Here is a 72,089-nt window from a genome sequence, read left to right as displayed (position 1 = left end):
CTTGTTTTGAAATGGCCATACACGTAACTAAAATGAAAATCTACATCAAAGGAAAGTGTTTTAGTTATGTAGATACCCTTTTTAAAAGGCATCTTATCCTTTATCCATGATACTGACAGTGGACTGAATCCAACTACATGTATATCACGATACCATTGTAGCGGGACGTCTAGCCCAGATGATGACATGTGATCAGGCATTCGGCTAACCTCGGCTGATTCCGGTACCCTTCATCAATATAGGTACGGAATCTGCCGAGATGTGACGAGTGGTGATCAGACTGCTCCCTATTGGTTAAAGTGCCCCGTCAAGACTTCGAAGGCTCCGCATTCGCATCACGGTATGACCCCATTGCATTTTTCTTCATCTGTTACAGTGGTGTCTGTGATATGTTTTTCCATAATTGCGTGCGTAGTTGGCAAGGGGATAACCGAACCAGGATAACATAAATTGCTGACTCCAGGGTGAAGGAAAGGAAGGGAGGGAGACGGGTAGCGGGACTTTCTCGGATAACTACAGGTGACCAGATAGCTAAGTTGGTGAGAGCGTCCGTCTTATGTTTGGAGGTTTCTGGTTCGAATATCGATCTCGCCCCGGCCCGCTTTAATCGGGAACCGTGGGCACTCTCCGTAAACGAGAAAATACATTGACGGAAAGTGCCGACGGTTACCGATTTCATGTTACATTGAAAACAGACCATCAATATTTCTCTTAAGAAGAGACTGTTAGTCACACTCCAAGTATCGTAGCCTATAGTTACCGTAACTTCCGGTTTTCCAGAGAGTTCAACATCCACCGTTCTCAAACGATTTCGCTGAAAGGATATCCCGGGGTTACCGACGAGTAAAAAGTCCACATACATCAAAAGTGAACTATTTAAGAATCACTTACCTATTATAGTTATACAGAGGTGTGAGATTTCTATCGTACTAGGTGGAAGGCCTGAGAGCGTCCGCCGACCATTTAGTCTATGTGTGGTTGTGTTAATTACCAATTGCTACAGTGGTGTGGCACCGGAAGGTCCAAGATGGATTTTAATTACGACAATTTTTGCAATCATATTGAATATATTAACGGCCATATGGGTAATTTAAAGTCCTTACACTTTTGCTTCGTGTCAAGTACTTTATTCCACAACCCTTAGGCCTGATACAATAGCATCGAGTACATGTAATTCTAATGATAACATTATAGCGGTGAACTGGCCATGGTTCCTCATCCATGCTCATCCCCTCTCTCTCTCACTCCTTTTATTACTCCACTCCCATCCACCCCACTCTCTTCAACCCTCTCTCCCAACCTACAAAAACGTACCACTCTCTCTCCACCAATATCTAACTGTGTTACATACATACAAGGTACTCATGTCTGAGGTCATAATGCCGACAAATATTGATATTGACCAAGCAATTAAGACTTGCTTTTATTGACTATCATTATAATGCTAAGCACTTTCCATTACTTTGTGATGGCCAGGTCAGGCCTATGTTACCCCATAGGTTGAACCAATCAATGCCCGCTGTGTGCTATATGCAAGTGACCGAGGCGGAGAGGTTATAAACCCACTATCATTCATAAGTTTAAAAGGGTTCAGTAATTAGAAATACCAAGTAAAGATTTATAATTAAGACCTACCCGTGAAGAAACAAAATAAAAATAAATTTATGTTGGCTACAAAGCGACCTCTTTCCCTGATACACATGATCGAATTCTAATGAATATTATCCGCTGTCATACAGTCACACGGTAGTCTGACCGGCCCACCCACACAATAAAGTCATATAGGACCACACTGTAGTCTTATAACGGCCAAACAGCACAATAAAGTCATGTCCACACACACAAAAAGTCATACAGGGCTATACGGTAGTCTTAACCCCACCCACACTTGTTGCAGCAAAGACAGCATAGTATACGTGTTGCGTCAATGGCTCTTAAGTGGGACTATTTACAAGACTATAGTTGCAACGAAGTAAGGTTCCTACCTTGCATGGTTAACCATTTTTCGCAGCGCAGGGCGTTGTGGAGAGGGATGTTATGGCCACTATTGTAACCCATTACATTAAGTTTTATAGTAGTAGGTACGCTTGTAACCGATTTATATAACTAGGACAAAATATTTTATCCAAGATGTTTGATTTCAACTTCCGGTTTATACACATTCCATCTTCTATAAGGAATCCAAGATGGCAGACTGTCTCTTCCGGTTTTTAACTGGATGTCCTTATTTGTTCCACGCTGGTGGGGTTGGGGTGGGGGTGAGATTTGGATTGGGTTTCTCTGGGATGGGAGAGGGGATGGGAGAGGGGAGGGAAAAAAGGAAATGGAGGTTGGGATATTGAATGGGAGGGTGAGATTGACTGGTGTTAGGGCCGGTAAGGATTAACCTCACCATTAGCACTCCCAAGTGTAGTACATGATGCATGTTCACCCCGGCGTCGAGTTATTGTGATACATATACAAACCATCCAATGATGACATGTACGTGTACTATAGCACGGCGCCATGAAGCATGTATACATGTAACTAGACATACTGCATGTCTAATACTAATACATCACGTCGGACAGGCGGGGGTATAGGTTTTGATTAAGATGATACACGTGCATTTAAACCGCAAGTGCGATTCGATCACTCCGCTACATGAAACGCCAATACCCTTGTGACAAACAGGCAGGGGGACGGGGAAATGAAATATTGTGTCGACCGCGCTGTAAGTGAACCACTTTCTCGGTGAAAATGTGATATACTTTCGTAAAGATTAAATCTCAGCAAAAGGAACAATCATCCATATACAATATGAATGCCAACTGACGTCCATTTGTCGAGGAAGGGTCAGTGGTATACAACGAACAAATTATGACGTCATCGTAATGATGACGTCAACAATATGCTCATGGTATTCATACCATACGTGAATGCCATCTGAGTATGGTAGTATTATATAGGTTCAATGCCATAGGCTGGTAAATACAACTCGACCAATCTCAAAACACAGTAGGACAATCCCTTCATCATCCCTTAATCAGCATACTAGAATAATTAAGTTGAATTAAGTATCATTTGAATGCGATATTCCTTGGACGTCGAATAATCAAATGCAAACCGAGACAGATAATACAGGGGAGATAATTTAATATTGAATAGCCACACACTTTAAAGGTCGAGATCACACTAAATCAGACTAAAGTGGACGTTACACGGGCAATTTAACAGCCGGAGTCGATCAAGGACGTACATGTATAATTTACTGACCATTGTCCACCACTAATTCATAATTGCAGGTCGGATACAGCTTTGTTCAGAAATGACCCATAGGCTATAATTTCCGGCCAATAACCAGAGACTGTATGGTCAGTGGCGCTGGTAAATTACAGTAGACAAGGCGACATTTCCAACTGTCACTTGTCACGCTCAAGGGGCATAAATGTATCACTTCCGGTATATCGGCAATCAGAAACATTGTTTACGGGATGTTGCGATTTTTGTAGACAATTCTACTGGGAATTTGTGGGTTCCGTGTATAATTTGATATGAGTTGAATATCATCAACATAATGGTTCCTCTAAGGTCAGTGATAGTTCAGACGAGTAATGGTGAATGAATCGGAATCTGCTTCCGGATCATCATGAAGCTAATTATAAGGACCCGAACATGACTACTTCCGGTTTAGAATAAGCTTAGTGTATTACAATTCTCAGTGTCTCGTGAAATACTCCAGTATATATTCCAAGCTATAAAATGTGCTGACACGTCCAACAGTTAATTGTGCAGTGCTTACGTTTTGCTAGTATTATTTTGACTATATTCGCGACCTAAACTTAATACGCCAAAAAATAAACTCCCGTGGACTGCATGTACGTACATACAATATATGGTGAACATTGTATTGAAAACATGCACAAAGGGTGTTAGCTGTGTATCGCAAAACAATAATAATCGCGAATTTGGTCCAATTACAAAACTAAACACAGAGACCTGAAAATTTGATAGAGTTTAGCTATGTTTGGGCATAACTTGATGTGTTCAGTGTAATGTTAGAGGTTTAAGGGGTAAGATCAATGCTCAATAAAATGCCACCCCCAATGATGGTAAAAATGAGAAAATTCGACCCCACTTAACTTCATCGCTTCAACCACCAAATTTCTAGTTGATGTACAAAAATCCTTTATACTATTGGAAAAATGGATTTTTGTTTTCTTTCAGAAACTTCATAGCAGATATAATCTCCGTTTTCTCCAAAAACACACGTACGCCATTTCGATGTTTCAAAGTGGGTTTTTTTCTCGCATTTTGCATATTCATGAGGTTGTTGTCGACCTTCATCTCGATGATAGGTACATGTACGTAATTTCTCGAATCGAGGAGGAACTTCCGAACCATAGCACGTGAACCCGATACATATTTGGTGAAGTTATCAGCACTCCTCTTGTGAGGCGGACACAGCTAAACTGTTACAATATCTCAGGTCCCTATCCTACTAAAACTGTGTTCGCACAAATTATGCTGCTCTACGCAAAGATCAAAAGAAAAAAATAGTGAAGAAGGGCATGGCCTTTTACATATTCAACATACGATAAATCTCTCGCTCTTTGTTTGTCCAATTTGTTCTTCCAGACCTTCTTTCTCCAAACAAGGTAACTTGTACACTTGTAGCTGTCTGTTACCTTCACTTAGGTGTACTTCGTATGTGGTCTTAGTGTATAGTGTACGAGGTCCGGGTGACAGTCGTAGAAGATGTTCCATGATTTATTTAGTGTATTTAAGGGAACACCTGATGTATTGAGTTCCCAGAGCCTGTCCGCGAATTATAAACTCAAATTGTAGAACGTGGTCACGCAGTTTTGGCTACAGATCAAAATAAACCCGTCATAAAATGATTTCCCACTGTAATAAAACCTGCCTGCCTGTATAGATCGTCACCAGGCCGAGTTAACTTTAAACTTTCCACAGCTTAATCCGTGTATTGATAAGACCAGACGGCAATAGGTGCAAAACTGTGCATGTGTACCATGTTGCAAATATCAGGCGTCATTATTTTTAAATAGAGAGTCCACCACTACAGAAGATAAAGGGACGAATATCTTATGGATTTGTACGTTTGGTAGAGGGTAAATGTGGGGTAAATGTATTGCCCTTAGTCTCAGGCGTTTGCCAAGGGGTGAATATTGACAAGGATGCCATTTTTCTCAGGCGTTTGAAAAGGCGTTGGAATGATAACGGGTCGGTTTTATTCACGCCCAAAGTATCAGGCTTCTGAAAAGTAGGAGTATGTATTCTTAGTCTCAGGCGTCTGATAAGTTGGGAATACATGGACGAAATCTATGTCACTAGTTTCGGAAATTTTCACAAATCCAAGTTCCCGGATCAAACCATAGGCATACCATTCATGCTAGTCACCAGTGACCTGGTTAAAGTTTAATATGACTTGCAGGAGCTGAGAAATGTACATCGGATTTATAGAGTTATTGTTTGCATGACATTGAATTTCTAACGTGTATAACTTGTTTGTGTACTTCAGATCTGGTACGGACATCGTCTCGCCTGCTGGCGTCAACAACAGGGACTGCCTGCCAACAGTGGTTCGGTCAAGGACTGACCATTGGCTCAAGAAGGCATCAAGGCAAGCGGTCTGCTGCGTGTCGGAACCTTTTTACTGGCCAATGGACCATGATCTCCAATAACTGGACTGAAATGTCAAGCCATGCAATCATTCGCCCTACCTCGACACGTTTCATAAACATCAGAATATGTTTACATTTGACTTTGCAATTGTGAAGGCTAAGGTGTTACTGTCAATTGGGATCTATATTTAGACATTGAAAATGTGATGTAGTCATGTGGCCTTGAAACTGTGATGTAGTCATGTGGCCTTAAAACTGACGTGTCCTTAAAACTCCACGAATACATCATATTCTACTGTACATTGAGACTGTATACAGTGGACAAGAGAAGGACAAATGACCTGAAGGCAAAATTGAATATGTGACACACATTCTTGGTGTCTTTTAATGAGATTTTGGAAATGAGATCTGGAAATCCTAAGTGTTATTTGACCTGGAAAGTATTAGGACAAAGTATACCATCAGTAACTTAGAAATGTATTTTATTTTTTTATTTTGTAGAAAGTCAAGGTGGAATGTGTTACTGAACTTAACATCTGTATTATTAATGGCAAACGTTAATTTTCAGAGTAGTAGAATTAAGTAATTATATGATTCTATTAGGGCACCTATGACCTTCAATAATCGCAACACAATGACATTGAACTATCACGAGATTATCCCCCTTTAATCGACCCCAAACAACTGCTTCATACGTTTTTTTACTCCATTTATCAGCATCCATTCAATTAAAACGATTTGAGCAAGTTGCAACACCAGAGTGCTGGCTAGCATGGCTCTGCAATCTCTAGCAGTGTAGTGTATCAAATCAGCGTAACGGACAAAATCAAAAGCATTATATAACGTCCTAGTCTTTGTATCGACATCATTATATATATGCTGTATTTTTCCAGATGTTTTCCCAACGGAAAATCGTCTAATAGTATGTTCTGTGTAAATGTCGACAATTTGTTTTCAAAAATCAGTTACTCCTTTTCAAACGAAAGAGTGAAAAAAAGCCCCCCCCCCCCTTTTTTTTTATTCAATACATTGTTCAGCCTGAAATCACTTCCTGATTGTTTAAATGGCATTAGATCTATTTAATAAGAGTTTTACACAAGGACATCCTCCCCATTCGTAGGAACGTAACAGGAAACAGTGATACTGTTTTACAAGCCATTTCATACATAAGGCAGCGGCTACTATGCAGATGTCCGAAAGAGTTTATTGATAACTAAGTCAAACCTTTCGAATTAATTATTCATTTGTTGAAAGTCTCTTTATTTAATTAACGGCTACCATGTACACTTCAGTGTTTGACGAGAGGTACTCTCCAATATTTTAATCTAGTCAGTATTTTGTATAAGTCATTCTTGTTAAATCTATCATTTTTATATCCCACCTTTTATCATTACACAGCTGTCTGATGTAGCCTTCAGCTCGCGACTGAGTGGACACTTTGCAATTTTGCAATTTCATATACATGTATATATTTTTTTTAACTATTTTTACATTACACATATTTAAATGTCAACTGTTACGCTTAAAGTGTTTTCAAGATTTCCATAATTTAACAAATTAAACGTCACATTTTAATTGAAATCTTTTCTTAGTCTTCAGAAAGCACGTTCATCACTATTTTGCATACAACTACCTCCTTCCTGGTCCCATATCTCCCCGAGTACCCTTCAATTGGGAACCGTCGGCACTTTCCGTAAACGAGAAATTTCTCGTTTACGGAAAGTGCCGACAGTTCTCGTTTGGAGTACCCTCCTGTCCAGGAAATCCTTTAAGGTCCCAAAACCTAATGCAACTATAAATGTCACATGTTATGTAGATTCACTTGTTATGTTATTTGTAACAATGTATAAAACGAGCCATTATTCTGGAGTCAACAAATTAGTATGGTAATAGTGTTCATTACATAACCAGACGACTAATTGTACAAAAAAAAACACACACAAAAAAAACCCCAAAGATCACCAGCTGTATGCACATATTTTGTCAACGCTTTTATCACCAGGTTCTGCTACGACTTCAAATGAAATTTAGAATGTTAAAATATTCCAGGAAAATATTGTTTAAACTAGGAACGCACGAAATCTATTCCAACTTTTCTCATTATATATTTTTGTTTTGATTATCAAGATCAATTTTGTCCAAGATATCAATGATCGTATACATTTCCATGTATTTTAAGCCTTTCGGTAGAGTCGGTATGTGAACATAAAAGCTGTGAGAAAGTTTGTGTTTATTAAAAAAAAAAACTCCTATAAAACGTGTCCTTGGAATCCTCACAGATAGAAAACATGATTTTACGAACAAAAAATACACTGAACATTTAAAATCCCATAATATTATTCATAACAGATGAAAAAATCTGACATGAATAGGTCCTGTTTGTATTGTGAGGATGCGAGGCAGTAGACGCCCTGTCACTACAAACTTGTAGAAGAACCTATTTTATTGGTGAATACGACATTTAATGGCAACATTTCCTTGTACCGAGTCAACTTAAAATCTCTGTGGCATGACGAGCCAACACTCATTTTCTGATCGCACGAGTGAATTCGATCGATATCTGGCTCTATTCCACTGTATATATAAACATCTTCTTGAAGCCAAGATGGCGATTTTAGATTCAAAGTCACATAGATCCATTATGCATGATTGTAAATGAGTACACGTGATGGCAGTTGATAGTCCCTAACCTGTTCTCCAGCGCGTGAGGTTGTTTGATGTTGGTATTGATTTGTTTACGGTTCGGTGATTCCAGTCACAGTTACGTCCCGCTGCATGCTGTGACAATGTCTGCCAGAAACTGTTACATGTACTTTACAACGCATGTGAAGCAGAAAATGTATTCATAATGCTGTTTTGATGAGATAAATTAAACCATCTACATGCTTATAATACATACATGTGTGTTAACGAGAAAGTGAGCTCGGTATTTAACTGGTATTTTTTGGGGGATATTCAAACAACTTCAAAAATCAATGGGATAAACAGTTTACATGCCAACAACATGATTACTGCAAATATATATGTTTACTAATAACAATTATAACACATACAGATGTTTGGAATGTAGCAGAATGACGCTGAATGACACTGTGGGAGACTTTGACTGGAAGCAGCTGGCAGACGATGGTTGAGTCACAAAAGCTAAAATGAAAAAGAATGTAGATCGATGTCCTTACATAACAAGGACCTGAGTAGTATTATAAGGACCTGAGTAGTATTATAAGGATCTGAGTAGTATTATAAGGATCTGAGTGGTATTATAAGGACTGAGTGGTATTATAAGGATCTGAGTGGTATTATAAGGACTGAGTGGTATTATAAGGACTGAGTGGTATTATAAGGATCTGAGCAGTATTATAAGGATCTGAGTGGTATTATAAGGACTGAGTGGTATTATAAGGATCTGAGTGGTATTATAAGGACTGAGTAGTATTATAAGGACTGAGTAGTATTATAAGGACTGAGTAGCATTATAAGGACTGAGTGGTATTATAAGGACTGAGAAGTATTATAAGGACTGAGTGGTATTATAAGGACTGAGTAGTATTATAAAGACTGAGTAGTATTATAAGGACTGAGTGGTATTATAAGGACTGAATAGTATTATAAGGACTGAGTAGTATTTTAAGGACCGAGTAGTAGTATAAGGACTGAGTAGTATTATAAGGATCTGAGTGGTATTATAAGGACATGCCTTCCGTGACTCACTGTAAACCAGAAAATATTACTTGTACTTTACAATGTGCAAAACGTGTGAAACAGAAACTGTATTCATAATTCTGTTTCGATGAGATCTGTTAAACCAGATACATACATGTTTATAACACATGTGTGGCGACGAGAAAATGCGCTCGCTATTGAACTGGGATTTTCTGTTGGGTATTTAAAAAACGCAACACCAGGATAAATTGTATGTAATCAATATGAATGCTGCAAGGTAAAGTGAGATTGTATAATGTTTTTAAAATATATAATATTCATAGCACCAACAGATGTCTGAAAACTTTCAATATGGAAAGACTGTTTGAAGCAGTACGACAGTGTCTCTGTGAGGGACTTTGGTGTGATTTAGTAGGACGTTTTTCTATAAATGACAGCTGATTTATACAATACACTCTACTTGGCATATGTAATGAAAAATATAACGATTTTTGTTTTTGTACAACTAAAATCAAAGCGACGTTTTATTTTCTAGTCCTTTTATATAATAACAGAAAAACAAGATTTCTTTATCACAGGCACATAAGTATATGAGTCAGAAAAACTTCAATTAAAAAGAATGTCTATGTTCTTAAGTAATAAGGACCCTATTATCATTCAAGGACCTGTGTATCTATTTTTAGTCCGACTTTCATGACTCAACAACCAATTTCTACTGGTGTTGTAGTGTACCAGAGTTATGGCCCTTTCACTTGCGTTTCTCTGTACAGCGTAACCTAGGAGTTTCTAGGATGATGTGTAATGAGGATTGTTCATCTGTCTTTGTTGTGAGGGTAAAACGTGTGGTTCTATTGTTTCTTTAAGAGAGTTGTTTCAGTGTTAAAACTTTAAAGTGAGTAAACAACGTTTGGACATTTAGTAGACCTTGTTCTATGTTCAGTTCTGATATGATAAGTAATGCTATCGAGATATAATTAATCAGTGGTCGTACCTTTAGAAAACTAGACAAATAATGTTACTGTTATCTTTTCCTTTTTTGATCTTTTTTTAAAAGCTGTCTTTTCGGCTATAACAGCATAATGGCCTACATTCCAATGATTGAAAATGATACGAACATTATATATATTTTTACAAAACAGAAATTAAGTATAAAACGTTATTGTATCAGTGTATTTTGTCTTCGCCTCTTTTAAAAGGCATGTTTCGTGGCATTGTGAATTTGTATTTAGGTTCTTCAGTTAGAGAAGCACTGCGCATGTGGTTCTTTAGTTAGAGAAGCACTGCCAAGCGATCCTCTTAACTTGTTAGATGTTCATAACCGTATTATTTTTAATTGTATTATAAAATGAAAATGATGTGTTTCCTATAATGTACAATTACCTGTTTCTCATTTCTCAAGTAATGGTCATATATGATTATTACAATTAATTTACACAGAAACTTAATAGTAATGGAAATCGCCCCTTTATTCAGTCATGTATTGGTAACAGTTTGGCAATTTATTCAAAGTGCATAAGAAGTAAGTTTTTAGGGCGCTATGGGATTAAAGATTGATATTTATTTTTCATTTCTGTATATTTCAACGTTTTTCAGAATTTGTTCATATCCAAAATAGCTTCATCATACTTTATTGTATAAAACTTCACACAAATTAATCTACGCAGATCGAATTCTTGCATCTGGCCCATTATATTATATCTGACATCGGTAATGAGTCATTGTCCTTCAAGCCTCGCACATCATGCATATACCTTTTTCCTTGTCTTACCTACAGTAGCACAATAAATTGAAATGTATATGGTATTCCTATTGACATTAATCTCGTGTCTGTAATGTGTTCAAGTGTGTACATTTATTTATTGTTTCCTGGCCCGTATTTAGATATCAGAAGATAATTTTGAACCACCATGCTCCAGGACGGTTGTAGAAAACCAGTGCTAGCCTGATCTTGTAATCTAGCATTTTTACCTGTTCATATATTTTAGCCGATTTTTTTCATATTTATATATTTCTTGTTTTCTTGACTTTGCTTAAAACATTTAAAATTACGTTGTTTGATTTTGTGTCAGAACTAAAAACATTTGTTACTGATGATTTCATGTAATTTATTCCTCGTATACAGGAATAATGTCTAATTTACAACATGTAGTTGACTGTTATTCTCTCTTTGTTTTTTTGCTTCAATTGAAAATAAAAGAATTTGCAATAAATTCAGTTTCAATGTTCCTTTATTTATGTCTTTATATCAAAAACTGTCCTGTCCTGAAGCCCAAATAATTTGCTTTGCTTTCTTCGTCGAGTTGTTCTAGTACGTCACAAGGTAGATAACTCTGCTGGTATTTTGGCATTGTTTACATGAAATACTGATATAAGAAAATCTGTTGCAGACAAAAAACTGCAGGCATTATTGTTTGCCAATTTCCGAGGCAATTCGCCTCAAGACGTAAACACGAAGCAATTACATTACATAAATTAACAAATAAAGAAAAATTACATAATGTACTCTCTAATTATAACTAGTCCCTGTTCAAGTTTATCACCACCCCTGTCAGGTCCTGGGATAGCATTGAAAACCCAGGACATCCTATACAAACAAGTGTTGTAAGCCTATAAAAAGCAGAGTAGAGTACCATGTATTTGGCCAAGTAAAGAAATTCCAAGACTTTTAACTTTTGTTATAGTCCTTAGATCCCGGAGACAAGGACGTATAGAGACTTTTTTCACGAAATTTCACTATGATAATATTTTGCATAAATGATACAGGGTTTACATTAGGCCAGACAAAAAATACATCTTTCCTGTAACAAGTTGGAAAACATTAGGGTTAGGTCGGTAGGTAGGTAACACATTTTATTTTAACAAACTGGAAACACCAAATAGTTTTGTTTGGCCTAACAAGAATTCCCAAGAGCATGCTATTCCTGTACCTTGATGTAGTTATAAAAGTAAAAAGAAAAAAAGTCATACAACTAGAATATACCAGGACTTGTCATGCCTAAACATCAGAAAATCATTTCATTTTCAATACAGTTTTAGATTCATAAACGGTTTATTGAAGAACAGTTGCGATATACGGTACACGTGCACAATCAAATAAACAGAAAATAAAAATTTAATATTGAAAGTAAATTTTAGTGGATTTGGGCCAACACTGATATTTCCACTTCATTCACAAGCCGATTATTTTTCAAATTATCTCAAGTCAGAGTTTATGTTGAGAAATACTGACTAAATGTTAATTTACAGTTTATTTGATGTATTGATGTTTCAATTTCATCAATACAGTTTTCTTGAAGTGTAGAGTGAAGCCTTGAAATGTGTTCATCGTGTTATATATAATTGATCCAAGGTAAACCACGGAGGGCCCAATGGGGTAATAATTAAGGGACCTGATACGATACATTTTATAGTTTGTACTCTGGCATCTGTATCAAATATTTTGTTTCAGCCTTTAAACCAATGGATTTTAATAATACATTTTTGGCCCAATCTCTCATCAACATAAGGGTTCTGTCCCCCATCCCCCTACAAGTTAACATCCCCTTCACCTTACACGCGTATACACAAAACTAGGATAAAACATGTCCAGTGGTTCCAAGGAAGTTAAACATTTGAAATGTTAAATGTCACATGCTTCAGAAGATTATTATTATTACATAATGTGAATAAATTCGTGTTAAATTTGAATAGATGTTTTTTTTTTTTTTAGGATGCAAACTATATAACATAACTTCAAAGTTGATGCTCTTTCCAACAGATCGCCCTATGGCACTGATGGTGCTGTTAGTTTTAGTTATAGCTTGTCGCATATGTGTTGTAAAACTCCTGGTCTCTTACAACATCCAGATCTCTTTCGGCTATAATATTTTCAAGTTTGATAATTTCTCCTCCCTTTCCCGTTAGGCGACATCGCGGTTCTCCCTTCTTGTGTTTTGTTGTTACGGTCGTAACCTTACATTTTAGGATAGAACTTACATTTTAGGATAGAACTTACATTTTAGGACAGAACTTACATTTTAGGACAGAACTTACATTTTAGGATAGAACTTACATTTTAGGATAGAACTTTTAGGATAGAACTTACATTTTAGGATAGAAATTGCAATTTTCCCTACCAGTTTATCGAAAAGAGATCATCTTGGAGTATGCTTTCATCGTTATCGTCACATATTGTTCGATATAATTTAGTGTCGCCAACAAACATCAAGGTTGATTAATGTATATGACGAAAAGTATTGGACCGGTACACCATATTTTGGAAACTCGGTGTAAAACAATGAATGAACCTGCTCCAATCAAGAAATTCTTCCTTCAAATTGCCATCGCAGTCTTTATCAAGTCTTTGTATACATAGTAGGCATATTTGGCATGAGGCAGAGCAGAGGACATCAAAAGTTTGAACAACATTTGTTTGGTGATAATCAACAATACGATATGAATCTAATCAGAAAGTATTCCACACGTGCGTTGTACTACCATATCAGAACGAAAACTTCCCTCATTGCCATCCCTCAGCTGAAATACTTTATTCACATATTCATTTTAATCGATTGCATTTCAGAGAAACATAACATTGTTTCTTTTAAACTCAATAAATTCCAAAAAGACAAAGATATTGTAACAGATGCCCAAGGATGAAGAAACTCCGGACAAAAAGCAGGAGGGCTTACTAATGGATCGGAGGTAATAGCAGTCCAAAGTGTATACAAGATATTGATCTCGGCCATTAGAAATGGCCTAGCTTCAAATGCAAGTTCCTAAAGCATCAACGTCCTAAAATACAACGGCTTCAAATGCAAACAAACACAACAGTTTCTGGAACAATATGATCGTTACCAAATTACATCTCTTGAGCTGGAAAAAGCTCCGAAAGTCGATCTAAACCCCTAAAACACGTTAAATTACTCTGAACACCTTAGTTTAGGTCCAAATATAGCTGTATCAAATTATCAGGTCCCTGTGGCTGGGAAGGAAAGATTGGCTTAAACCTTAGACAACGCATTTTGGAAGGTTCAATGTAATACTTGCAGAGCACTGTTCCCGGAAAGAAGCTTAAAATAATCAGAAGCTCTTAGAAGTTAGAAAGAGCCCATCTTGTATAATTAAATCTGTTTTATCATATGGACTCCACCATTTATTACCTGATGTTTACAATATTTTCCCTCGGATGATATCTTCGTTACTTAAGGGATGGACCACAGGGGTTCGTTACAAATGTCTGTAATACACATATGCTATACCGATATGGATCACATATGGAACGCCAAATGAACATTTATTCATATAATTGCACCTACCTTAAACAAATTAAAGGTAAAATTTAACTAATGTTAGGTTCAAATATGACGAATTAAACCTATCTTCAATTGACTTGTATCCATCTCCAATTGAATTGTACCTATCTTCAATTATTTGAATATATGTTAATTTGGCGTTCCATATAGAATATGGATCGCCAAATTAAAATATATTCAATTAATTGTACCTATCTTCAAATGATTGAAGATAGGTACAATTAATTGAAGATATGACCAATTTGATTAAAGATTCAATGGAGGAGATGTTGTATTTGTACCTAGATTCAATTCAATTGGAGATGGGTACAAATAATTGTACCTATCTTCATGTAATTGTACCTCTTTTCAATTATTGTACAATTAAATGAATATATGTTAATTTGGCGTTCCATAAACACAGCTAACATAAATGTGTATGTTTATGTTGCAACGAACCCCTGCGGATGGACCGATTGAAACGCTCAAATGGTTGTTCGAACGTCTCCATTGAGGGGTTTGTAGTGCCGTCATTGCAATTTGTGTTCCATAATGCTGTGTGTATATATGTCTTGTTTCCATTGTATTGTATACTGTTGAGCTGTAAAGCTCAAGATAATAAAAAAACCCACCGGAACTGGAATCTTCACTGCCGACTGGATTTGATTGCAACTTTGTATCCATGATTGCTACGTCATCATGACGTTTGGCATTAGTGCTGTAATTCTGATTTCCTCAATTGTTTCTTTCTCCACATAAAATGATTGGCACGCTTTTGTTGAATCTATAAACTGTCTCATTGCCGAGATTTTGGCCATCTATTAAACCCATATCCATCCAGGAACCCATTTCCATCCAGAAACCCATATCCATCCAGAAACCCATATCCAACCAGAAACCCATATCCATCCAGGAACCCATATCCATCCAGGAGCCCATATACATCCAGGAACCCATATCAATCCAGGAGCCCATATCAATCCAGGAGCCCATATCCACCGAGGAACCCATATCCATCCAGGCGCCCATATCCATCCCGGAACCCATATCCACCCACGAACCCATATCCATCCAGAGCCCATATTTATCCAGGTGCCCATATCCATCCAGGAGACCATATCCATCCAGGAGGCCAAATCCATCCAGGAACCCACTTCCATCCAGAAACCCATATCCATCCAGGAACCCATATCCACCCAGGAACCCATATCCACCCAGGAACCCATATCCATCCAGGAGCCCAAATCCATCCAGGAACCCATATCCATCCAGGAGCCCATATTTATCCAGGAGCCTATAGCCATCCAGGAGCCCATAGCCATCCAGGAACCCATATCCATCCAGGAACCCATATCCACCCAGGAGCCCATAGCAATCCAGGAACCAATAGCCATCCAGGAACCCATATCCATCCAGGAACCCATATCTATCCAGGAACCCATAGCCATCCAGGAACCCATATCCATCCAGGAACCCATATCCATCCAGGAGCCCATATCCATCCAGGAACCCATATCCACCCAGGAATCCATAGCCATCCAGAAACCCATAGCCATCCAGGAACCCATAGCCATCCAGAAACCCATATCCATCCAGGAACCCATATCCATCCAGGAACCCATAGCCATCCAGGAACCCATATCCATCCAGGAACCCATATCCATCCAGGAACCTATAGCAATCCAGGAACCCATATCCACCCAGGAGCCCATAGCAATCCAGGAACCAATAGCCATCCAGGAACCCATATCCATCCAGGAACCCATAGCAATCCAGGAACCCATATCCATCCAGGAGCCCATATCCATCCAGGAACCCATATCCACCCAGGAACCCATAGCCATCCAGGAACCCATATCCACCCAGGAACCCATATCCACCCAGGAACCCATATCCATCCAGGAGCCCATATTCATCCAGGAACCCATATCCACCCAGGAACCCATAGCCATCCAGGAACCCATAGCCATCTAGGAACCAATAGCCATCCAGGAACAAAAAGTCTCCTCTTACAGACTACATTTAATCTATAAACTGTCTCATTGCCGAGATTTTGGCAATCTAGAAACCCATATCCATCCAGGAACCCATTTCCATCCAGAAACCCATATCCATCCAGAAAACCATATCCATCCAGGAGCCCATATCCATCAAGGAACCCATAGCCATCCATGAGCCCATAGCCATCCATGAGCCCATATCCATCCAGGAACCCATAGCCATCCAGGAGCCCATATTCATCCAGGAACCCATATCCACCCAGGAACCCATATCCATCCAGGAACCCATATCCACCCAGGAGCCCATATCCATCCAGGAGCCCATAGCCATCCATGAACCCATATCCATCCAGGAGCCCATATCCATCCAGGAACCCATAGCCATCCATGAACCCATATCCATCCAGGAACCCATAGCCATCCAGGAACCCATAGCCATCCAGGAATCAATAGCCATTTAGGAACCCATAGCCATCTAGGTACCAATAGCCATCCAGGAACAAAAAGTCTCTTCTTACAGACTACCTTTATATATTTGTTCATGACCGTTCCAGAATATATTTTGATTGACCCATAAAAGTTCGTGGAAAAGGTCAGAACTGATTGTGACACAGTTTTGGATCCTGTTACGACACCATAAATCCCACAAAAATAATCGTATTTAAAAAATAAAACTGACGGAAATTTGGTGCAGGAATAATTGAGAGAGATTGTTATATAGAGTATTTGGCGCAGGAATAATTGAGAGAGATTGTAATATACTGTGTTTGGCACATGAATAATTGAGAAAGATTGTAATATACAGTATTTGGCGCAGGAATAAGTGAGAGACTGTAATATACAGTATTTGGCGCAGGAATAATTGAGAAAGATTGTAATATACAGTATTTGGCGCAGGTATAAGTGAGAGATTGTAATATACAGTATTTGGCGCAGGTATAAGTGAGAGAGATTGTAATATAGAGTATTTGGCGCAGGTATAAGTGAGAGAGATTGTAATATAGAGTATTTGGCGCAGGAAAAAGTGAGAGATTGTAATATAGAGTATTTGGCGCAGGAAAAAGTGAGAGAGATTGTAATATCCTGTATTTGGCGCAGGAAAAAGTGAGAAATTGTAATATAGAGTATTTGGCGCAGGAATAAGTGAGAGAGATTGTAATATCCCGTATTTGGCGCAGGAAAAAGTGAGAGATATTGTAATATATAGTATTTGAGAAACAATGTATGCAATAGGCATATGGTTGAATATTTCCATAAACCTATACAGGAAATTTCTCGACATTATGAAAATTGTTTTAAAATTACAGCATTTCGACTGACAATTTTTTTATTTGCAGAAATCTAATGCAATGATATCTATAAAACATAGCAATTGACGAGGAGTCATCTGAAACTGGAGGGGAGGAGCCTCACGATGCCAGTGAAAGAAAAGAAAACCCAAAATATCGTTGTTTCACTTTATTGTCGATTTCATCATATTTTTTTTCCAGAATTCATATGTTTATAAAGCTCCAAGGTAGAAATATTTATTTAAGTTGAAATATAACCCCCCAATGGATGCAGTATTTATGTCCTGCTTCTGTTTTCCAGAGAATCTCCGGGCCAAGTCATTCAAAAGTTGGTTAGCTTTATCACAGTTTAACAACATTTTTAAACCTTTAAAAGTTTTGTCAATATACAAGAAAAAATCTCACAATTTTGCATGTACATTCACTCAACTGAATACTTGATATCTAGAAATTGTTACTAATTCAAAGGTTGAGTCTTAAAGATACACAAAATTAAGATTTGCAATAATCACTGATTAAGCTCATCACCTTTTGAACAACTGGGCCCTGGTGTCGAGACTGTCCTTAGAAGTCCAGACTTGTAACATGTCTTGGTGCAAGGACTTCCCGAGATTTCCTGGCGATGTTTTTGGGTGTGCTGTCCAATATTACCTGGACCTTAAACTGATATGATCCATGGATTCTTGTACATGGAAATCCTGAGATAATATCAATATTGGTGATATTTCCGGATTTCTTACCCCATAGGTAATAGTTTTGCTGATCAATTTTCATGATTCTCTCCTTTTAACTTCGAAATATTTTTTTCTGTTTACCATCCAAAGAAAATGTGTATATTGCAGAGTCTTATCTTAGGCTGGTATACTGAACGAAGTATAAAAGTTGTCAGTGTGGTTATTGATATATTTATTAATACATGTACACATCCAATAGTGTTCAGATCCAATGCCAATATCAGCTGATATTCTCATATCTATGTATATAAACATGTATGATTAGAGGTTTTCTTTTAACATGCACTCTTGATCAATATTAGAATATTTTTTGTATAATGATATTATTATGCAATAATGTACTTTGACCATTGCCAGGAGAAATACACCAGAAAGTTACTGAGTGTTGATTATACAGATGTATTTGTATGTGCTTGGAACAATACACCTTGCTCACTCACGTTCACACATCCTCACTGTCACACGCAAAAACAATGGCATTAAAAACACCCCAACAAACATACATAACCACAAGTCAATAGTCAAAAAAACTCTGGGCAGATTTTTCTATTCACTGATCTACATCATTGGTTTGTTGTTAATTTCCAGTGGTAAACACATTTGTTGATTTAAATTCATATTCGGATATTTACATAATGTATATCAAAACACATCAACAACAAAAAAGATGAGATATGTTCAACTTATCCAGCTGCATATTTGTGTGTGTGAATTGGCGAATTCCTTACATTGAGGAAGCTAATTACATGTGTAACAAATGAGACTGATTGTAATCTTGTTTACCAGGTGTTAATGTATCTTGTTAATCGACGACAGACCGATATGAAAAAAGTCGATAAAACGTCAGAATAATTCGGACTAACAGCCGGTGCTGCCATTTCAGTGCTCACAGCTAGCATTCAACAATTCCAGCACTGCCCAAACACTAGAACTAGACTAGAACAAGCGGAGTAACGTATCTTGTTCAAAGATACAACACAGTACCGTGACGTGACTCGAACTCGCAACCCATCGGTCACGAACCCAGCGTCCTATATAAAAGTAATGATTGTTTAAGATTTACATAAGAGTTATGATTGCTGAACATTTTTTCAGTAAGGTTTACATACGAGTTATGATTTTTTCAATAAGGCTTATATATGAGTTTCTAAAATTATTATAATGTAATAAGAAGCAATGTCTATAATTTAAGTGTTAATGATATTTTTAAGATGTACATGGACATTTTAAACTATCAATGACCAAATTGTTAAAAAATGTATTTCAGGGTTGAAAAATTCCCAACAGAAGGTAGATTTGTACTAAAATCTTCAAAGTGCTGCACAATGAAAATACTATAATAGGCTTAGACTGTTGTACAGTGTTGATAACATTGATCCTGATAAAAATAGCACACCAGAACATCTCTGATATCCTGTAATATCAGAATAGGGTACATATTCACACACCAGCATAACAGGCATACCGTACCAGAATGTTGCAGCATAAACAAAGACACTCAAGAAAATCCAAATATACATGTACACACACTAGATTGGTTTTGTACACCTATACAAAATGCTTCAGTTATACATAATAAATATATAACAAAGTTGTAAATGCATAGAAAAAAGGGACTGATGACATAAATGATCATACAACATGTAAGTCTAAATATCAAAATAAATCACAAGGACACATCTGAAATTCCACTTCATGTGAACAGTAAGATCTTCATTAAAATAATTATCAAAGACATTTTTACATACTAAGTTGACAGTCAAACTGAGACTTTTACAATACCTGTATCAAGATAAGTTTCCCTGGAGGGGATCTTAATATTAGTTAATCCAGAATTCCTGATTCAATCTTTTCTCTGTTTAAATAATTCCAAAATAATGATATACTAATCAACACATATGACACGTTTTTTAGCTGATGTAATGCTGCACCAATATCAGCTGTGGTCAGACATCAATATACAGAGCAGTCTAACTGTCACTGTAAAGGACATCAGCCCAGTGGTTCAGACATCAGCCCAGTGGTTCAGACATCAGCCAAGTGGTTCGGACATCAGCCCAGTGGTTTTGTCTCCCTCATCATCCAGTCCAGTGCTGCCTGCTTGCCCTGTCGTCTTAGCTCACTGCCCACTTCGTCCTGGACTGTGCTGTGATATGTGTTAAGCCACTCTACCTGTAAAGTTTTACATCATAGTTTACGTTAGTCATGCTCCTGTACCTGTTTGGGTTATTGATATTTCTATGTGTATCAGTGTGGGTTATTTAAACATGTACCGGTGTGGGTTATTTTAAGATGAACCTATATGTGGGTTATTTTAAGATGAACCTATATGTGGGTTATTTAAATGTGTACCTGTGTGGATTATTTTAAAATGAACTTGTGTGGGTTATTTAAACATGTACATGTGTAGTTTATTTTAAGATGAACCTATGTGGGTTATTTAAATGTGTACCTGTGTGGATTATTTAAACATGTACCTGTGTGGGTTATTTAAACATGTAGCTGTGTGGATTATTTAAACATGTAGCTGTGTGGGTTATTTAAACATGTAGCTTTGTGGGTTATTTAAACATGTACCTGTGTAGGGTATTTTAAGATGAACCTATGTGGGTTATTCAAATGTGTACCTGTGTGGGTTATTTAAACATGTACCTGTGTGGGTTATTTAAACATGTACCTGTGTAGGTTATTCACATATGTATCTGTGTTAATTATACACATGTGTATCTGTGTGAGTTATCTAAATGTGTACTTGTGTGGGTTATTTACATACCATGGTATGTTAATATCTTGGAGGGTTATATACCTGTATGGACTGTATGGGTAATTTACATAGCATAGTACTTATCTTTGAGGGTTACTGAAAATTGTATACATGTGTTGGTTATTCACACATGTTCCTGTGTTTGTTATAATCAACTCTGACAGTGTTTTTTGTAAGAATACATATGATTTAGAAGATCTGGGCATAAATGTATTTAAACTGACATATTTTTCTATTGCTTGTTCCATGATGACTAATTGACCATGATCTATGTACATGCAGAGTTCATGTACATCTGATCTTCAAAGATCAAGGGTTCATAACAAAGGTCTGATGACCTTGACACATCTTCAAAGTCTTTATGACATTTTCTATTATGTACATCATTAATTACCCTATTCCTCTCAACCTACGACGTTATCATTTCTCGTTATACAACATACCTCTCGTTCACTCAGCAGAGACGGACAGATCATCTTTGTCTGGATTGGCACCAAGGTCAAGGGTGCGAAGGTTAGGAAACCTTTATCTTTAAAATTGTTCTGTAAAAAGAGGAAACCATGAAAATATAAAATATAAAATAACATTTGTCAAAAGGACCTTAAATGTCTAAATATGTACTCTGTTTCTACAAATGATTCAGTAATCATAGCCTTTTTCCAATACATGTATCATCTCTTGACTGACCTGTTCTTTTCCTTAACTTAACAACACTTCAGGGACTTATGGCTTCAAATACAGATATTCACATGATAAGAATCGAAGTAGGACAAAAGTGTTTTATTATAATGTCTTTTCGATTCTGATATAAAGTTACGATGAAACTTAAAAAGCCATAATTAGACGAACACAATTTATATAATTATCTCGTCTTGCCAAGATTTAAAAACTTTAACAATTAAACCAAAATGAAAAATGAATGATACCTTCGTTTCCGCCTTTTTAACTACAACTAAATTTTCAATTCTCACTCCAAATTGTCCATCTTCATAATAACCTGGCTCTGAAATAATAAAAAAACCCAGTTCAAAATAAGTCATAGTGATAACTATGCACAATTAATATTATTAGCTATATACCTATCTATATGGTGTATCCATAATTTCCTCCGAAGATTTTGCGGACTGTCCTTTTTGCTTAATGATCTACTGGATATTCATTTTATTTCAATGGAACTGACCTGAACAACAGAGTATGAAGTAAAAGAATCTCATGGAATCCTACCATCAGACAGGACCATCCCTTCCTCGAGAGCCACGTCTGTAAGTGACACTCTGGAGCTGATACCACAGGGACCTGCAAGTATATATATATATATTTATATGTAAGACCCCCAACAGAAAACATACATCTATTATAGGCTTCTACAGAAAATATATATCTCTTTGTAAGTCCTTTACAGAAAAAATTGCCTCTATCTATAATTTTGGTAGGGACTATACCTCCATTTCATTCAGTTTTCTGAACCTTTTAGCATATTTAGATTATAGTCTGATTTATTTAAAGTTCAATTTTATGTTTCTTTCTCTATGTAATATTAATATTGACCACCATTCGGTGAGAAAAACCCGAATTTTTCCCATGTATACTGAATTTAATACTGGGTTTCATGTACCAGGTACATTAGGTGCCATCAACCAGACCATTGTCATCAAGCAAAACATTTCTCCTTATAGTAAACATTAACTAATTGTGAGAATTTTTTATATCAGTCTAAATCTAAAATAAGACTACTACTTTTCTTTCTGTTATCTGTAGTAAAATACATACCTTCATGTACATTTAGGAATGCCCCGACACCATGCCCTGTGCCATGCATATAGTCCAAACCAGCGTCCCATAGTGCTGTTCTAGCTAGTGTGTCCAGACTGTGTCCTGAAAATAAAACAATATTTCTATAGCAACAAAGTGCATGTAGGGAGAAGAGGCGGATTCTGGTTTAGTGTCTGAAGGTTGTGGGATGTTGGGACATATGATGTCAAGTAAGTGGTGGCCAGGTATCAAAGAAAATTTTGGAGTATAACATTTTTCATTTTCTCATTTCTTTCAAGGTGTGTGATAGGGGGGAGTAGGAGGAGCTTGTAGAAGATGCATTGTAAAGTAAAAATATGACATACAGATTTAAAGTTATCTGGGTTGACTCAATAGCATGCCTGTGTGGAGAGTGGGTGGAAGGGGTTGGGCATTGATTGGGAACACCCCTAAATCTACCAATGTAATGAATTGACATGTAGTTATAAGGTCTTATACTTAGCATTACAGGTACAAATTCTGCTGCTAATGTTAGCTTAAGTAAGCCATGAATATATGTACTTTATATCTCAGAAAACAGTCGGTATTTGTCACCGTAAAAACTTTCTATAAACTACAAATCATGAAATGTTACAGATTTATTGAAAGGTGATTCCTGACATATTTAAACTTTTATTTGGAGACAATGAAATCAAAGGCCTATTATTATTATGGAGGGCTATCAGGAATAAACGGGTAACTCACCTTTGACACCATTTGGAAACACAACACTTGACAAGTTTATGTGTCCCTTCAAGACTCTGGTGAAGCATTCCTTGATAAACAAAACACAAAGCTGGATAACACGGAGACATTTACAAAGTTAAAACTCTCAACTGTCAGCAACTTATTCCACAAAACCCTTCATTCATATACGTACATTTCCCAATAGATCTATCACTATATAGTGTAACTACATGCATACACCTACCACTAAGACATATATATATATATGAATAGTTTTATTACCAGAACAGCTAATGTAAAGAACAGGCAATGTGTCAAGGCAACAGATGACGAAAAAGAATGGATAAGCTGATATTTGCCACAGTTAGAAAAATTTAAGGACAGAATACTATAAAATATTAATAGTCAAACTATGAGCAATACCTGACGTAAAATACGTCAACTTCTTATTAATATGTGACGTAAATCTGACGTAAACAATTGACATAATTCCGACGTCAGGAAATGACGTCAACATGACTGTCACTTTTTACCAATATTTGACGTAATTACAACATCAGAATTGAACGTAAATATGACGTCAAGACATGCCTGATGGGTATGCTTGGAGGTTTGTAATACTTCAATAATTCCCAAAAACAAATTTATTTGGGAAACAAACACAATTCCCTCACAGGACATATTTCCCTGTGATCATATTTCCTTAATGCAAGCATATTTCCTTCACACAAATCAAGTTTTTCTCGTAATCGTATCTCCCTAACATGATCATATTCCCATCACAATCATATCTTCCTTGTGACCATATTTCCCTGACCCACACACAATTATATTTCCTTGTGACCATATTTTCCTAACCCAATCATATTTCCCTCACACCATGGTATTTTCCTTGTGGCCATATTTTCTTTACTCGATCTGCTTGTTTCAGTCTACTCAGCTGTATGTGAGTACGAGGTTGGGCAATGCTAGAATTGTAGAATGCTAGCTGTGAGTGCCGAAATGGCAATAATTTGTGAACTGTTAAGACGATCTATGAACTAGGATGTGATAAAGCTCTATATAAGGACCTCAAATTGTTATTATTATGTAACAAGCTCTCGAAACTCATAACATTTAAACATAATTGTTCTACTAATTAAGCTGAGCTGTACGATTAGAGTTGGGCTGTACCATTGGGAAACTTAAAGACAAACCTGGTATAATATTAACCATCGAATAAAATTTGTTAAGGTTTTTGAATATTATTCAATAATATAATGAAGAAATAATAGACTTTATGATGGTAAAATTAATGTGATATGAACCTGGAAAGCGAAGTATCAACCTCTACTTTACCGGGGTCATTATCATTAGCTGTATACTCTAACTGTAAAGTAATTTTAACATTATGTTGATTGTCTCACCTTCTGGAAATCTGACGGTGTACCAAAGTGTATAGTTCTGGTCACATCTGTCGTTCCATCCCTGAGGTTTAAGTAAAACACAATCATTAAATCTCCATTCACTATATGTTTGTCCTGAAAATGCCAACACAATAGCTGAAATTTTCTCATTGAACGGACTCAATATGCAAATGACTGTCACAGCCATTTTAGCCTATTTCTTAGGCTTCCTTCTGTACATTATGCCATATCAACTATCAGTTATTTCAGTGTGACAATACAAATATAATCAATTACAGTGAAAACATCAACATTTATACACCTGTTTGTAATTGATTGTTACAGGTTTACAGGGCTAATCAGTAGCTATTATTATAACTGACAACAACATGCTTTAAATTCATGACAAACAACCAATACTGACATTCTGCTTCTAACAAAACTAAACAAGAAATCAATTAACCGTGATTGTAATCATTTACTTACTTATACTGTGCTCCTGAGTCACAGAGATACATTTCTTCTGTAGTCAATGTCCTGTCCGTTTCGGCTGTCGGTCTATAACATACAAACACTTTATCATAAAAGCATGCATCACCTCAGTTTTAAGTGGCTCAGAGGGCCTGTTTTGCAAGCAATCATCTCAAAATATTCTCATTAAAAGTAGCATTGTAAATGTTTTTCAGTACCAAATGGAACAACACCCTTCCTTTATGAATCATCTTCTTCCTTGGCCTAAGGGTTCTCCATAGCAAATTTGGTTGAAATTGATCAACAATTTAGGAGAAGGAAGCTTTTGAAAACTTCAACACTCAAGTTACCCTCCTTTCAGCCCAGCCGAAAGGGTAGTTGCCCTCACTCTTCACACAACAGTTAATTTCCAGGGACCAATTAAGGATGCTCCATAGAACGTTTTGTTGAGATCTGCATCTTTGTGTATGTGGCAATAAGATGGGGATTTCCACACTTTCAATGTCATAATTCTGAACAAAGATCCTTGGGGAAAGGCAAGATCCTGGGGCTAATCCTGTTAACATGATTATGTTTGTCTCTTCATGGGCATGAGGAGACAGATACAGCCATGCTTACTTAATGTCCAGCAAGCACGTAGTGGGTTTGGATTTCAACCATTTTCATGTTATGAAGTAAGGACAATGTCCAAAGGGCCAACAGAGCCTACAGGGGTAATCACATGGTAACATGGGTTTATTGGTCTCTTTATGTCCAGTAACTGTATATAAGTTTACAGGGTGGTGAGAAGAACGTTTCATGTTTTGACAGAGGTGAGGTCAGACCCAGGATCCCGATACAAGTAGTATGACTGTTCATCTCTTCATGTCCAGTAACTGTATATAAGTTTACAGGGTGGGGAGAAGAACGTTTCATGTTTTGACAGAGGTGAGGTCAGACCCAGGAACCCGATACAAGTAGTATGACTGTTCATCTCTTCATGTCCAGTAACTGTATATAAGTTTACAGGGTGGGGATAAGAACGTTTCATGTTTTGACAGAGGTGAGGTCAGACCCAGGATCCCGATACAAGTAGTATGACTGTTCATCTCTTCATGCCCAGCAATAGTATGATTTATGTATATATATGGGATGATTAATTTCAGCCATTTCCGGTTATAACTCACGCACTTCGTCCCCAAGGGCCGTCGGGACCTGGTGATCAACCATGGCAGCATGGGTCTTTATACCCAGCAATTGTGTGGTTAAAGGGTTGACATCTCAACCCTTCTATGTTATGAACCAAGGTCTGAATTCCCTGGGGCACAACACTCGGATCTATTCTATTATGACTGTGTTGCCTCTTCTTGTCCAGTTATTGTATATATGGTTACAGAATGGGGATCCAAATTTTTTCCTTTTATAACCCAGGGACTAGGTCTTCAGGATTGGGGCCAGTCCCTGTGGACAATCCTTGTAGCCTAAGTGCATTAATATGTTCATGTGATGTTACTTACTTGTAGTGTATGACAGCTCCATGTTCCCCTGTACTAGAGATGGTGGTGAAACTCAAGCTGACATAGTCATCCTGACCCCTGTGATATAAAATAGTTTTAGTTTAAATATTCTAATACTGTTATTATTATTTTTGTCCTCAAGTGGATATAAAATGAATGATCAGAAATTCAAACATAATAGTGACTTCCCTAAGGGAGAAGTTAAACAGGAGAACCATCAAACAGTGGTGTAAATGTACATACAAGTTCAGTGTCTTTTACTTAACAAAGTTTTACATGATTGAAGAGAAGAAATGTTCAAAATATCAAAACTAAGAAACTTCAAGGTTATGGTTACGATATCAAGACAGTCTTTATAGCGGGGGTGAACACCTTGACATGTTATTGTTTCTGACTCCTCACCGTTTGATTTCCTCAAGTTTGTCAGCAGCTGAAACCTCTGTGATGTTGCCTTTGGGAATCTACAAAGCCAAGGCAAACTTATACAGACTCTATCTTTACAAGCAAACAAGTGTTCAGATACAATCTGCATAACCAACGCATGATTGCATAGAATCAACCTATAGAACTAAAGAGTACTTCAATAGTTATATTCTATAAACCCAAGGCACACTTAAATAGAATAGAATACCGATACATCTATAAAACCAAAGAATACAAACAAAACATACCCTTAATACATGTATCATCATTTTTTTGCTTCAAAAATTTGATCATTTATATCAGCAACCAAAGCTGAAGATCCTGTTGCTATGAGAATACAGATCCCAGTATGTCTAGTGATAGATTGATATTATGTGACCCTTTTCCAAAAACAGCAGCAGCTAGTTTTGCTAGCACTACATTTGGAGACTTTGCTGATAATGAACATTGTCGTATGATTCAAACTCACCTCTCGTTCCAACCAGGAGAAGAATTCACATAAAGTGACAGCATCTTTTACCTGGGAAACATAACATATAATTACTTCAATGTATTGATAACCCCTCCTGCCTTCAACAAATGCTGGACTACTAATGTATATTTGTATGTTACTTGTCAAAGGTTACTTTGTATTTTATTGCCAATCTGATACAAGATGCTTTGACCAGAACAGTCAATGAGGAAGTGAGTACCAGAAATAATTTCCAGATCACACCACAACAGGGAAGGGAGAGCCCAAAATCTTGTCTAGTATATATATACATGAGCATCCAATTCTTGTCCAGTATACTAGACTACAGGGAATGGGGTACCAAAAACCTTGTCCAGTATACTAGACTACAGGGAATGGGGTACCAAAAATCTTGTTTAGAATACAGGAACATCCCACTCTTGTCCAGTATACTAGACTACAGGAAATGGGGTACCAAAAATCTTGTTTAGAATACAGGAACATCCCACTCTTGTCCAGTATACTAGACTACAGGAAATGGGGTACCAAAAATCTTGTTTAGAATACAGGAACATCCCACTCTTGTCCAGTATACTAGACTACAGGGAATGGGGTACCAAAAATCTTGTTTAGAATACAGGAACATCCCACTCTTGTCCAGTATACTAGACTACAGGAAATGGGGTACCAAAAATCTTGTTTAGAATACAGGAACATCCCACTCTTGTCCAGTATACTAGACTACAGGAAATGGGGTACCAAAAATCTTGTTTAGAATACAGGAACATCCCACTCTTGTCCAGTATACTAGACTACAGGAAATGGGGTACCAAAAATCTTGTTTAGAATACAGGAACATCCCACTCTTGTCCAGTATACTAGACTACAGGGAATGGGGTACCAAAAATCTTGTTTAGAATACAGGAACATCCCACTCTTGTCCAGTATACTAGACTACAGGAAATGGGGTACCAAAAATCTTGTTTAGAATACAGGAACATCCCACTCTTGTCCAGTATACTAGACTACAGGGAATGGGGTACCAAAAATCTTGTTTAGTATACAGGAACATCCCACTCTTGTCCAGTATACTAGACTACAGGAAATGGGGTACCAAAAATCTTGTATAGATTACAGGAGTATCTAATTGTCCAGTATACTAGACTACAGGGAATGGGGTACCAAAAATCTTGTCCAGTATACTAGACTACAGGGAATGGGGTACCAAAAATCTTGTCCAGTATACTAGACTACAGGGAATGGGGTACCAAAAATCTTGTCCAGTATACTAGACTACAGGGAATGGGGTACCAAAAATCTTGTCCAGTATACTAGACTACAGGGAATGGGGTACCAAAAATCTTGTCCAGTATACTAGACTACAGGGAATGGGGTACCAAAAATCTTGTCCAGTATACTAGACTACAGGGAATGGGGTACCAAAAATCTTGTCCAGTATACTAGACTACAGGGAATGGGGTACCAAAAATCTTGTCCAGTATACTAGACTACAGGGAATGGGGTACCAAAAATCTTGTATACAATACAGGAGTATCTAATTGTCCAGTATACTAGACTACAGGGAATGGGGTACCACAAATCTTGTTTAGAATACAGGAACATCCCACCCTTGTCCAGTATACTAGACTACAGGAAATGGGTTACCAAAAATCTTGTTTAGAATACAGGAGTATCTAATTGTCCAGTATATTAGACTACAGGGAATGGGGTACCAAAAATCTTGTATAGAATAAGGGAGTATCCAATTGTCCAGTATATTAGACTACAGGGAATGGGGTACCAAAAATCTTGTATAGAATAAGGGAGTATCCAATTGTCCAGTATACTAGACTACAGGAAATGGGGTACCAACAATCTTGTATAGAATAAGGGAGTATCCAATTGTCCAGTATACTACCAAAAATATTGTCCAGAATAGTACACTGTAATGTGACATTTTATTTTATGGTACATTGTATATCATTTTATTTTATGGTACATTGTATATCATTTCATTTTATGGTACATTGTATATCATTTTATTTTATGGTACATTGTATATCATTTTATTTTTATTGTCATAAAGCAGCTCTTGCTTCCTCTATAGTTAAGTAAGGGAGACTACTCACGTGTGCTCTCCTTATTCCTTTGAGCTCCACACAATTTTTCACAGCCTTCATCTGAGCAATGGGTGAGGGTAGATTTACTCTCAGGGTCTGGGTAAACAATACAGTCAGTTTTATGTTGGATAAGTCATTAGCTTACTTGGCTTTAATGCTGAATACACCAGCAACTTCTCACTATTGGTTTACTTGTTGAAAATCATTTAAGTGCAGAACCTTTTAGTAATGAAATGTAGCAGCATATATGATATGGAATAAATATAATAGAGTACGGTATCATTTATTTTGAAAATCTGTCATAAATAATGATCCCAAAGGAGTCTACCAATACTAACAAATAAAACTGTATGGAGGAATGGTGGAAGTAATCAACCTGCCGAGGCAAGCATATCAAAAAAAAATAAAAAAATTGAGAAGCACATATATAAGAACTATCATAAAATTGGGTCATCTTGTTCTTGTTGATTCCAGATCTTGCCAAAAATGGTGACTCAAAATCGTTACTTTCATTGAAAAAACATTTTTCAAGTGTTAGATATGTAATCTTACCTTCGGTATTGAACTGATCAGGGCATAGCTGGACTTGGAACTGATCTGTTTGAAAATAAAAACATTTATGATTACTAAAGTGATATTGTGTCTACATATTCCCTATAATGTTAAAAACAGACATAGGGAAGTTTATATACTGGCTACCTTCTTGGAAATATCTCAACCCTTGATATTTACAACAGACAGACATTTCTTTATGTCAGCAGTCACTCACCCATATTTTCCCCTCCACGCTGTCCGGTAGACTGGACACAAACTTGCCAATAGCACTGTAGTCATGAACGGTCACCTTGAGGTCATTGGGACCATTTGACCCGTTGAGCTGAAGGTGCTGTTTCACAGACTTATCTAACTTATCATCACTGATAAACAAACTGGAACATAGAACATAGATATAGAAAGTAGATTTTATTGTTAAAGAGGTATGCGTAGGGTGTTCTAAATAATTGTGTTTTCATCATAGGCAATAACAAATGATCAATATTCAATATATTTGAAGTAACATTTTTATGTGCTTAACAGAATAAAGAAGCCATTTGGATTGATATGTCTCGCCTATGCCCCGCTTCGACCATCAATGCACATATCAGAGAACCTAAGTTAAATGCAAAAACTTAATGTTGATGGAGATGCTGACAAAGTCAACGGACCATGAAAGGTAGGCTGCATCCAGCATTTGATGCACGGGCAGGGATGTACTACCCAAGATGCATGTATGGTGCAAGTATGGCTGATCTAGCACTTATACTTTCAGAGAAACTACCTTAAACGCAAAAACTTAATGTTGATGGAGATGCTGACGAAGTCAATGGACCATGAAAGGTAGGCTGCATCCAGCATTTGATGCATGGGCTGAGATGTACTACCTAAGATGCATGTATGGTCAAGTTTGGTTGTTCTAGCACTTATTTTTTCAGAGAAACTAATTTGAACGCAAAAACTTAATGTTGACGCCGCCGTCGCTGCTGTCACCGTAAAAAGCAACACCTAAGTCTCGCTTCCACTTCGTGACGGCGAGACAAAAATTGATTTGTCATACTCAAAAAGTTTTCAAATTTAGTTGAATATTAAAGATAAAATTCTACTAGTTACGGTAATATTTTATTACCTACTGGAAAGATATAAGCTAGTGTAGATGTAAACATATCCGAGGCATTCTGAACTGAAATATTTGTGGCCACCACTAGCTACCCCAACAGTGAAATGAAATGAGTGTCCTAATTCTAAAATAAGCTTTGTAGTTAGCAGGAACCTGTCATAGGTAGCAGTTTTAAAGCCAATATTTTACAAAACTTCCACCTACAGCACAAAGCTATTACATATGAGGTTTAATTGATAAGTTGCAATGTAACTTGTACTTGTGTAATTTTACATGACAAGGCACAGTAAACTCTACTGCACCTACCAGTATATGTTGAATAAAACTCATCCTGTATCCATACATAGAAATCTCATGGCTCTGGTTCAGCTTACTGCCCATTTAGATAGGATTTAGCAGTGTATTAAAGTCCAATAAAATTACTTCATATAATGTACTATTGTTTTGCCCTTTTAGATTCATTACAACAAAAGTATGAATATCTTACATACCTAAATTACGAGGGGACCCATCTTCAACTATCAATATTTCTAAAAGCTTCTTCTTTCTTGTCATGATACATTGTTATTTCCAAGAAACACTTTTATATATTCAGTATATAGATAGAGATATATATCAGTAGATATATATATATCAGTAGAGATATATATCAAGTCACAGTAAACACATATTTTTCATGGCACAGAAATGTTACTCTGAATGTATGAAACTAAATCTATGCTTATGATACTTATTATATATACTGGTAATAATATTCCAGACTTAATTTCACCGTTGCACTTATTGTGGATTGTCTAACTACAACAGCATTGATCATACTGATTGTATACATACTTGACACTATCTTGTGTGAGGACAGCGTAGGAAAAGAATACGGGATTGTATTCAATATCCGACCCTCGTAGGTTAAACAGATCTACAAAAGAGAAAACACTTACAGTTTTCAAACAAAAATTCTTGCATTTGAAGTTTTTCAATTACAAAAAAATCCATCTTTACAGTGCACTGTTTCAGTATAAACAACAAGGCAAAGTATTGCAAGGCAATCCATAGTCCCCCACCGGTAATAATTTCTATAATTAACAAACAGTACACTAACTTATGTCAGGAAGTGAAGGTCATAGTGAGGTCATAGTGACCTACTTCTTGCACTCCACCATCCCAAGATGTCTTTGTACACCAAATATGGTTACTCCAGGTGAAATAGTATAGAAGATATGCCCCAAACAAACATTTTCAGAAGTAAAGGTGAAAGGTCAAGTCATAGGTCACAGTGACCTAATTCTTCGCTCTGTCATCCCATGATGTCCTTGTACACCAAATCTGGGTACTCCAGGTGAAATAGTATATAAGATATGCCCCAGACAAACATTTTAACAAGTAAAGGTCAAAGGTCAAGTCATAGTGACCTAATTCTTTGTCTCTGCACTCCGCCATCCCAAGATGTTCTTGTACACTACTGTGTCTTCTTGTTAATCCAGATGAAATAGTATAAAAGATATGCCCTGGACAAACTTTTTCAAAATGGTCTTAACAGCCCATCAACACAATAAGGTCATACAGGCTAGGGCCACACAGTAGTCTTAATGGTCTAACAACACAATAAGGTCATACAGGGCTACTGAAGTTAAGGTCAAAGGTCAAAGCATAGGTCACAGTGAGGTCATAGTGACCTTCTTCTTGCACTCTGCCATCCCAAGATGTTCTTGTATATCAAATCTGGTTTCTTCAGGTGAAATAGTATAGAAGATATGTTCCTAGTATTTTCTGCTTTTACATTTGTGTTTAGTCAAAAAGGGGACATTGTAAGTCACTTTTTAATTCTTGCCTCTTAGTTACTCTGTGAGAAATTTCAAAAATTGACAGGTATGGACTGACAGGGAGTAATTTAGGACACGGGCTAAACATATCATTGTATAATACTCATTCAAGTCCTCACTTACATGCTACCTCGTCCAGTGCAGTGATAACTAAGGCTCCGCACTTCTCCCGACTCATTTTCCCTCGGATCGCCGTTACTTTGTCTTGCCATTTCCTTCCTGGAAAATCAAATGATAATTTCCTATCTGAAAACCAGAGGCTATTTATCAGAATATGGAACTGACTGAAAATGAGTTTCCACATGAAGGTAACCAAACAATATTACTAAATACTCTTAACTCATTCACCCCTGAAGACTCATTTGAACTCTTCCAATTCAAAAGTTGGAATAGTTCATTATGAAATTTCAGGGGTGAATGAGGTAAACACTAACTGAGCTGTTTCATTGTTTGTGACTATTTTTACTTCCAACTGATCCTTATTTATGTCCTTGATTGCTGACCAGTGTAATGTCTTTGACCTCTTACCAATCTGTGTATTTGTCCTTGACTGCCAGATTGACTGTTAACTAACCTGTGTAACTCTCCTGAAGTATAAGGAGAGGGTTGGCAGGTGGATCAGGTTGGTCGCCCCACGCCAAGTCCACCAGGTTCTGGCTGATAGGGACCATACTGTGTCCCGTGCTCTTCAGGTGTTTACACATTGGTTTCCAGGCATCTGGAAAATTCATTGTTAAACACTGCTCATATCACAAATACTTGATAGAAGAAATCAAACAAAGGTGATCCAGATATAATGACAAGTATACAGTTCACCGATACAGACATTCTAAAAATAGATTATACCTCCCATTTGATTCATCAGTTCACGTTTAGACAAAGGGACCAGTGGATCTTGAAACGTTGCGACATGTTGGATACATACATTATTTGTGTATAAAGTAAAACTTTGATATAGCTTATACCTTATTTATTTGGTGGTTCCCTCTTCGGAACAAGGAACCACTTTTTATTGGCATCAAGAAGGTATATTCACTAACCTAAATAATAGGGCTGCAACGATATATTGTAACGTATCACAATACTTTCTTATATATCATATCATTTTTTTTTTAATAAAATTTATTTATCTTACAACAATTATGAAACAAGTTATTTCAACTTATATTTATCACTCTTGTTGGCCCGGATGTTAGCGCAAGGGGGGTCTTATTGTGGGAGGAAACGGGAGAACCCGGAGAAAACCCACATGGTCTGGCAAGTAACCCCAAACCTTTTCACGTCCGATCGGGGAATCGAACCCCGGCCGCCTTGGTGAAAGGCAAGTGCACTATCCACTGCACCACCCGACCTCCCTCCTAGTTTTGATTACCTGTATAGCGATACACTAACAGTACTTTAATTATCAATCAATTTCTATCAAACTCTAAAGAAGTGTACTTATATTTATTGAATCCTTCAGTAAAGCTGTGGTCCACTAAACAGTCATACCCAAAAGTACTAGAAATTATACAAAAATATTTTTCAATAATATTTACTATTGAAGTCTATAAAACCTCAATAAAATCCTGCACTCAATCATTATGAAGTTGACCTTTAAAGCAGAAATTTGTATCGTGATACGTATCATATCGTAAGCATCGTACCGCGATATGTATCGTATTGTGAGGTATGCATATCATTGCAGCCCTACTAAAAAGCATCAGTCAGTTATCTACTTACCCAGTGACATCAGGTAGGGATCTACACCAACCTTCCCTCCCACAGGTAGCTCCTATGACAGGAAATTCTTACATTAGCAGCAGTAAGTAACAGAATTTTGATTTGGATATGAGATGGATAAGTAAGAAGAGTATTAATATCTTTCCAAGCTCTTTAATCTTAACTTGAAATACAGGGAACATAAGGTTTTTATAAATTATGTAAAATAGTTCAGATGATATTGTTCTTGTGATCTATAAGATGAAGATGACAAATGCATACATTTTTAGTTAACTGTTTGGCTTGATGCAATTGTAACAAAAAGTATCAACCTACCTTAGCCAGCCACTCAGCTTGACTTGGTGTAGAGGTCAAACCTGTAAAGTAAATATTACACATTATATGGCATCCCTATCACATAGATAATTATATTTTGTCATTAATATATATATACATATATATATTATTGTCCTGTCAACATGAATAAACATTTCCCCTGATGAACCTCTAAAGAGGAGAAAGTGCTAGGGAAGTCGAAGAAACTTTTTGTCTTTTTTTTTATATGTACATGTTTGGTATCATGAAACTTGTTTTGAGAATTAAATCTGAACGGATCAGAATGTTGTTTAAACTGTGTTGTTGAAATTCTATATACATGCACATCCATTATTTGTTGTACTTCTCTGAACGTAAGAAATACAAAAAAATGATTTTTTATAATGTAAAAAGTAGCATAAATGAAAGACCCATCTTGAACTGTCAAAGGACTTATGATTGGCTAACCCATTTTGAACTATCAGAAGTAATAAAGCTGACTGAGGCATATCATATAAACTATAAACAGGTTTAATGGTCCACTGACCCATCTTCATCAAGGTCCAGTTAGAATCCATTTGTTTCTCTGCCTGTAAAAAGTATCGTCCATCTGTCCACATTGCTGCTTTGGTTTCCGTGACAACAGCAGTACCTGGTAATAAACAATAACCACAGAACTATTTAATCGCATAATTTTCATGGAAAGTGCAACAGTAGATTCAATAGCTATACTGTAAGTATTTCAGATCTTATATCTAGTATCTCTATCAGGTGTACGTATCACAAAACATTGTGAGCAGTCCACAGTCCTCCACCCCTGGACAAATTCTGGTATCAAACATGAACAAAGGGTTATAACATTGGTATATAGCATATAGCCGGACATAGACATTTCTGATTGCTTATTTATAACTGGCAGATGTCGATATTAGACTAAGTGAAAATGTTGTCTCATAAGAATTATGTCGTATTTGACTAAATTATTGCGAGAAATTTGGAAAGCTGCAAAATATTTGTATATGAAAAAAAAGTTACAGTTTATTTTATTCCTCAATGTATTGTTCAGCCTTTGACACCTACCTGCTGATCCACTAAAGCCAGAAACATACATTCTTCTGCAGTCACAAGGGGCGATGTACTCACTCTGAAACAAGAATCACAAATATCTCAAAACACACACATACACTTAAATATCATTTGAGTTGGACCAACATTTCTACCTTAAATACCAGTACATGTGTATACAGGATTTTCATTAAAAACAGGCAGCAGGCCAAAATGTATCAATTTTGGCCTGTTTAAATCACCTTTCTCTTATAAAATCTCAAGATGAAATTTTACCAAATTTGGCTGGTTAAAAATGTCATTTGGTCTGTTCAAATGGCAATCACTGCATGTATACAGAGAGAGAAAAAATAATTCCTCATTACACTGTACTACAAAAACCCAGAAACACTACCTGATGTGCATCCCCAGAAGGAATGATGTAAGCTTGGACAGGCTCAGGAAGATTCTTCATAGCACTCCGCAGCCGTGCCAAAATGGCTGTAGTATTCTTAGCTGCCATGACAGTCAATGGGATGTTTAAATTGACCCTGTCAACTTCAGGTTATCTTCACACTGAAAAACAGGACAGATCAATTTCTGTGAGCTGTGATGAATTAGTTGAACACAACACTTACACACTATGAACAATAATATTTTTTACCCACCATTTCTGCCCACTGACATTTTCAAACAAATTTCGGCAGTGTTGAATAACCTCAAATATATACAGATGTAGTTGGAATTTACTGCTTACCCTACAATGTCAATCAAACATTTTGCTTCATGCTGAATTGGCCTTTTCCTAAAATGGCAGAAACAGTTCAGATACAATGGGTGAAATTTCCAGGCTGACAGTAACATTCTCACATCTGAGGAAGGCTTCATTAAAAAGTTCCCCATATGAGAGATTATTACAAGCACTGGATAACAGTGTTTACTTATTTGACAATGATGTTAAGGCATCGGACATCAGTGCATAGGCATTCAATAACAGTGCTGATACACTGAATATGGTACTGAGGTATAAAATAACACCTGAGGCATTGGGTACCAGTAGCATTGATTTAGTTAGCAGTGTTAAGGTAATGGATAAATGTTGGGGCATTGGATAGCAGTCTTTGAGCATTGGATATTAGTTCATAAGCATTGAGTAATGGTACCAAGGCATTGAATAATGGTGCTGAGGCATTGAATAATGGTGCTGAGGCAATGAATAATGGTGCTGAAGAATTGAATAATGGTGTTGAGGCATTGAATAATGGTGCTTAGGAATTTGATATTGGTTGTAATCCAATGAATGACTGTTTTAACATACATAGGATAACAGTTTGGAGTTTATTGCTGAGCTGATGTATTGGATAGTGACCGGTGCAGAGGATAATAGCTCAGTTATATATATAAGCTGATACATTGGATTTAACAGGGATTCAATCACAACATGTAGGACTTAAATGGCCGATGTTTTTGGGAAAAAAATGTTGAGATATGTAACAAGCAAGACTGGGCCTTGAACCGAAACCTCAAACCCGGGACTTGTTAACTGAGCTACATGCATGTATACATACAACCTGGTCACTGACCATGTCCAGTCCGACTACAATATTACTTTCTTTTAACTGAAATATTTATTTTTCCCTGTCAGTTTGAACATACAATGCTAACTCTAATGCTAAATAGGCCAATTCAACATATGGATATTGTAGGGTAAGCAGTAAATTCCAAAAGGACCCCATTGGAAATAAGTTTTTTCAAAACTTTCATGGGCCATCCTAGGTAAAAGATTACCAGTTCAAGATTATTATTCACTGTCTGTACCTCCAATAGTTTATGTGATATTCATACAAATTGAGTGATGAATATATGCTTTTTACTTGAAATAATATAATAAAACTAATAAAACAGCGGAGTTTGTGCTGGGTATTTCGAATTCTTCTGCATATTTTGAATGGGATACCTGAAAAAAATTGTGCAGACATTTCAATATCTACGCGAAAGCATAGAACAATATACATTTAAAGGAATACTCTAACAGAAAATGATAAAGGTTTATAAATGTAATTGAATTTCGAACTGAAGCAGAGTTATTTCCCTTGATTTTTAATATCCAAGACAAACATCAATTTTTGAGAAAAAAGTAACCATAAAGTCCATACACTGGAGATATTTAAACGATATTTATGCGTAAACGTATGCATTGAATTTGAAAACATAAGGTTTTATACAGTATTTCTATACTTAAATTAGATTTAAAACGTGTTGGATTGCACAGTAAGACGTGAAGAAAAAAAATCCACCTTGGCATGTTATAATATCTTTCCATTTTGAAAGTGACATTGCATGACGAAGACGAAGTTTGCATATCAGTCATTTGTTGTGTTATTATTATGAAATGTATGGCTTGAAATAAGTGCGTATGGTTTATAAATACACTGTACATACCCTACTTCTCACACTCAAGTCTTAGCCGGCAAGACAAGCTGGTGCCTTGGATATATCGATGTCTGTATGACGCTTGTAAAAGTAGTTTTACTGCAGTTACGCCCCTTGGAACGGATGCGGCTTCTCCTGTCTCTGATTGGAAACAACTCAAAATGCCTCTGAAACTTATTCCAAATGTCCTTTCACCAAACCTGTTGCATGTGTTAGCATCAATGGGACATGGTGATGAACTAGGTTTGTATTATTTGAGATGTCAGTTCCAGTACTCAGTGCAATGCTACGTAGGTACATGTAACGCTTATGTAATAGGACGAGGACTATAGGCCGCGACCCTTGACCCTTTACACTATTCTCCCCTTTTTTTCAAACACCAACCCAGGTTCTTTGACTCCCCGCCAAGGATTCTCTACCTTGAACGGGGAGGGTCAACGCCACCAATTTGTAAAAGGACGAGGAATAGTGATAAAGATGGTGCCGTCGCTGGGCCTCGAACCCGCGACCCTTGGGTCTCCAGCCCGATGCTCTACCTGTTGGGTCGTTTCGGTAACAAGTCGTTTCGGGACTCTTTTTTCAGGTCGTTTCGGGATTTTTTCTTTTTTTCTTTTCTGTAGATATCATTGTCTTTTTTTAAACATATTTTAATGTCAACTAAATTTAAACAATTGATTGGATAAAAGTTATTACATCTTATCATAGCCTTCTCCCGTCATACATTTTTACCATTACATGATTTTAATAAAACATGAATAAATATTATTATATATATATAATATTCACACAGACACACACAACATAAAAACATTGTTCAAACTATATTGCTGGATTTGAGGAATTGATTCACATGTCTAAAATATATTCTACGTGTTTCACGTTTTTACTTTCATGAAGTTTAATTTCAATATAGCAAAAATAAAATGCTTAAAACATTGTTAGAATCAATGTTAACTCATTCGTCTCTAGTCTTAATGTCAATAATGGAGAATATAGTGAATTGAAAACATATTATTACAATATCAAACAGGAATTAACCTATCAGTAATGAAATAAATTGAATGTTGAATTTCATAAGTTCTTCTAGATCTGTATTTAATAATGAGATTAGTATTACTAGGTAACAATTAACACACTGTCAATCGGGTAAATGTTGGTAGGAAGATCAATCTCCTCAAACTCTAGCAATCAGGTAACACTAATTATGATCCGAAGCACGGGTAAGTCGTGACACAGGTCATACAGGATTTTTTTTGTCGGAAGAGGTGGACAGAACGTTGAAAAGTTGCAATTTGAAACTGGGTTAGATTTTGACCTTGATACTAAAACAAATCAAGATCTAAGTCTTCATGTTCTTGCGACCGATGCTGAGGTGTTAAAGAGTGCAACAGAAAGAATAATGATAGAGGTATAAAGATAAGAATCTGTCTAAAAATAGTGTTCACAGATGAGGATGTTGACATTCATAATAAAATATACAAGCTTATCACAAGCTTATCATAACTTAGTCAGGAAAAGACAGATCTAATCGTCTTTTCCCCAAAGTGTCAGCAAACAATGACTTTCCAGCTCAAGGTTGGTGCCAGAACTATTGAGACTGTTCCAGCTGTTAAAAACCTAGGGGTATACTTTGACAGTTCTCTGAACATGGAGAAACAAGTGAACGCTATTGCCAAATCCTGTTACTACCAGATCAGGAACATCGGCTGTATTCAGCAGTTTCTAACTGCAGATGCATGCAAGATTTTGGTGCATTCACTTGTTACCTCTCGGTTGGATTATGGTAACGCCCTGCTCTGTGGTATATCTGACAAACTAACTAGTCGTCTGCAGAGGGTTCAGAACACTGCAGCACGGCTAGTTACTCGTACTCGAAAGAGAGAGCACATCACACCTGCGCTTTATTCGTTGCACTGGTTACCTGTACGATACAGGTCGCAGTACAAAATTCTGGTATACACATACAAGGCACTGAATGGAACAGCTCCTCAGTACCTACAGGAACTTGTTACCCTGTATCAGCCGTCAAGATCACTGCGGTCGGAGTCAGAATCTTTGTTGTGTGTCCCAAAATCTCGTACTGTGACCTACGGAAACAGATGCTTTGGGAGGGTTTCGGCTACGTTGTGGAATAGCTTACCATCTGCTATTAGGAAGTCAAATACCCTGGCCAAGTTCAAGAGGGACATAAAAACTCACCTCTTCACGTCTGCATTTTAGAATCTTTGCAAAGACGTCATGTAAATACCACCCTTTTATTTGTTCAATTATGTGCACATGTATGAAAGTGATTGCAAGCCTTTGTTGTTTGTTTTCACAATTATAACCATTACTATTATCCATATGATGTAAAGCGCTTTAGAGTAATTTTACAAATTATATAGGGCGCTATATAAATGTTGTATATTATTATTATTATTATTGGAAAAGGCGGACAAAACATACAAAGATTGAAATACGAAACTGGATTAGATTTTGATCTCTCCTGTATCAGCACAGGTCGATCTACTTATTTGTGTGACTGATGCTGAAATGTTGAAGATTGTAACAGAAAAAGTAACACAAGAAGTACAAAGAATATAGAACTAGATAGACAAAAACTTAACTGAACAGTATTAACACATTATATATACTGATGCTCATCATCATTGCTGAATTTCAGGAATGGTACGTAATAAATGAGTAGAAGTCAAAGATTGAAACAATTAGTTTTTAAACAACTTATTCTGAAGAATGCAAGGCCTTTAGTCATGACATTTGGCTGGTAGCTTTCATCTCATCAAACCAACAATCTACTAGATGGTTCATCATGGCAGTAGACCTTGGCAAGCAGTTAGTCTTCCCAAGTGTAGTCCACAGAACAGTGCGACCAGTGGGGTACTTTGGTCAGCCAAAGACAAGCAAAATATCATGATAGAACCTACTGTGCCTTGGGAAGAGATATGCGATGAGGTCCATGAGAGAAAAACAATTAAGGCAAAGTATTGCAAGGCATTCCATAGTCCCACACCGGTAATGATTTCTACATTTAACGAAATAGTACACTTACATGTTCGTCAGGAAGTATAAGTCACAGTGAGGTCACAGTGACCTATTTCTTGCATTCTGTCATCCCAAGATGTCCGTGTACATTAAATCTGATTACTCCAGGTGAAAAAAGCATAGAAGATGTGCCCTGGAAAGACTTTTTCAAAATTGAAGGTCAAAGGTCAAAGTGACCTAATTCTTGCAAACTGCAATCCTCCATCCCAAGGTGTCCTCGTACACCAGATCTGCATGGTTACTCCAGGTGAAATTGTACAATAGATATGCCCTGGACAAACTTTTTAAAAGTAAAGGTCGAAAGTCAAGTCATACGTCACAGTTACCTCTAATACTTGCACTCTGCACTCCGCCAACCCAAGATGTCCTTGTACACCAAGTCTGGTTACTCCAGGTGAACAGGTGAAATAGTATAGAAGATATGTCCTGGACAAACTTCTTAGACGAACGGATGGAGTACAAACCTATATCTCCCTCCCGGCCCCTCCCAGAACCGTTGGGGGACTTGAAAAAAAGGTTGGGGCAATAGAAGTGGGTCGCCGAGGATTCCAAATCCAGTCTGTGTGGAAGACTTTCCATGCGCTGGGGATATGTGGCAAAGACACAGAAGGCAGTCAGGGTCTTCGGAGATCAAGCTGAGAGGTCAGAAAGTTAAATATGGCACTGACGAGAAGACAAGGAGTAGAAGTCACACAACGACACGCAGTGAGAACATAACCACTGTGGACCTGCCAACTGTAGGATTTCATGGTTTTCAAGTGTCAAAACATACAGTGACGGTAACCATCTGATGATGTCAAAGTGGAAACCTACACTCCCACACCAGAAGCAGGGCCAGAAACCAGAGGTGACAGTTCCGGTATTCAGCAACGGTGTCCACGAAGGGGCGACAACACAAAACGCCAGATGAGAGATTTAGCCTGACCTGATCAAAGAAGACATAACATCTTCTGTAAGCATTTATTAACTCACCTGGCCTGAATGTATTGATTATTACAAGGCCCGCATAAACATTTGTAAGGTCCGCTAGTATTAATACCCGAAATGTTACATTTAAAAACAGACAAACCGTTTGTTCCACAGGATTTTAACCTACACGTACACAGGTCGATACTGGGCATGGGCTGGTTACCGGTAACATGGTAGAATCTAATGACGGAAACAAACGATATGTCGGCATCAGGCTTGTGAAATACTTCACATCAGAGTTTATACTCTTTAATCTCTATCTTTTATATGATAAAAAAAGTAAAAATTAATAAGTAAATTCCACTCATGCTTGCAATTACTAACACCTCGAAGAATCAAACATCTATTGGATATGAATTTAAGCAATCTCATGGACGAAACATGGGAAATGAAATGGGGAATAATTTAACTAAGTATAAGTATTGAGACTATGTGCGATAGGATCTCAATTTTGTATGATGAAAGTGTTGCCCAGGTGAAATATTCAGCCCCTTATGCCTCTTTTTAATTATTTTCCATCATACTAACCTGATACCTATGCTGCTGGTGCTACAATGTGGAGAATGTTATAAGGAGGTGAGTGCACCTCTAACAGGAGTCGGAGGGGGGGGGGGGGGGGGGGGGGGGGATACAACATGTCATTCCTGGACAAAACTGTGAACCTAGCTCTTAACAGAATTCTAGACAAAGATTACAGATGAAGCTATATATAGCTACCTGGTCTTTGACAGTCAGTCTTTCCCTGACCCATTCTACAGGCACTTTTTTTTTTTTTATTCCATTTCAGTTCTGGCAGATGCTAATTTTCCAACAGCATCAGTTTGCAAGTCTGGCCCAATTGAAGTCAGAGCAGATGGTAAGTTCAGTAATTTATTAGTAAATTTAATTTTGGAATCTTTCTTAATTTTGTTGAACATTTTTTGGAATGAAAAGAACTGTAATTATGCAAAGTAAAAAACACACATTTAGGAGTGCTAAAGGAGAGATTTTTATGGTAGCTTGGCATGGTTACTGAAGTTGTAATCATCTGGAATGTATGTGTATGACACATGAAGAAATACATCAAAGTAAAGACGTAAAGGTTATCTGCTTGATAATCCTTTACACCAACAAAATGTTAAAAAAGACAACAAATCTGATATAGTACAAGCTTGTTATACTGCCATTGTTTGTCTGGAGAAATGTCAGTGTTATAACAGCTGGGTTAGAGGATATATTCAGCGAGACGTATACAGGTATTCTTAAGAAAAAAGGATTTTGAAACAGATAGGCAGCAAGCAAGGTGACAAATGAAAAGAGAGGCATTATATCAAGGTTTTACTGTACTTTTGTTATTTGATTTTTGTTTGAACTTCATGATTAAGTGTACAGTCTGACATTTTGTCTCTAAAGGTATAGACATTCCTACATTGATGGACGCCATTCTCCAGCTGTTGCCATTGGATACATATGTAGACCGCCCGGTGAGTCAATTTGCTGTATTTAAGTAATACAAAGCTGTCAAAGGGAGACTCCCTCTTTTTTACCAAAATTTACCAATCCCTCTCGAAACTCCCTCATTCAAGTCCAAACTCACACAAACTCAAAATCTACATCTAGTTACTGCATGATGTACGTATGGATCATAACAGGGGTGTCTGAATCAAATGAATACTTTTTTTAGTTATTTTTATGCATAAAAAGAGATAAGTTAATTGATTAAAGCACGTTTCACACACTTTCTCCTTCATTGGAAATGAGGAATGAGGGAGATCTCCCTCATTGGAGGTATCAGAGGTTGACAGGTATGATTATAATGTATTTTTGGCTAATACCTAGTGTTGAATTTTTCAGACTATTTTATATAACCTTAAAAATTAACTTCAAATGTGATGACCTTATAAACCAGAACTACACCTTGTTTTCAATATGGGTGTTTGTGTGCTTAAAAGTATTTAGAAAGACATAGGAATATAGAAAAAATGTTTGCCTTTTTGAATATTTTTTCTTTGAAAAGTCTGAGATAACAGTGTACTTAATCTGCTGTTATTGATAAGGTTAAGTGTGTTATACAGTAGCAACGTTAGACAGAACCAACAATACACTGTACATCCTAGTCAACTACATTAACTTAGATAATAAACTGACATTCACACATTGTCATTGTTTTGCAGATAGCACTGATGGACTTGGTGCCCAGTGATAAACAGAGAGGACTACAAACGCCGGTGTGGGAAAAGTATATGACCATTGCTAGAAAACACGAAGGCAAAACGGTGGGTGCTTCTTATAAATAACTTTCAATTAAATTTGAAACAGCGTATTTATGTATACATAAGTAGGATGTCAGCATTTCTGACACTGATGATGAAGTATTAACTATTTATTTAACTTTCAACAGTTGTTATATGGTTTGAATCCTTGCTCCTCATTTCATCTATAAAGGTTGAATTTGTTTTGATTTGAAGTTTTCCAAAGATTTCATTTTGCAGTTTTACTAACATTAAAAGCTGTAGATTTTGAGTAGAAAAAGAGTGAGCATCATGTTTCTCATGTACATCTTTTCACAATAGTATCACATTTTTTTCTGATGAATTTTAGAAGTTTAAATATAGGTTTGTAAGTTGCATAAAAGTGTTTTTTTCTGTAGATTGACGTTCAGTTGGTGGAGAGATTTGCATTTTATGAACGAGCCAAGAAAGCGTTTGCTGTTGTCCACACCGGGTGAGTTATAGGATGTACACTACTAATTGCTGATACATTCCCAGACTTAACTATCAATGTCCCCCATGTATATAGGGATAAAACAAGTTTCTTTAATATTCATGCTGGTATGAATGAAAATTGGCAACATTCATATTGCATGAAGCCCATTCTACATTTTCCAGTGTGTTTTGTTTTCTGTGTTTTCATTGGTTCAATTATGGAAATTTAAATATAAACTTTAAACTGGATTGAATATTTCTCTGTAATTTTGATGCTAGAAAGGTAACTTAATTTTGAACCACTCTTTACAAAAATTTGTACACCATAGGTTTGGGGTCATCGTTCCTTAAAAAGAGGCGGTTATCGATATTGAACTAATTTCCAAATGTGACCTATATCACTCGACTATTTCATTTTAAGAGAGGTGGGCTTGGGCTTGTTATTGTTTGTCTGTTACTACAGATTGTCAACCATGATCTGGGCCCAAGTATTGTTCTAATTATAACTTGGTTTGAAATGAGCCTTTAATTTCAACTTTCAAAAGAAGTTTTAATTTCTTGTAAAAACCTGCATGTATTTCCTTTTTATTTTAGAGAAACAGCCTTGTATGGGAATATAATTCTGAAGAAAGGTGTTGTGGCCTAATGATTTGGAAACAAGAAATTGATCTCACAGTTAGCAAGGACACATAAATAAATCAGCCACAATTATCTCGGGGATATTTATCTGTCAACATTCCACTTCTCTGTGATTTAAACATTATTTTTATTGTGTCATAATTATGATATTGATATACCTAAGATTTTAAATAGATTTGTTATAATTGCCAAACATATATGATTTTGATAACAAATATCACTGTGACATAATTTTGATATAAATTTTATTGTAACAATGGTATGAATTCCAAGAATTATTACCAACAGAATGCGATTCTAATTGGTAGCTTATTGATGTTTACATAGCTGATCACAAGGTAATTGTATTTTTGATGGGGTGGTTTATCTGTGCCATTTGTATGTTTAGGAATATAAAGTGTTGGCTGTCAAGTGTCAGTTAGTGGGAATAGTGTATTTCTATTTTACATCCATGGGAAGATTGTTTTGTTTATTGTATAGATCCATGCTGCTATGCAGGGTATTAACAGTAGGACATACTTCTGTGACTAATGTATGTGTGTGTGATGGAAGCAGTATGTTTGGGTATTTGATTGACATTCACTATGCAATACATACATGTATATAAGACACTTAATACCTGTATGTATCAATACATACCTATATAATACATTTTGTACCAACATATATGAAATGCACTTTGTACATGTATGTATAAATACATCATATATAATATATTCTGTACCTACATGTATTTAATGCATTATATACCGGTATGTATATATACAATACACTTTTTTAACCCGTATTATTGTGGTGCATCTGTTACATCCCTCTCTGTAAAAGTTACAGGTGTTGGAGGAATAACATTTATTTTACCGATATTTCCTTGATCAGTAATGGTAGTTGTATGATATTTCCTTGATCAGTAATGGTTGTTGTATGATATTTACCTAATCTGGTGTTGATTGTTTATATGATAATTAGTTTTGTTGTATGTTTATAACCTGATGTTAATTGAGGGAAAGGCTATCACTGTTATGATCATGAAAAGGAGTTCCACTCTGAGTTTATTTTAGGAGATAAAACAACCTACAGGAGTTTTTCTGGCGAAGAGTACCTTCCCTTGGGAAGCTTTTCGTATGCTTTGTGACACACAAATTAGACATTTTTTTGATGGTGTGAATCGATCATTTCTGTATGGCAACATTGGTCAAGTGTAAGCTTCGCAATGTAAAGGTTCCAAAGTCAATCGCAATGTAAAGGGTGCCTAGGTCCACCGCGTTGTAAAGGTCCCGAGGTCCACCGCAATGTAAAGGTCCCGAGGTCCACCGCAATGTAAAGGTCCCGAGATCCATTGCAATGTAAAGGTCCCGAGGTCCATCACAATGTAAAGGTCCCAAGGTCCACCGCAATGTAAAGGTCCCGAGGTCCACCGCAATGTAAAGGTCCCGAGGTCCACCGCAATGTAAAGGTCCCGAGATCCAACGCCATGTAAAGGTCCTGAGGTCCACCGTAATGTAAAGGTCCCGAGGTCCACCCATGCAATTTTCTTCCTTTTTATTTTTTTCAAATCTTCAACAACTATAATTCTGTAAAATTCATGACAACATGCATTTTATTAGGAATATTCTTTTGAAAAGGACTTATTCAAATGTTTCAAAATAGAGACAGTCTTAATATTATGATGTAACCTGTTGGTACCCTTTACCTGAAAATGAGTAGCCTAGTGTAGGGATTATTGGAAATTATACCTTAATAAATAAAATCATATTGCATATTTCAAATTTGTTTTTTTTACTTCTGTACTCTAATTCATTTCACTAGAGAGCTTATAATTATCCAGGAAAGAAGTTAAATATTGAGGATTAAACCAGCTGCACCAGCTGGCCAAAGCTGACTCATTAACAGCTTTTTCTGTAAGTGCACATATACAGTTGAGTGTTGTGAAAGCAGTTTTAAACCAGTAATTTTTTAATTAAAATGTTCACCCTTTGATGTTGTTAAACCATACATTCAGTATTGAATTTGCTTTCTTATGTTATCTACATAACTAAACATATAGCACATTTTACCCCATGATACAGGTATATTAGCCCGAAAATGTTGTACATGTAGTCACTTTTTGTACAGACTGCAATTGTTGTGCAGAAAAAAGTATTTTTATATATAATTGAGTTGTGCAGTAGCCAAAATGGATAGAATCTTGTAATACAGGTGTGACATCCACAGTTATGTGTGACATTTATAAGTTTGATCAGGAGTGGCTTTTATAGACAGACATACCTTTTATAGACAATTGTGACTTTATTATAGACAGGTGTGACTTTATTATAGACAGGTGTGACTTTATTATAGACAGGAGTGACTTTGTTATAGACAGGTGTGACTTTATTATAGACAGGTGTGACTTTACAGTTGTATGGTAATCCTGAAATGACTGAGGTTTAACATATAATGTGACATTATCTGTATTGTTGATGTGACACCATTTATTCGTTATACACAAGGGCATGTCAGCTGTCTAGCACCCAAGGACAAGACAAAACTTTTCTCGCATTTTAAAATTATTTAATGTAAAGACAAATAAACATCAGCACAGTCATATTAACAGTTTTATTGGCAGGTTCGATTTAACAAAGGCTTCCATTTTCAATACTTAGGCTTCAAATCAATTTATCGATTTCTGTTTTGATTTAGATCTTCATCAAACAATTGGGACCAGATCTTTAATTCCAGTCTGATACTCTATGTTCCAGTAGACAGGAATGTAGAGTAGCGGCGTGGATTAAAAATTGAATTTTTGATGTAGAACAATTACTGTAATGTATATCACAGAAACAGTTTCATTATAAATACATTTTTTTTAAATTCTGTCAGGAAAAGCTAATACTCTTTTTGAATTGGAATTACTGTATTGAAATATAAAGTTACCAGGTATAGCAAACTTTTAAAAAGGTGAATGAACAAGGTACAGTACAGCTAAAAACAAGTTACCAGCAATGAACCCTTAGATGAATGATCAAAAACACGTTAAAGTTGTTTCTGAATCTGCATGGTCCTTTACTAGGTTATACACTATGTAACCTCTTTATAAATAGTCAGCACATTTAAAAGTTTGAATACAAGCATTTATTTATGCTGTTTTGATGAACGAATCCAGGTCCTCAACTTGTAAATTATGCATTTTATTTTTTTCAATGTATGTTGCATTTATCTTTGTAATCTTGAAATAAATTTGAAAGATGTAATGTAACATGTGTAATAGAAATGTATTGAACCTTAAAACAAAATCCAGAGGCAGTCATAGTACATTTGTACATCATTAATAGGTCATCAATGGTACCGGTGTCACTGGCACATTTGTACATCATTAATAGGTCATCAATGGAACCGGTGTCACTGGTACATTTGTACATCATTAATAGGTCATCAGTGGTACCGGTGTCACTGGTACATTTGTACATATTTAATAGGTCATCAATGGTACCGGTGTCACTGGCACATTTGTACATCATTAATAGGTCATCAATGGAACCGGTGTCACTGGTACATTTGTACATCATTAGTAGGTCATCAATGGTTCCGGTGTCACTGGTACATTTGTACATCTTTAATAGGTCATCAATGGTACCGGTGTCACTGGCACATTTGTACATCATTAATAGGTCATCAATGGAACCGGTGTCACTGGTACATTTGTACATCATTAGTAGGTCATCAATGGTACCGGTGTCACTGGTACATTTGTACATCATTAATAAGTCATCAATGGTACCGGTGTCACTGGTACATTTGTACATCTTTAATAGGTCATCAATGGTACCGGTGTCACTGGTACATTTGTACATCATTAGTAGGTCATCAATGGTACCAGTGTCACTGGTACATTTGGACTTGCTGTAAACCATTTATTACTTGCAAGACATTTATTTTTTAACTAATGCACGAATAACAAATTGAAATATCTTTTAAATGTTTATTCATTTACAGATAAGTTGTCCTTTGTTGCTTTTTCATTTCATTAATTGAATTAAAGGTCACATGGACACAATTCATTTGAAACAAATTCACAATAATATTAGTGTTTTACTTAAAGTGATTTATTATCACATAATTGTAATGACTACTTACCGTACAAGTCCCTATTGTTTAAAAACTGTTCAGCTTAGCTACAGATTTATACCGAACTTTCATCTGGTGTACGTTACAATGTATGAAATTCGAAACTTTAATTGTATTTATCTGGGTACACAGATTCGAAATATTCTAACCACCTACAGAATATGTTTCAATATTTCTCAAACTTCTTTATGAAATTGTCTGTAACGACTTGTTAAGATAATCAGGCCTTGTACTCTCAGGTTCACATGATTAGGTATTATCACAGATCACTGTTACAGCACTGGAGTGACAACCTGTACATATAGATCTACTGATCACCCTCCAGGTCACATGACTAGGTATTATCACAGATCACTGTTACAGTACTGGAGTGACAACCTGTACATATAGATCTACTGATCACACTCCAGGTCACATGACTAGGTATTATCACAGATCACTGTTACAGTACTGGAGTGACAACCTGTACATATAGATCTACTGATCACACTCCAGGTCACATGACTAGGTATTATCACAGATCACTGTTACAGTACTGGAGTGACAACCTGTACATATAGATCTACTGATCACACTCCAGGTCACATGACTAGGTATTATCACAGATCACTGTTACAGTACTGGAGTGACAACCTGTACATATAGATCTACTGATCACACTCCAGGTCACATGACTAGGTATTATCACAGATCACTGTTACAGTACTGGAGTGACAACCTGTACATATAGATCTACTGATCACACTCCAGGTCACATGACTAGGTATTATCACAGATCACTGTTACAGTACTGGAGTGACAACCTGTACATATAGATCTACTGATCACACTCCAGGTCACATGACTAGGTATTATCACAGATCACTGTTACAGTACTGGAGTGACAACCTGTACATATAGATCTACTGATCACACTCCAGGTCACATGACTAGGTATTATCACAGATCACTGTTACAGTACTGGAGTGACAACCTGTACATATAGATCTACTGATCACACTCCAGGTCACATGACTAGGTATTATCACAGATCACTGTTACAGTACTGGAGTGACAACCTGTACATATAGATCTACTGATCACACTCCAGGTCACATGACTAGGTATTATCACAGATCACTGTTACAGTACTGGAGTGACAACCTGTACATATAGATCTACTGATCACACTCCAGGTCACATGACTAGGTATTATCACAGATCACTGTTACAGTACTGGAGTGACAACCTGTACATATAGATCTACTGATCACACTCCAGGTCACATGACTAGGTATTATCACAGATCACTGTTACAGTACTGGAGTGACAACCTGTACATATAGATCTACTGATCACACTCCAGGTCACATGACTAGGTATTATCACAGATCACTGTTACAGTACTGGAGTGACAACCTGTACATATAGATCTACTGATCACACTCCAGGTCACATGACTAGGTATTATCACAGATCACTGTTACAGTACTGGAGTGACAACCTGTACATATAGATCTACTGATCACACTCCAGGTCATTATAAACATATAACTAATTATAACAGACAACAGAATTGGTAAATAATCAACTTTTTATATCTACCAGATGGATCAAAATGTAAGGAACTTTCAAAGTGAAGAAGTTCATTACTTATGACTTTGTCTCATATTCTTCAATCCATGAATATCAACACTGCATTGAAGACTCAATTAATCCTCATGTACATTAAATGTATTAACTAAAGTCAGTAGATATATTGTGTCTTGTACATGTACAATTATTTCACTTCAACTGTGCAATGATCTCAACAAAATATTTCTTTAAATGAGAATTTCAATTTATACAGTCGAGCAATGTGATGATGAGGTCAATCAATTAGGGTACTCACAGAAACATCATAATTTGGATAGATGTATGGTAGTATTTCACTCACGTGATCACAATATTTAGATGATGGGCTATCCATAGATAATGTTATAGAATAAGATGGACTAAACAATATCTGAAGTATTTCATAAAACATAAAATAATTCAACAACACCACCGTCAGTACCCGTACCACTGGACTCAAATGCATTTGATTTATTTAAGGGCAAGAAACCGAAATTCATGGACATAGGACTAGATTTAGTAGGTTGTCCACGGTGTTTGATTTTCAGTGCAAATTGCGATACAAAAGCATGTACAAGCAAATAGCTATCTCTTACCACCCAGTTAGAAATAAAAAGTTTGTCGCAAACAAATCGAATGTATAAACATTAATTAACTAGGTCAAAGACATATGTACCGCCAGCAGACTTTATCAACTAATACAGGACATTGTAGATCATCATTGATATGTTTACAACAAAGTTTGATTACTAAGGAAAACAATATTAAATGCAAAAATCTACAGTTAAAAATATGAGAATCAAATTTTTATTTTAAAGCGAATTTTTGACAAAGTATCCCACAAATGTTTTCATCGCATGGAGCATTTTTCTTCCATTGTTGACTTACCTGAAACAAAGTTTTAAGATAAGTTATGACTTACCTACTTGGATATAAAAACCATAAACCCCGCTATCAGACTTCTGTTGGAATTTCATATAAAGGTGATTATGACTATTGGTCAGAGAACTACAGCATATTATTTTGATGTATTTAATTGATTATGTTAATGCCATAATTGATGTCTGGCTATGAATCATAACAGTTAACAAGTGGTTCCTTAATAATACTTTTGGTTATGAATACTTGCGGGCTCAACAAGGATCCAATTAAATATGACTGAGGTTTCACAGTGATCTGCAAAAATAAATAAATATCACACTGTAATGTTTTTATGGTATTTTAGTTATATGTACAGGTAATGTTCCAAACACTCAATTGTGAAGACAACTAAAAATAAATTGTGTCAATTGTTATCAACGATCTACGTTTGATAGTTCTGAGCTCTCCAAGCTTGACAATAGTGCAAACCTCCGTCATATTTAATTGGATCCACGTTGAGCTCGCAAGTATTCATACAAAACGTGGGAAACGGAAATGAGAGCAAAATAATATTCACAAAAATATTGGAATAATAAATCAATCATAATTCTAGACCTGCTAGAATATAATTCTAAAAAATAAACATAAACGTTCCTCATTGGTGATTACCTTTCTTGTCACAAAAATATAAATACCATCAATGACCATACATACATTGAATCTAATGATCAGAACATTACAGATCAAGTGCATGATGAAGAAAGTCTCATCAGCAGTCAATATTTATAATCATATATATCTCAACCAATCGGAGACAAGGATCATCAAATGTCTGTTGTTCAAATTAAATAGTCATAACAAGGTGACCGTAAGTTTAGGCCAATCAGAGGTAAATTTGAAAATTTAATATCTATAATTTTTGAGATGGACACCCCACCCCCATATTCTAACAAGGCTCATCCAGCACAAGTCGATCAAACAAAATCCTTGATAAGTTCATCCGACACTTATCATGAGGGGAAAACACTCTCTTGAGACCAGGTAGTTTTAAAGTTATTATTATAGTTAAAAACCTTTGGAAAAACACTTACTTAAGCCTAGAAAATCTGTTCATGTATTTAGCTTCAAGTGATTAGATACCAGATTATAAAGGAGACACAATGATATTGGTTCTATTGTTATTTGCTGCAATGAAATATTGTCAGATATATTATCAATATAAATGTACACTTAAGACATGTACTGGACATGGGCATTCTGTATGATAATCTCCTGAGCCTTGCTCTCACAAGCATGACTACTCTCACAAAGACTCGTAGACAAGGTCTTTCCATGGAGGAGGGAATGTCACAGTGGTGAACTACAAATGTATACATGTAACATGTTACTGACTCAACTACAGACAGGTTTCCTTTAGTGCACTCAGTAAAACACAGGGCCATTAATTAAGGTGTAGTCCTGGATTTCACCCCAAGTGAAGGTACTCGGAAAAATGACTTTGTACACTTAACTCTGTCAAACAATAAATATATAGTAATTCAACATTTCAATAACAGTAAACAATATATATTGCACTTCTCAGCAGATCTTTGGACATCAGCCAAATGCGCTTATATATAGATAATATTAGTTCTATTTACAGTAATGAAGTCAGACCTAACAAAAGCCGAACTCACAATATAAATGTATACTCTCTAATTTACATCAACACCAAAAAAACAGATAAAATCACTCTCTAATTCACAGTCAGACCTTACAAAACAACAAACACGCTCTCTTATTTCATATATAGTCAGACCTAATTACACATAACAGTAAAATTCACTTACAACTTGTATGTGTACAGATATATTGTACACTGTTTTACAGTTGACCTAACAACTCTTTAATTTAGTCATTGAATTTACCAATATGTCTTGTATAATCGGATAAAAATAATGACCCTGTTAAGCTATCATAAATGTAAAATATTTCTTCCTCTGATAGATATGGAATTCACTACATAGTACTAGTGTGTTTGTGTTTTAATTCGCTTAAATGAGGACATTAAAGACAACCACCCCATTTTGTGTATATTTTGGGATAAAAGACCCAAATCTGTCCCATAGTTTAATAATAAACAGTGTTAGACTTTCTTTATCAACTGTGTTGACTTGCATCCCAGTATTTAACAGAAAGTTTGTTTAAATTCTAGATGACAATGTTCTCAATACATTTGAAAATAGAATACATGTAATATTATAAAAATCTTTCTTAATCCAGTAAAAAATGCTTACATTCTACAGTATAACATTACATTCTACAGTATAACATTACATTCTACAGTGTATTTACAGGGAATAAAAGTACCAAACATAGCACTTACATCTGAACACAATGTCTGAATTTACCCCCCCTTTGCATACAACTAAAACATAAAATGTAAAATGCTACCCCTCCTTTTAACTCATACACAACTATGTTAAACAGTCTAAAAAATCTCACTTCTTACACAGAATTTATCACAAAGTTTAAATTGACCCATCTACTATCATAGAACTTATAAAACTCTTTCTTACATACAACTTCAAACAAAAGTCTTATCAGACTCTCTCATATTAGGGCTAGCGCTATTCCCAGTATAAATCATTATATATACAGGGAAGGAGCAGGTAGGCATATTGGCAGTGGGGTTTAATTAGACAGAAGAAAAGAAATATGGAGTCACAAGGAAGTACCTCCTTTTACCTCTACACTCATATATACAGTTTATAGATATCTTAAATAGCCCTTACTGCTACACTTAGACTACACAGCTGTCAGTTTATCAGCACAGACAGTTTTTGAAAGACTCTGAATGATATCAGTAGACTCTGAGACTGTTTTTTAAATATATATATTTAATACCACCTATATTAAACATTCATCAAGATATCTGAATCTTTTTGACTGAAGTTGGGAGTTCTACAGCACTGACTTTAAGAGGCCACATCCCTCCGATGATACCGGCCTGGACAGAAACACCCATGGCAACTGCCAACTCTGGGTCTATTGACGTGTTGGGATCCTTTCCAAAAAAGTCTCGTATAAGTTCTCGTACTTTTGGAATTCTAGTCGATCCTCCAACTAAAACTATTTCATCCACCTCATCTTTTGGAAGTTCTATAGTTTTTAAAACTGTTTTAATTGGAACAAGAACTTTAGAAAATAAATCCTGATTTAATCTCTCAAATTCTGATCTTGTCATAGTTGCTCTGTAGACAACATCCTGTCCGAATGACTTGAGAGGAATGGCCACTTGAGTGCTTGTCATACTGGTCAGACTGATCTTGACATTTTCCACGTTCATTCTGACACTCTGAAGGTCCTCGCGGTGAGTAAGCTGTTGGTTGTACTGCTTGGCTATGTCCTCTAATATGTGGTTAAATAACCTCAGGTTAAAGTCCTGTCCTCCAAGATGGTTGTTACCTTTAAAATAATCACAAAAATCCATGTAAGACATAGCCCCACTCTTCTGTGTATGGCTATTAGTCACCTCACACATAGTGAGTACCAGTAACTTATGTATGGAACTATCGAAAGTCATAAATACTTCCACGAGCTTTGCCTTTGTATATGATTATTGTGGAGTTTTTTTGGTCAGATATGTGCTCATTTCACCTCTCCAAAATATGACTATATGCATACTTGCAAACTCTCCTGATTTTTGCGGGAAATTCTCTATTTTGAACTGTTAAATTGAATATGTCTAACACGTGAAATTCCTTAAAACTATTCCTATATTCTAAGACCTAATTATTCCATTTGAAAGAACAACTCAAAAGATGCTATTTTTAGCATTATTTATTCCATAGTGGATACATATATTTATTTATGTTTTCATTTTGAATATGTAGAGTCTCCCTCAGGGAAAATTTGAAAGACTGAAAAGTATGTTGACGTTGTTGATTGGAGTTTAAAGATCTATACATATAGCCTCTACTAGTCTGAAGCCAGGGTTACTTCTAAAGCTAAAGTGTCTTGTCCTTGTAAACATTTACAAGTGTTTGATTGACCCCTACCTGCCATGGCCTGTGTGAGAAACATGCCTCCCTGGACGTTGAGGAGGGACACGTCCAGTGTTCCACCCCCTAGGTCTACCACCATCACATTCTGTAGACTTGGCTTAGTGTGGAGTCCATACGCCAGGGCAGCCGCAGTCGGTTCATTGATCACTCGGAACACCTCTAGTCCTACAACAAAAATGACAATTAAGATGATTTGAAAAAGCCTCTAGTCTATTAACAGATGCATAGTAATTAAATACACATATTTGATCATACAGAAATTCAATGTGTGCTGGCTATGGTACATATCTACATAAAATAACGTTACCCATGTAATTTTGAGACCATTTCTAATTTTCAAAATAAATAAAATTTGGTTAAAAAAATCATTTTTAATGGATAATGATAAAGTAATTATGCAAAATTTCATTTCTTGACTGGCAACAGCGAATTATTAAATTAGTGAGTTATTATTTAAGAGGAATGCTGAAAGTTAAGGATCTTCAATCTAAAGTACTTTTGTGATAGGACCTGGTCACCTGAAACTTGAAATCATTAAGCACTGCACTAGGAAACCTTAAATTTAAATTTAGAACTGTATGTTTGATAGCAATTAACTTGATGATTGAAAGTATGAAGTCTCATTTAACAATGGCCAGAAAATTCTACAACACAATGTACTAGTTCACCCTTACCGGTCAAGCTGGCAGCTTTTCTGGTGTAGTTTCTCTGCAAGGCATTAAACTCTGCAGGTACAGACATCACCACTTTAGTGACTGGCGCGCTAAGGTTTGCCTCCGCTGCCAACTTGAGCTTGTTAACAATCACAGATCCAATGTCTTCTGGGCGTAGACGTAATTCAGTGTTGTTCACAGATAAAACAAACTGTGCCAAACCATTTTTGTCCGCTTGAATCTATAGGAATAAAATCACAGTATACTGGTACAATGTATATGAACTGTAAAATCTTGTTCAAGTAATTCCCAATTGTTTTAAAGTTGAAATAATTGGAAAACTATGTAGCTATACAAATTTAAAGATATATTCTTTTCATTTGCATACACATTTAGGAGGGACACATCCATCATGATTAAAATATACAATGTAATTTAGTTAACTAAAAAAAAAAAAAAAAAAACCTTCACATGGCCTGCATGTACTTCTTGTAATTATGTTTATGTTATTTTTTATCACTTGATATATTGCAATTAGTAAATGCAGGCAATGTGAAGTTTGTAATCATTTTTTTCGAGTTAACTTAATTACAACGTAGATATTTTCTTTTTAATTTGTTACACCATGACAGAGTCTAGCCTACCATATGTTAGCAGATAGTTATCTTCTTGAAGAAAATTCTAACCTTAAATGGATAGCGTTTTTGTGCCTGTGCTAATTCCTCCTCTGTCACAACCTTGCCAATGAATCGCTTTGCATCATAGATAGTATTTTTGGGGTTGTGTTCTGCCTGAGCAACAGCTTTGTAGCCTACCAGAACACCATGGTCAGTGAAGGCCACCACACTGGGAATACACTGATGACCATCCTGTACCTCTAGGACATCCACTCTGCCTGTTACAGCATGGTAAACACCCACACATGAATAGGTTGTCCCTGTGGAGAAAAGGTGTAGTGTTGTACATTGTGTAGCAGGAAATACAGGAATAAGAGGCCCAGAGGGCATGTATTGCTGTATTGGATCTACATCTCAGTACCTAATAGTAAAGTTTATATCATTGTAACGGACTGCATTGGTCATTGTTTAGTAGATAAGGTCCCATGGCCACTTTGATTTTGTTCAGTAAAATTGTGTACAGCACCATTTTTGATGCAGAAGTAGTTCAATTCATTAAACCAACTTCCATAAAAATTATAAAATTCCTAACTGAGAAATTCTTTAATTTTACAATAAGAGTTTAATTTATATTTCTAAAATCTTGGATGCTGGCATGGGTAATGGAGTTGAAGAGAGAACAGAAACAGGTCCAGAATTCACTATTGTCTTCATATGCTGTCTCTCACTTGACATATGATACCTTTTTTTAAAACTTACCTAGGTCAATTCCCACTATTTTTGGAGTAGGAGGAGGCAGGTAATGTTGGGCAAAATATCCTGCCATGAAAATTGCCATTATGGCTGTTCCTGAAACAACGTAAAAGAAAGAAATATAATTTTATCAACTATTTTTATGGTTATGCATTTTCAAATTATGGACATCAGGTGAGGTAAAGCCATGACTTAAGAACCTGGTCTGAGCAATATTTATTGAGGCCATGTACCAGTTGTAAATCATGAATAGGCCAAAACTGAAGTTTTATTACACCAAGTATGTCCAGGGCTTTCAGTAGACTCTTACAAGTAAGAGATTGGAAATGATAATTTTTGCACAAATGTACCTTATTGTAGGATTATGTTAAAAGAATGACACCCATTTTTATTCCTAATGTTTACACAAATTTTGTGTTTTATTTCACATTTTTTCTCCATATCATTAATAAATTTGTTACTGTAAACAGTAACTTTTACCGAAATGAAGAATTGTTACTACTATGCAGGTTGTGCCTTACCTGTTAATTAATACATGTATTACTGTCAAGTTGTAAACTACTATTCCAACCACATGTGCTGGACACATTATTATGATGTGTATACACATCACTTGGTTTAAACCTTTTTTGGCATATATCTTTTGCAAAATATTTTGCACATGTTTGCCATTTTACCCGAAACATATTATCAATCACCATATTCAGCAACTTGAAACTCAAAGTGAACAAATGCCATACAGTAGTGGGATAGCATCCTCATTCAGTCATAGGTGTTTGCAATTCTGACTGTAAATTGAGATAAAAATCATTTAAAAAAAGGGTATTACTATACTCTTTTATAGTAATACCCTTATTTTTTTATATGATTTTAAAATGATAAGGCGATCACAGTTGCTGAATCATAGGTGTTTGAAATTCTGACTGTAAATTAATTGAGATAAAAATCATATAAAAAAAGTTATTACTATACTTTTTTATAGTAATACCCTTATTTTTTCATATGATTTTAAAATGATAAGGCGATCACAGTTGCTGAATCATAGGTGTTTGAAATTCTGACTGTAAATTGTGATAAAAATCATATAAAAAAAGGGTATTACTATACTTTTTTATAGTAATACCCTTATTTTTTATATGATTTTAAAATGATAAGGCGATCACAGTTGCTGAATCATAGGTGTTTGAAATTCTGTCTGTAAATTAATTGAGATAAAAATCATATAAAACAAGAGGCCCATGGGCCTTAACGGTCACCTGAGTCTACAGTATTTTTTTGTTTGTTGAAATATGTACCAATTTGAGTAAAAAATAGTTTAATGTTAACTTAACTTTGTCAGGACCATGAGCTGATCATTCCTAGACCAATTTTAAGTGAGATCGGCCTATTAGAATTTAGTAGCAAAATAGCGGCCATGGCAGCCAAATTGTATTTCTGATTGACCCGAAAAATAACAACACTTTGTCAGGACCATGAGCTGATCATTCCTACAAAGTTTCAGTTCAATCGGCCTAGCAGAACTTGACTTTAAGTTTGAAATAGTTTTTTCAAAATGGTGGCCGTGGCGGCTATATTGGATTTCTGAACGACCCGAAAAATAACAACACTTTGTCAGGACCATGAGTCGATCATTCCTACCAACTTTCAGTTCAATCGGTCCAGCAGAACTTGACTTTAAGTTTGAAATAGGTTTTCAAAATGGCGGCCGTGGCGGCCATATTGGATTTCTGATCGACCCGAAAAATAACAACACTTTGTTAGGACCATGAGGCGATCATTCCTACCAACTTTCAGTTCAATCGGCCCAGCAGAACTTGACTTTAAGTTTGAAATGTAAAATGTTTACGGACGATGGACGACGACGGACGAAAACGGATAGCAATAGGTCACTTGAGCTAAAGCTCAGGTGACCTAAAAAGGTATTAATATACTTTTTTTTATAGTAATACCCTTATTTTTTCATATGATTTTAAAATGATAAGGCGATCACAGTTGCTGAATCATTTTTGAAATTCTTTGAAAAATCATATAAAAAAGGGTATTACTATACACCTTTGTCCGAATTATTCTGACGTTTTATCGACTTTTTTCATATCGGTCTGTCGTCGATTAACGTCAGAATAATTCGAACTATATACACCTTTGATTCAGCAACCGTGATCGCCTTTTAATATCATTGTATGTGGCTGTGTCTCAGCGTCAGAATATAATGTTATAAGATTTCGGTTTCAGAGGTGGCTGATGTATTTTTAATTTGACATCAACTATAGAGAAGAGGTCTACCTCTGAACTGCAACGTTACAACATGGATTCAGAGATTCGCCGTACCTATGCAGGCCATAGTGTTTTGTCTGTCATCTACATGTATGAACGTATTTAGAAACAGTAGACTAGCCCATTATCATTGACAAGACTGTTTTAATGGTAAAAGATCGAGATAAAATACATACCGATCACTATAAATGTGGCTCCCATGTCACGAGTTGTATGTAAAAAAGCAAATAAGTCTAATCAACCATATGCCACTGTTCTGTCAAAGAACCGGATATCAACGTGTTTTTCTGAGTCATTCAAACGCTTGGAAAGGGAAATTGTAATATTACAAAAATAGGACACGACTGCGGACCGGATGCTTAACTTCTATATTTTCTCCATAACTACTTTTAACGTATTGGTTTAAAAAAGTAAGCTGTTCGAGTGTTTTTACCCATTACCCACAGATATTGTTACTTGAATACAGACATCCATATTTACAATACAATGAATCTCTATTTAAAAACAGAGATATCTGTATTTGACAGTTGAGTGGCATTTTATAAATATATATATATATGTATTAATTAAACAGCATCCTTTTGTTAAAATAAAAATAAGAATACTTTAAAAAAACCTCATTTACATTTAGCTATATTTACATTCTTGATGTTTGTTCTGTACATGAATCAGCAACTGCCATTAGACCATGAATACACTATGGATACAACGATTCTCGTGCAACCGGTCAGCTGATTTCACACACAATGACACGCATAGTTCCGTTTCTGAAAAGAGTTATATCCCCTTCTCCGAGATAACTTAGTCGCGAGTAATAATAATAAACTTTGCAAAAATCATAAATGGTGCACCATTAATGGTACTATTATTATTATTATTATTATTATTATTATTATTATTATTTTTGTTTTTTGAAATTAATTTATCAAATACTGACTTCCGACTAGCAATCGGTTCCTCGTGGTCGTCACGAACTAACACCAAACGTCCGGCTGGGTAATCCCCGTGACATCAACTTGCACATTAAACCTAGAGAACTTAAATTGTAATGACACAGGGAACTTCATCTTTTAATTTAACATCATTTACATCTGAAGTGGTGTTTTTTTTTAGCAAACAGCGTACATTTAACTTCAAATGAGCTGTATGCCTAATGCCGACGGGTATCCTGGATAGTTACTATGGTGACCGATGATTTGAAATAGTGCGGACATAAACTTTTTAAAATATATAATATGCGGTGTTAAATGCCAAAAAAAGCCCATCAAATAAGATCAACTTATAAAAATGAAAGGAATATTAAATTTTGGTTATTAAATTCTAGATATATATTTTTCGTTTCAACAAAATCAGCTAATCGGCGAAAGTTGAACATTTGAAGGTTGTGTGTAGGCTTGAGTTATGGCTGTTCCCTTTTTATGGTTTTCTGTCCGATACTGATATCAAAATTAACAAATTTACAAAAAGTGTTGTAACTTTTTTTATTGTAGTTCATCGTAACGTAAATATATGAATTGAATGGATTTTTTTCATGTACATTGCGGCAATGAATAGCAGTAGCTGATCTACATATCTTCTGAGGAGCGCTAACGCGCTCCACAGGATATGTACGCTCCGCAGGATATGTAGATCAGCTACTGCTATTCATTGCCGCAATGTACATGAAAAAAATTCCATTCAATCCCTATGTAATAACGTTATGATGTTATCTGAATTCAACATTTATGCAACGTTATACAAACGTTGGTTTTATTGATAATATTGATATACATGTATGTACGCGTGGAGACGTGCCAATTTCGTGCACAACAACTAAAACCTACGCTGGCATATCCTTCACCAAAGACCTAAAATCGAGTAACACTATCAAAGATGCTTGTGAGAAAGGAAGAAAATTGCTGAACTCCCTAATAGGCATAGGAATCCACCCTGATGGACTCAACCCATTGTAAAAAGTGTTGTTACACCCTGCATATTGTACAGATGTGAACTGTGGAACAGTTATAATAAGGCATCAACGAATAAGCTTCGACAAACACAAATATATGCCAGTAGGCGGCGTTTAGGGTTGCCGAAAACATCAGCAACCGCTATTCCGTCTTTGCGTATTGCAGAGTTATCTTCTCTTGGGGGCAGGTATTGATTGTTACGTCACTTGTTTGTGAGAGGAACGTCATCAAATTTTGAGAAAACGACGGTAATTTTCTCACACAAACTAATGACGTAATAATCAATACCTGCTCCCAAGAGAAGATAACTCTGCAATACGCAAAGACCGAATAACAACTCATCGATCAGTCCCTAGGTTTATTGGACATCTGGGGCGAGGAAGGAAGCCGAAAACTAACACGCTGGAACAAACTTTGTCATGGAAATATGAAGTTTATATGGAAAATGTTGTTTATAACCAGACTATGTGATTTTGTTTTATTCAGAATTTTCATTAATGCAATGTACATGTACAATAAATAGCAATACATTCACTCATTTGTATACTGGCACATACATACATAAACCTATATCTGTTATGTCCGCATTTGTCAAAGAGTACATCCACACTAGCACAGACTTACATACTCATTTCCGTCTATTTTTACATTTCAACATTTTATTACCCACATACACGCATCCATCCATGTGTCTGACATATATATGTCTCAATCGTTCATTGCTATATATATGTCTCGTGTAAAAATAGAACACATATCCACCTTCATCACATATGGTATATATCTTCGTGTTGGAAAAAATATCTGCACTAAATTATATATAACCGCATATATTTTATAACTCATGTCCATGTCAAAAACACCAATGTCCATGCATAAACATAATTAATATGGTTTCACCATACTCACATGCGTTGTACGCACACATATACCCATATGCATGATATTAGACATTTTCAGACATTTGTGTATCTACTGACTATGGATATATAAATGCCAAGAGAAGAAATATCAGTCCCACACAAAAAGAAGGGAAGAAAAAACCACCTTATAAGGTAAATGAGATATTTGCACAGACTGTCTACTGAGTGCATTGCATTGTCTTTATAAGAAAGAGAAATTGAGATAGAGATTGAAAAAATAAAAATAAAGGTAGAACAGGGAACATAAAGAGAAGAAGAGAGTTAAGATAAGTTGGGGTGAGATGTTGGAACAAGCGGTGGATATACACTCCTGTATGTTATATTATAAATAGATAATAAATCGGCTTCGCAGATTCCATACCCACGAAAAGAAGCAGAAATTAAAATATGTATGATAGAGTACGTCTTCAAAATAATAATAATAATTATAATAATAACTATAAAAAATGTACTAAAACCTAATTAGTTTGTCCCTTTTTTTCCAGTCATTTTCAAATTTATGTTTAGCTTTTTCATCCTTACCATTAGCAATGTATTTTTGAATCAGGTATTTGTCTTTTATTATGTTTACAAGTGCGTTTATATTCAATGAGTTATGTAAACATCTCATTCTGTAAATATACTGCTTTATAATAATGATGATTTCGTTATCAACTCGATTACTGGGAAGAAAATTCTGATGAAGAAGGTCAAACAGAAAAGATTTTTTGTTTTCTGAAAATGGGATTAAAAGAGCTTCCAGTAATGTATCAAAACGTTCTAGTAATCTTTGTACTTCTTCACATTCCCAATATATGAGTTATTGTTTTCTGGTTTAGGGTTGCATAGTACACAAAGAGGGGAGACACAATTAAATCTCCAATGGTATATATCTTCGTGTTGGAAAAATGAACAATCAAATATCCAACATGTTTTCTGAAAAACTCGCAGCCCTCATCTGTTGATGTCATTTTCAGCAACAGTACATCTTTTTATTTTTATTTAATACGTTTGCTTTTAACTGTGGTCTTAGTGACTGGCATCATATGATTGGGACTGTTTTTAAAATGTAAACCAGTTATGAAAGAAAAGAGGAAATTTAGATGTTTTAAAATTTTTGATGAACAAACTTTTAGTGATGATATAAGTAAAATCCCTTTCCACGCAACTTATGCTTTTGATGATGTTGATGATATTTATTGGGCCCATGAAAAACTTATCACTGACATTATTGATGAATATGCTCCTGTAAAAGAAAAAGTTGTAAAACAGAAAAAGTGCCCATTTTTTAATTCAAACTTGCGTTATTAAAAAATATACTGGTTGCAAATCAGCCTCTAATTGGGAGGCATATCGTAACCATAGAAATTATGTGTCTAAATTACGTAAACAGTCTATGCGCAACTATTTTTTCGAACGCTGGTTAGGTGGTCTCAAATAAAAAAAAATCCTGGCCCACCATTAAACCATTTTTATCAAATAAGGGCTCTACACAATGCAATAATGTATTTTCAAAGGAAAATGAGGCCATTATCAGTGATCAAACAGAGGTCATCAATGTTTTTAATAATTTTTATGTAAATGTTGCTTCTGATATTGGTACAGAAAATTCTTCTAATGAAACTATTTTAAAAGAGATAAGGGCACACAATAATGATCAGTCAAAAGTTTTTTTTAATCATGTCTATCCTTTCGTGGTTGAAAAGGCTATCTCTATGGTGAAGGTGAAGAAGGCCACTGGTATCGATGGCATATCTTCAAAACTCATTAGAGCCTGTTGTACTGACATCAGTGTGCCTCGGAGCGACATGACTAACCACTGTTTTGATAAATCAGAGTTCCCTTGCAGACTCAAGAAGGCACAGGTGGTTCCTATTTTTAAGAAATAAGATATTTTAGATAAACAAAACTACCGACCAGTCAGCATTTTACCTTGTATATCGATTTTTTTTGAAAGAACCACTGGCTGCCTTGTCTAATGTTTTTCATTCTAACGTGTTTTTTTCTCTCTTATATGATGCATATAATATTGTTTCCGTAAGCATTGATTTTACATATAGCTCGAAAAGAAATAATATGTATGGTTTCATACCAGATATCTTTGACGTGATGCGTAAATTTAATACATCGTCATTTTTCTTTGAATATGTATTAGATACATCTATTGTAACGTATGATACCACTAGTATCTGAGTGGTATCATGCGAAACGGAGAAGTGCTTTATGTCATAAACAATAACTTCATAGATATGGAATTATTCATACTAAAAGAAGCCCAAATCCACTTCTTACACTAAGCCTAAAATACTTGAAATGTACTTGGGAATCAGTTACACTATTGTAACTTAACGAAAATGTCATGTACATGGGAACTAGAAAATGTTGTATACATATTATGCAAAACATGTACAAAGGATATAGTATTGCATTTCCTCATACAATGTCCTAAACTGTTTCAGAGTCGTGATAAACTTTTGGAAGGAGTTTTAAATGCTATAAACGTGAATGCTTACGTAGCCTTTACTATTTTAACAGATAAAGACCAAGGGGACTTTCCGCTAGGTGATACAGACAAAATTGGCCTACAGATAACGAATGGGAACAGATGATGTTGAATGTTGCAATACACATACCTGCAATGATGGTGGAAATACACTCCTCAATATAATAAACATTTACATGCATCTATGTATATATAATAATTGTACAGTACGAGTGTGTGTACAATGCTAATATTAAAATAATATGTACATTGTGTTCAGTATTGATAACTAAACTAGTATAAGTAATAATACATTTACAGAAATACTCAATGCAATTAAATAATATTATTTCAAATGCACTTTCTATTGATGGATGCAAATTGTCCTGTTTTTTCTTTTTCAATCTTTAATGTTTACACATGTGTATATAAGTTTATTTACTTAATTGCATTTTTATCCATATATGCGTTTATTTCGTTAACCACATGCATGTATGACATATGATGAATCTCTGTAAAGAGGAAATAAAGTATCTGTCTGTCTGTCTGTATAAGATTAATAGAATCTTACATGGGTGTGGTCCGTCGACAGGGAAATCTCAAACCGAGGATAAGAGTTTTTTTTAGTTTAAACATATTTTATTGCCAAAAAAAATGCAAGAGGATTGGGCACAAGTTACATGAACATTATTAACGCCCTTTCCTTATAAGATAAATAATTGTATATACACATCATAAGATGGATTTCATAGTTTAAATCAATACATTTATCTATTATTGGGAGAGAGAGAGAGAGAGAGAGAGAGAGAGAGAGAGAGAGAGAGAGAGAGAGAGAGAGAGAGAGAGAGAATGTTACTTATTCATTGCAGTTTATAAATTATAATGTACATCTCAATATTCAACATATAATGCACACATTCATTCTTACTTTTATTTACAAATTATGGTATATTTTGAAATTTGGTCATGAAAATGGAACCATCCAGCACAGTCAGCGCAGTGATATCCTGGCACTATTCCATACTTTCAACTATTCAACAGTTCGTCACGTCCCGTGCTTTGTGTCTTTCTCCTTTTCATTCCATCCTTTCTCGAAAATTCGTTTCTACCGCACTGGCTGTAACTGAATGGCCCATCACATGCCTATATTACATACATTCCAGCACACGCACACTTCTTGCATTCACGCTCTCGTGCACTTAAAAGAAAGTTAAACATTACAGAGGATTACTAAAATAATAAGGAACACACAAGTGTACGTTATGCCATGTAATACGGACACAAGCTAAGAAATGAATATGAAAGATAATGAGGACTGTTGGAGAGGAGACAGAAGAACGTGACCAAATTTAAAACCTGCGAGTACTCGATACATACTGTTGGACATATATAAATACATTTTTATTTTCGTCACTCGAATAATCTTCATGGCCATACAATAATTTCTCTAAGCTTAGAGGTAAGTATTCATGAAGATTTCTAAACATTTCAACTCTTTGATCAGTATATATACTGCATGTAAAAAAGAAATGATGAGCATTTTCATTAGGATATCCACATGCACAAATAGGAGAGTTGATTAGGTTAACATTAAAGAGATCATCATTTAAAGGGCTGCATTTATGACGGAGTTTGGTTAGTAAAATATTTAACTTACGGTCACCGGCTAAATAAAAAACAGGCACTTTAAATGTTTCATTTTGTTTTTTGAGGCAGTTTGTGAAGCTCTTAAAAGAATGTGCAGTTTTAATATTAGTGTCAAGCTCATTCCATAGTCTTAAAGTAGAAGGTATGAACGAGTTGAGTGAAGATTGTAAGCGGAAATTAGGAATGGAATAGTTCTCAGAGTTTCTCAAATTATAAGGAGTTAAAGTAGCTACTAGTGGCGGGAGAAGGTCAGTTAGGTAAGAGGGAGTCATATTGTTGTGAATTTTGTAGAAAAGTTGAAGTTTGCGGCGGGTGCGACGTTGAGACAAGACTTCCCAACCAGTTTCGAAGTAAAGAGACGCTCTACTAGCAAAAGATGGCAGGCCGGTGACAATACGCGCCGCTTCTAACTGGAGTTTTTCAAGTTTATTTGCATCGGCAGTTGTACAACCGTCCCAAACTTCGCAACAGTATTCAAGCAGAGGGAGTATAAAAGTAAGATAAATTCTGTTTAATGTCTTGCGATTTAAAGTATATTTTAACTTGCGGAGAATTCCTATTTGTTTCGTAACAGTTTTACAAATGTTATCAATATGGTGAGTCCATTTACAGTTAGCATCTAGGAAAATGCCTAGATGTTTATGATGTTCGATAAAATCAATATTAACATTATTAAAAATGAGATTGACATCAAGCTCAGCATTGGTATTTGAAATTAGTAGCGCTTCAGTTTTATTAGGATTAAATTTAACAAGCCAATTTTCTGCCCAGTTATGAATTTTTTCAAGATCTCGGTTAGTAGTAGTTTCTAGTTCAATTGCGGAAGGAGAAGAGACGGATAGGGAAGTATCATCAGCAAAAAGACGGGAAGGGCTGACAAGGTTATCAGTTATATCGTTGATATACAAGAGAAAAAGAAGCGGACCTAAGACAGAGCCCTGGGGTACACCAGCATTAGTTGTTTTAGTATGAGAAGTAACATTGTGGATGAAGACTTGTTGATGGCGATTCTGTACATAATCGGATAGCCAGTCTAAAAGATTTCCATTTATTCCATAGCTTTTTAATTTGTGTACAAGACCTGCATGCCAAACCCGATCAAAAGCTTTGGAAATGTCGCAAAAAACAAGACAGGTATGATGACGGTTTTCTAGATTTATGCATACATTATGATAAATTTCAATTAGTTGATGTACTGTTGAGTGACCTGGCTGAAATCCAGATTGGTATTTATATAACAATGAATTTTCTAATAAATAATTATGCAGAAATTTTGTAATAACTTTTTCAAAAACTTTCCCTACAGTGCTTAATAAAGCTATTGGTCTATAATTACTGGGGCATTGTTTATCGCCTTTCTTAAAAATGGGCATGACTAAAGCTTTTTTCCAGGAATTGGGATAAATTCCTTGATCAAGAGACTTTCTGAATATAAGAAATAGCGGAAATGAAACATAAAGAGCTGTGTTTTTAAGCATTTGGTGACTAATTTTATCATATCCAACAGCTTTACCTAATTTAAGAGACTTAAGGATGTCAACAATATCAGCTTGTGTAAAAAATATATTATCTATGCGACTTTGGGTTCTCATATCAACTTGTGGTAAAGGTACACCTGAGTCGTCTATAGTAGAGATAGACACAAAATAGTCATTTAAAATATTAGCTTTTCGTTCATCATCTACTGCAGTAGAATTAGTAATAGGGTCTTTTAGAGGAGGTATAATGTAAGATACATCTGCACTTTTAGTTAATCTCCGAACCAGTTTCCAAAAATTCTTTTGATTAGTTTTTGCATAGTTATCTAAAAGTCCATTAATATCAGCATAAAAAAGTTCTCTTGTTCTACGTTTGAGATTGTTGACATGATTTCTATGTTTTTTAAATTTAGCTAAATTCTCTATAGAAAAAACTCTTTTTAATTTTTTATGCAATCTATTTCTAATTCTAATTTCACGACGTAGTTCAGTAGTAAACCACGGTTTATCATTTGGTCTAACAGTAATAACCTTAGTTGGAATACAAAGATGAGCATATTCCAAATACTTATCTGTAAAAATCGAACACATATCGTCGCATGTGTAAGCATTTCTAAATACGTATTGCCAATCGGTGTTTTGTAACAGGTTATTAAATTTAGGATAGTCAGCATTTTTATAACACCAAATCATGCGTTTAAATTTGTTAGTAAGAAAAATGTTTAGTTTAATTTCAACGAGAGTAGCGTCATGGTCCGAAATGTCCCTGTCAATTTCAATAACATCGGAAAAACCAACAACGCATGTATCGCTCACGAGCACGGGGTCAAGGAGCGAAGCACGTGTTTGGCCTACCCGAGTTGGTTGGTTTATTACATTAGAAAACAGATACGTGCGGATAATGTCGTTCAGTTTATGACGAGTCTCAACCAGTAGGTCAACGTTTATGTCACCAACTATAATGACATGTGGGTTTTCATCAAGTGCATTTTCAATGGAGTTTTCAAATTGTTCCCAAAATGGATTTACACAGTCATTTGGTCTATATACTGTACATAGAAGATACGAGGAGTTATTAAAAATAATTTCGACCCAGATGGCCTCACCTGATGGAAATTCTAAATCCAAACGCCGCTGGGCAGAAATTAAAGGCGAAATATAAACAACGACACCCCCACCCTGTGAGTATTCACGGTCTTTCCGGAAAGGATTATTATTAAAACCTGGAAGTGCTATTTCTTCGTCAGATATACTGTTGTCTAAGTGGGATTCCGTGATACATACTACGTGAAATTCGTCTGCAATATTTTCAAGGTGAGTTAGCTTATTTCGTAAACTACGTATATTTAAATGGAAAATTGTTAATTCATCGGAAGATACATCAGGCCCAGGGTTTTCATGTATGTCCATGCAAATCAATAATAAAAGATGGAGGATAAGGATGAAATTAGTGTTACTGAAATAGCTATGTATAACATAAAAGAGAATACTGTATTGTGTGGTCTTAAATGTAAGAAGAAGGATTTCAAATAGATTTATAAATTCATCAAATACGAAATTTAAATTAATTTTAAATATTGAAGATGAGCTCGAGTGGTTACAGTGTGTACGCATGTAGAAATTGCCGACCGCCACCCTGTGTGCTACTATATCGTTACCCATTATCAAGAACGGTCATGGTTGGGTGGCTATCGGCAAAGAACATACGCACGTGCGTATACACCTGTCCAACAGTACAAACGGGCTCGAGGTGAAGGTCACACAGAAGTAAACAAGAGGGAAGTGGGAAGAGAAGGGGGAATAGTAAACAGGAAAGGTAAATAAAAGAAATCATAGGTGGAGAACCGAAGGATGTTTCTGCTGCTATAAAGAAGAGTAAGAGTTAAAATGATTGTTAGATAGATAGACCGACAGATTATGATTATTTTGTATATAATGACAATGTATAGAAAAATGGGAAAACTATTTACATTTTCAGCATGGTATAACTATATGAATAGCATAGTCATTAATTATATACAAGTCAGCTTGGGACAAACAGATTATACAAATGTGTACAATTGGTACACAAACAACACAGGGTAGGGTACTATAGGTAGACACTTTAAATAGCTTATATTGACAAGGTAGACATAATCAGACTACGTAGGGTTACACATAGACCATATCATAGGTAAAACGAAAGAAGGCATGGGTAATCACGAAGGCATATTTTGGGGAGACACGTGAATCATACGGATATCAATCAAGACAGACTA

General features: G+C 35.9%; 4 protein-coding genes across 5 annotated transcripts; 1 reads left to right on the top strand and 3 right to left on the bottom strand.

The window, feature by feature from the left end:
* Positions 1 to 15,295: 15,295 nt before the first annotated feature.
* LOC110466451 lies at positions 15,296 to 17,017 on the bottom strand. The gene is made up of 2 exons (XM_021522950.1): positions 16,630 to 17,017; positions 15,296 to 16,530 (listed from the first exon to the last, which is right to left on the bottom strand). Exons 1-2 carry the CDS (start codon positions 17,015 to 17,017, stop codon positions 15,296 to 15,298), a joined length of 1,623 nt encoding a protein of 540 aa, XP_021378625.1.
* Positions 17,018 to 18,003: 986 nt separating this feature from the next.
* LOC110466471 (xaa-Pro aminopeptidase 1-like) lies at positions 18,004 to 39,242 on the bottom strand. 2 transcript variants are annotated; one of them, XM_021522981.1, is made up of 24 exons: positions 39,148 to 39,242; positions 37,121 to 37,281; positions 36,742 to 36,805; positions 36,209 to 36,313; positions 35,683 to 35,723; positions 35,368 to 35,419; positions 34,220 to 34,363; positions 33,769 to 33,864; positions 32,660 to 32,741; positions 30,941 to 31,100; positions 30,724 to 30,768; positions 30,181 to 30,267; positions 28,070 to 28,120; positions 27,580 to 27,638; positions 27,178 to 27,255; positions 25,697 to 25,768; positions 25,232 to 25,292; positions 23,844 to 23,913; positions 23,118 to 23,222; positions 22,572 to 22,643; positions 22,274 to 22,350; positions 21,791 to 21,889; positions 20,627 to 20,755; positions 18,004 to 20,586 (listed from the first exon to the last, which is right to left on the bottom strand). In XM_021522981.1, the coding sequence occupies exons 2-23, from the start codon at positions 37,226 to 37,228 to the stop codon at positions 20,636 to 20,638; spliced, it is 1,848 nt and encodes a 615-aa protein (XP_021378656.1). In that variant the 5' UTR covers positions 37,229 to 37,281; positions 39,148 to 39,242; the 3' UTR covers positions 18,004 to 20,586; positions 20,627 to 20,635. The 2 variants fall into 2 exon arrangements, with proteins under 2 accessions (XP_021378656.1, XP_021378655.1); XM_021522980.1 differs by having other exon boundaries at positions 18,004 to 20,755.
* On the top strand, positions 39,230 to 47,133 carry LOC110466473 (fucose mutarotase-like). The gene is made up of 6 exons (XM_021522983.1): positions 39,230 to 39,381; positions 43,937 to 44,005; positions 44,542 to 44,612; positions 45,303 to 45,404; positions 45,779 to 45,852; positions 46,428 to 47,133. The coding sequence occupies exons 1-6, from the start codon at positions 39,300 to 39,302 to the stop codon at positions 46,477 to 46,479; spliced, it is 450 nt and encodes a 149-aa protein (XP_021378658.1). The 5' UTR covers positions 39,230 to 39,299; the 3' UTR covers positions 46,480 to 47,133.
* Positions 47,134 to 50,418: 3,285 nt separating this feature from the next.
* On the bottom strand, positions 50,419 to 61,650 carry LOC110466472 (heat shock 70 kDa protein 13-like). Its single transcript, XM_021522982.1, has 6 exons — positions 61,550 to 61,650; positions 59,106 to 59,195; positions 58,416 to 58,666; positions 57,751 to 57,970; positions 57,071 to 57,241; positions 50,419 to 56,477 (listed from the first exon to the last, which is right to left on the bottom strand). The coding sequence occupies exons 1-6, from the start codon at positions 61,572 to 61,574 to the stop codon at positions 55,936 to 55,938; spliced, it is 1,299 nt and encodes a 432-aa protein (XP_021378657.1). The 5' UTR covers positions 61,575 to 61,650; the 3' UTR covers positions 50,419 to 55,935.
* Positions 61,651 to 72,089: the final 10,439 nt, after the last annotated feature.

The sequence above is a fragment of the Mizuhopecten yessoensis genome, unplaced genomic scaffold (genome assembly GCF_002113885.1).
Source record: "Mizuhopecten yessoensis strain PY_sf001 unplaced genomic scaffold, ASM211388v2 scaffold11133, whole genome shotgun sequence".
Taxonomy (NCBI): domain Eukaryota; kingdom Metazoa; phylum Mollusca; class Bivalvia; order Pectinida; family Pectinidae; genus Mizuhopecten; species Mizuhopecten yessoensis.
Note: the sequence above shows the minus strand (reverse complement) of the source record. Positions and strands in the feature narration are given on the sequence as shown.

Excerpts from the sequence above, each read along its gene's own strand:
- LOC110466451 (XM_021522950.1), bottom strand. The coding sequence starts at position 17,017 with ATGGCTATTGATTCCTGGATGGCTATGGGTTCCTGGATGGCTATGGGT. Across the intron at positions 16,531-16,629 it reads GGGTTCCTGGATGGATATGG|ATGGCTATGGGTTCCTGGAT; the intron begins GTTTCTAGATTG and ends ATTGGTTCCTAG.
- LOC110466471 (XM_021522980.1), bottom strand. The coding sequence starts at position 37,228 with ATGGCAGCTAAGAATACTACAGCCATTTTGGCACGGCTGCGGAGTGCT. Across the intron at positions 30,268-30,723 it reads TGATCAGTTCAATACCGAAG|ACCCTGAGAGTAAATCTACC; the intron begins GTAAGATTACAT and ends TTGTTTACCCAG. Across the intron at positions 22,644-23,117 it reads ATTCCTAAATGTACATGAAG|GTCCCTGTGGTATCAGCTCC; the intron begins GTATGTATTTTA and ends ATATACTTGCAG.
- LOC110466473 (XM_021522983.1), top strand. The coding sequence starts at position 39,300 with ATGCCTCTGAAACTTATTCCAAATGTCCTTTCACCAAACCTGTTGCAT. Across the intron at positions 39,382-43,936 it reads GGGACATGGTGATGAACTAG|TTCTGGCAGATGCTAATTTT; the intron begins GTTTGTATTATT and ends ATTCCATTTCAG. Across the intron at positions 44,613-45,302 it reads ATACATATGTAGACCGCCCG|ATAGCACTGATGGACTTGGT; the intron begins GTGAGTCAATTT and ends ATTGTTTTGCAG.
- LOC110466472 (XM_021522982.1), bottom strand. The coding sequence starts at position 61,574 with ATGGGAGCCACATTTATAGTGATCG. Across the intron at positions 58,667-59,105 it reads AATAGTGGGAATTGACCTAG|GGACAACCTATTCATGTGTG; the intron begins GTAAGTTTTAAA and ends TTTTCTCCACAG. Across the intron at positions 56,478-57,070 it reads TCTCACACAGGCCATGGCAG|GTAACAACCATCTTGGAGGA; the intron begins GTAGGGGTCAAT and ends ATTATTTTAAAG.